The following is a 72,089-nucleotide window of genomic DNA, read 5'->3' as shown; positions in this document are numbered from 1 at the left end:
CCCGACATAATGTAAGGGGTTATTTATACAGATCGGTTATTGTACATCACATCGCTGCTAGAAAACCAGTTATTAAGTGTTTCTATAATATGTCTCATATATTTGTTTACACCCTGTGTGGTACCGCGACAATTGACCCCCGACAATTGACCCCCTATGTAGTTACACTGGGGACAATTGTCGCGAAACCTAGGACTTAGTACGACAATTGACCCCCGACAATTGACTCACCGACAATTGACCCCCCCCCCCCCCCCCCCCCCCCCATGTAATTAAACTGGGATCAATTGATCGGGTTAGGGTTAGGGTCAGGGTTAACTGTATTAAATTATATTGTCGGGGGGGGGGGGGGGTCAATTGTCGGGGGCTCCGGGCTTTACACTCTGGTTGGTGCTTAAATCTGACAGAATGTGAGGGTTTTTTAATGTGTCTCATGTATTAATCTCAGTGCCTACTAAATGTTTTGCTTAATAGCAATAAATCAATTCCGGCCGACATCACGTTATTTTGACTGTTTATTTTACTCAGATTATAGTGCTCATTATAGTGATTGGTAGAATAGTTTTTTTTTAAGTTTTTGGATTAGGTATTTTTAAACCCAATAAGTAATGTTGCTTTTAATTATATTTTTCCATAGCAAGGATTAATCAAGTGGAAGATGCAACAAGACAACATCAGTATTCTCTAAACAGTATATACAGGCAAGTTATTTGACTTCAAGTGTCGATTTAAATTGACTTATAGGGGATGTTCAAGGTCGTAGACGGTCGAATGTTTGCATTTCTAGGGTAATATTGTATGTTATCACAAGTTATCACTTGAATTACAATCAGTACAATGCGCTTATTTAATTCAATACTCCGGTAACGTCTTGACTCTTGGCTCAGTAATAGTGAGCCGAGAATAAGGGGAAAGAAGGGGGGGGGGGACCCTCCCGAGAGCTGCAGAGCAGCAGCCAACACTTAAAATATAGCCTTTCAACAATCTTCTTTTTTTTCAAACCCCTAGGGAAATCTACGGTTCAAGCATTCTAAAAAAGTAGAGTTGACTGTAACTGCATTGACAGACAAACGTTTGTACAGTTCGGTATCGGTAGTACTGCAATGAGTCAAGTGAGCCTCACTTAGTGAGGGGATACTTCGACAATATCTTCCTATCAGTCTCCATATCTGACCATAATGAAAACAAAGACTTCGCGCATCCAGTCCATATTCTAGTTCTAATTGGTCTGCACTCTGCAATCTACCATGTAAGTGAATTCAATAAGTTATTCGCAATCTCATCAGCTGACAACGCTCTTAGTAAAACTAAAAACTATGTTATCACAAGATATGATGTACACATGATCGCTTATTAGGTCACTACTTCAAATCTATACATTATCTTATTCGACACACATTCCTTTACACTCGATAGGCATAGGGTGCAGTTGAGGCTTACACGTGGGCGGATTCCCGCGTAAAATTCGAAGTGAATTTGTACAAAGTGTACCTTTCGTTAGCACTATAATCTCAATCTGTGCGCGTACGTTACATTTACATTTGTCGACAATAATTTGAATTATGGCGAGGCCGATGTTCTTTGTGGATAACTTTTTATCGATTTGTCTAAACTTCATTCTGTAAAAAGTTATTGGTAGTTCTAACTTCTAAGGTTTAAAGTTTTTACATTACCATTGACCACCATACTCCATAGCAACCACAATGATTCCCCTAGCAACCGAGGTAAATTTGTGTGATTTATCTTACAAATCCTTGGTACTGTTTCAAAATTTTGACTTTCTATCATCGTCAAAGCATTACCTTTTATTTACTAGCCTTGTCGAAGCCTTGTGATTTACAGTCCTGATCTGGTGACTAATTGTCACATCATCACATGCTATGTTGGTCGATCTGCACTTGGTAAAATTATTGCTGAGCCATTTGGTTTTAGGTTGATTTTAAAATAAATCTTAATGTTGGGTTTTTAATAAGCTATTAATTTTAAAGAAATCCTTTTGGGTATCCTTAAACAAAACATGGATTGCCCGTTACAGTGTCTTATCGTGTCTCTCCGTACTATCATCTAATGTGACATAATATATTTCAGAGACTGAAGAAATCCAAAGATTGTTTCCTGGACCTTACTCCTTAAAAGTATTCCCATTCGATCCTTCAGCAGAACCTCAACCCTCGTTTGAACCTCCAACTCCCGCAGAACAATTAGAATACGAGCCGGCTAGCCCATCCGAACATGCAACCTCTTCTGAATCAGAACCTACTGCTTGCCTGGAACTCGCTTCTCAGTCTCGGATAAGTAGATGGAAACGAAGAAGAAGGACAAGTTTGCTGTTAGATTGGGAAGAAGATACAGATTCTAATGACAGCGACTGTAAAAACTCCTTTTAGAACACCTCCTGCTAAGAAGAGAAGATACAATATAGACAATCTTGATAGCTGTGCACAGGGTAAATAACAAAGTATGCGCTAGACTAACCTGTAAATTTAACGAGTTTATGGGGTGTGACAAGCATTTTACAGTAAAGAAGGTGAGAGGAATTGTGCAGCGATCTAAAGAGAATGCGTTAGAATAGCTTTGGAATCTGAAAGTGGAGTCGCTCTACTTTGACGGGAGAAAGGAAAAAGGTATAATAATGCTTCTTTTTTATTGATTTCATAGATTTTTCTTTTTGGCAACTAAACGCCTTCAAAATAAATATGGGATTTCAAGTCGAATATCCAAACCTATCGATCAAATGGGATTTAAGGTATAAGATTTTGATAACTCATTACTTTTTTTTGTTGTTGCTTGATATAAAAAGGTAAATGAGGTAAAAATGTTTATCTAACCAGATACGTTAGCCTTGGATCAACACAAGATTAGACAGAAGGTTACTGAGTAACACACGACCCTTGTAACGCAGCCATCTGGTCGTTACCTTGGATTTGCAGCCACGGATAATGGAACCGGTAAGTTTTTCATCAACATTAAGGGGGGGGGTTCACCCTGATTTTTTTGTGAAACTTGTTTTCGAGATAGCAGTTGACCAACAAACTAAGACCGGTGACCGAACTTTTGAGGGGGTCCCGGACCCCAACCGCCAAACGGTGCCCGCGGGGCAGCCACGCCCATATTTTGTCCAAATTAGGCCCAATTTAGCCAAATACCCTGAACATGCCCAAAACCCAGATTTTAGATGCTCTACTTGTAGCTAGTGGTCCCCTGAACCCGTATATGAATTTTCATCAAGATTGGACAAAAATTGGCTAAGTTATGAGCCAAAAACCATATGACCATATTTGGGCATACGCACCAATTTTGATCGATTTTGGCCCATAAATTGATCAAATATCAATATTTTTGAATATAATCAACTTTATATGGAAGGTAAGCCTACATTACACCTTCTCTATGATTATTAGCTCAATATCTACCTAACTGTGGATTTTGTGTTCAAATAATCGCAAAAAATGAACAAAATTGCCCATATCTCAGTTCGCGATATTTGCAAAACTGACTTCGCTCAAAACAGTAGAACTCAATCGCACTTCGACCTTAAGTTTTGGGACAGAATTTTGAGTTAGGCCTTTTAAAAAATTTGGCGGCCAAATTTCAAAATTTGCCGGGCATTTTTCAGAATTTGGCCGCCAAATTTTTTTAAAGGCCTAACTCAAAATTCTGTCCCAAAACTTAAGGTCGAAATGCGATTCTACGTTGATTCTGAAAATTTCATGTAAAAATATTGAAACCCTATTGAGTTCTATTGTTTTGAGCGAAGTCAGTTTTGCAAATATCGCGAACTGAGATATGGGCAATTTTGTTCATTTTTTGCGATTATTATGAACACAAAATCCACAGTTAGGTAGATATTGAGCTAATAATCATAGAGAAGGTGTAATGTAGGCTTACCTTCCATATAAAGTTGGTTATATTCAAAAATATTGATATTTGATCAATTTATGGGCCAAAATCGATCAAAATTGGTGCGTATGCCCAAATATGGTCATATGGTTTTTGGCTCATAACTCAGCCAATTTTTGTCCAATCTTGATGAAAATTCATATACGGGTTCAGGGGACCACTAGCTACAAGTAGAGCATCTAAAATCTGGGTTTTGGGCATGTTCAGGGTATTTGGCTAAATTGGGCCTAATTTGGACCAAATATGGGCGTGGCTGCCCCGCGGGAACCGTTTGGCGGTTGGGGTCCGGGACCCCCTCAAAAGTTCGGTCACCGGTCCTAGTTTGTTGGTCAACTGCTATCTCGAAAACAAGTTTCACAAAAAAATCAGGGTGAACCCCCCCCCCCCCCCCCCCCCCCCCCCTTAAAGTCAATTAAATCAAAATAATTTGTAAAATTGCTCGTAAAAATTCTACTTAACTCTAAAAAACTATTTCAAATGTTTGCTCAGTTTTCCACTTTCAGCTGCTGCCACTTTGAACGCAATGCAGCATTGTGAGGAGCTGGGGATCGACACACCGTCAATTAGATCTTGTGGCTGTGACGTGACTAACGTCAACACCGGACGTCACAATGGGATTATAGCCCTCTTGGAGAAGAATCTTGGACCATTTACTTTTGGGCTGCCCTGTCAAAATTGAAAGGGCGTATAGGTTGTCTCGGCAAAAGCCTCCTTGACGTTAAATTATTGATAGACGATCTTAAAGATCGTAATTTGGTTATGAATACTTTAGAAGAATCGAAAGAAATAAAAGATATTGCCCGCTGTAGAGAATGTTTGGCGAACCTTTTGTAGTTTTTTGCACGGCAAATTCGGTACACATACTCAAGTTCGTGCAACTGTAGTTCGACGAACCCTAAGGTTGGACTTTGTCAAACGAAAGTGCTCTACCTGGACTTAAATTCGACAGAAGAACTTCGACTGTCGAACTTTAGTTTTGAAATCTCCGTTCTCTGAAATCTATTCGTATGTTTCTTTTCCGCTTGTTTTATGCTGTCCAATGATGTTAGAATTGTAGATAAACGACTAATATAAACGTGGTAACTCTTACTTCGTTTTAAAGATATATATTGTAGAGTATGCTGTATAAATATCTACCACATACCACCTTTTTATGTTATCACAAACGAAAATTAACAGAGTACCCGTCTAGAGATTTGGCTACTGGACCGGAAACAGTCTGATATCAGTCTATTTTCCTGTTATCGTGCCCTTTAATAGTTCATACCCAATGTTGGATATGGAACAAAATATTAGCTTTTGAACTTCTTCAAAAACATAGTTCTTTGAAGCACTGACGTATGTAATATTGTTAGTTTATTCATTATTATACAGATGACTTTAGTTTGTTACATTATTCTTAGGATACCAATAATACAAATTTGGATTATATGTGGTTAGTTTAGAAGCTCCATTCTGTAAATATTGTGACTAAAATGATGGCTTTTAACTGATTTAATAGTCTCAATACCGAAACTTAAGTATTTACTATTTGTACAGTAAAGCCCAGGGTCCCCATGTAAGCAAGTAAGAATAATTGATTGAGAAAGTGCTACAAGTTAAAAATTGTAAAAAGTAAGAGTTTACTAGTTTTTTTAAAATAGCGATCACATCATCAAAGAAGTTAACATACAACATCAAATAGTCTAGAACTTTCTGAATGTGACTTTACCGTGCACGCAGTAACTATTTAGTACTGCAATTATCGCCTCGCGCACGCGAGTTCTTCTCGTACAGTTGCACCTGAGATTTCTCGCGATGCTCGCAAATTACTTGACACCCACCTAGTGAAACGACCGTGGGTGTCACAACGTGATACAACAAACATTTTATTCAGCCTGTATGTGATGATTCACTCTGAAAAACTGGGAACAGCTGGGGAATGATCCCAAGCAATGTTGCATCTAGGTAGCTGTAACCCATCCACAAGTAGTAGAGGTGGTTCTACCTGAACATCTGCGGAAAAACATATATTTTTCGTAATAGTAGAGGCTCTTACGGGCATTGTCTGCTCGATACGTTAGGGACCCCAGATACACCTTACTAGACGTATTTTTGACCGTAGAATCGATTGAAAGTAGTTTCATGATGATTGGACTGATTGTTCTGGGGTAAAATCGCAAAAAACCGATTTTTGGGCCAAAAATAGGCCAAAAAACCATGTTTTTTGATATTTTGAGCAAGTTAATTTTGTTGGCATGTCGGCAAAACTTGCATAAAGATAGCTAAAAGACAGCCGCACAAGATTGTATAAAAATAAAACAAATCCCTCTATTTGTTCTGAGGTAAAAATCCAAAAAAGTGGTAAAAATTTTGACTTTTTTGCTTGAAGTTTGAATAATTTTTTGCAGTTGTATTAAATCAACCCAGAAATAGTCACATCGTGTTTGCCTAAATTTTTCCTTTCCGAGAAGTACCCACTTCATATACTTTATCGAAGTTTGAATATTGTCACTCCGCAAGCGTTTTTGCCAAATTTTCGACGCGCACTACGCGCAAAAGCATTTAGTTGTTATCAATTGGCACCCGCGCGTTCATCATAAATTTCAAACAGCTATAACTCAGCGAGATTATGTCCGTTCTAGCTCATATTTTCACACTAAATAGAAAATAATGTGATCTTATTGCTGACAAAATATGAATATAATTACTCTATTTGCCTTAGAGTAATAGACTGTCAAAGTTTAAAACGCGCATTGGTATAGCACGTGACTAATAAGGCCAAATTTATACTTCTTAACCACCCTACGCGCGTGGGGTGGACTCCTGGGGTGGACTTTTATTCAGCGCGTATTTTGTAGCCTGTTCAACTTGACGTTTTGAATCGTTACTATCTCAATGTCACAGATACATAGAATGTGAGGTGATCATCTTAAAAAGAAACGTCTCAGCTTTCACCTGGTGTAAAGTTTATCTTTGTTCTCAAAATATAGCTCGCTCAGTGTGCAACAGAAGTTGACATTACAATAACCACGTCCGCGACCGGTCGTCAGATACCGGAGTGTTGCACAAAATTGGGTCCCCAAATTAAAATTCTATGACACAGTTACCATGCAGAAATGTCTAGGGAAACATTTGGTGAAAGTTTCAACTCTCTACTATAAAAATAGCGATAGTTATTGAAGATAAACCGTGAGAAACTCCCTCTTGTCGAGATCGACGCTCTAGGAACCTCCCTTCTGTTCCACGTGACAACGATTAGAGCGTCACGTGGCCGTCACGTGACACAAGTGCGCGCGTTGGCTCGAGCATTCTCGTGGGAAATCCTGATTGCCTGATCGATCTCCTGGGAAATCCTGATTGCTACGGAAAGGGCTGACAACCACTGTTATTTTTGTTCCTCAATTTTCCAGTTCACTTGCTCAGTGCTGTCAGTTGTTTTTTGTTTGCCCTGCTAAATAAATTTCACTCCGTCATAATCCCCTACTCCCCTATCCAATGAACTGTTTCTGTTACAGCTGCCATTCTGTTGACTTGACCCTAACTTAGTCTTATCATTGTCACTTGATAACTTTATCCGAGTGCACTTTCTCGAAACTCACTTATCTTTGTCAAGACTCAGCTTATCTCAGATCTAAATGTTGCCTTAAAGGATGACGTAAATGAGTTTTTCACTTTTGGCAAAGATTTTGTGTTGCCACTTACGTTAACCTAGGCCTCGTATACTCTAATATGATCAAAGAACGGAATTTCTAGCTTCCACATAAATGGAGATATCACACGCACTAAATTTATCGCTGCACGCAGAACGTTCCTAGTTTGGAATGTTGTTCCCTCTCAGTACAGTGGTTATGTGTTGTTTGCCTTCGTCTTTCCGTTTGTTAGAAGGCTCAATATTTCATTTTTGTAACGTTTGGATCGTTAAATTATTATTGAACAATTGTATGAGAAAGTTTTACATCGGTATTTGACAAAAAACAGACTTTAAAACCATTAAACATCCATTAAAACGCACTAAATCTGCGAGTTAATTGTTCCCGGTAAGAAGTCTTTGTATTTTCCGGCTGGAGATGTGTAGAGATTTCTGATTCGTTTCACTACACATGATGGCAAAACATATTTCCTCCCCTTTCCACAAAACCTTAAAGAGCACATTTGTAAGAAGGTTTTGTAGGCACTTTGTGTAGGCAGTGTATCGTAAACCCTCGGGCCGAATGGTGCCGTCAACGTTTCTCTTGACATCTTGCTCCTTCATAAAATTAAAAATTAAAATTTTAAATTTGTACACGAGTCTCGAAACACCCTCTAGAGGAAGAGGAGGACTGAGGACTGAGAAGGAGAAGGAGGAGGAGGAGGACTGAGGAGGACTGAGGAGGACTGAGGAGGACTGAGGAGGAGGACCCAGGAGGAGGAGGAGAACTGAGGAGGAGGAGGAGGAGGAGGAGGAGGAGGAGGAGGAGGAGGAGGAGGAGGAGGAGGAGGAGGAGGAGGAGGAGGAGGAGGAGGAGGAGGAGGAGGAGGAGGAGGAGGAGGAGGAGGAGGAGGAGGAGGAGGAGGAGGAGGAGGAGGAGCACTCAGGAGGAGGAGGACTCAGGAGGAGGAGGACTCAGGAGGACTGAGGAGGAGGACCCATGAGGAGGAGGAGGAGAACTGAGGAGGAGAATTGAGGAGGAGGAGGAGGAGGACTCAGGCGGAGGAGGAGGAGTGTAGGCACTTTGTGTAGGCAGTGTATCGTAAACCCTCGGGCCGAATGGTGCCGTCAACGTTACTCTTGACATCTTGCTCCTTCATTAAATTAACAAGAATTGCGCCGGTTAGCGGACGCTAGATTTCCATCAACCGTAGTGATTGCCATGCCTTTTAAAATTTTAAATTACAATTAACGATAGTTTCATGTTGGTCAAAATACTAAATAATGGTCATTTTTTCACAATTCTTGGGGCGCTACGCAACACATAATGGAAGGGTTGCCATTGTCAATTATTCAAATTTAAAGAGTTAAATGACCGGACACCATAGCCTGCGCCTGTGTGGTGATACACAGTTAAAAGTTTGAAGAACAAAAGCCATGTGAATTAGGAATAGTTGTTTACAAGTTTACATAAGTTGTTAGATTAAATAAAATGGTAGTCGTGAAATCCGTAGTAGGTAATGCAACTCATAATAACATTAATGGTCCATCTCGTATAACAAATCAATATCTCGACAATCATGTTTGTTCAACAATATAACGGATTACTTATAGTTATATCATTGACATTATCGGGAGCCAAGTCGGTGGTTACACCAAGCACTCACAACAAAACGGGAAGTTAGTATGTATTGTACCGCATCATGGACATGATCAATGATCAAGTAAAGAAAAGCTTGAGTTACTTAACACATGTATAAGATCCGGGAAATTGCTTGTTATCTAAATCAATTAACATAAAATTCAAATTGTTTGCTTGGCGCCGCGCATTTGAAAGTGTAATTTGATCGATCGTCAAATCGTGCAAACGTATGCGGAGGGTAACCATGGCGACGAGACCATCACTGCTCTGCGCGCACGGAGAATATGCATTGAAATAACGTGTGCGGAGGGTTATGCATGTTTTGCTTTGTGACACCTGACACCTGACACCTGACACCGTACGAAAAACTTATTTACCTACTATACCCATTCTAAATTCCTTCCACTCCTATACATCTAATGCCTATTTTAAAGAAAAAACAGTTGATGTAAAAAATTAAAATTTTAAATTTGGACACGAGTCTCGAAACACCCTGTAGAGGAGGAGGACTGAGGACTGATAAGGAGAAGGAGGAGGAGGAAGAGGAGGAGGAAGACTGAGGAGGAAGAGGACTGAAGAGGAAGAGGAGGACTCAGGAGGAGGGGGAGGACTCAGGAGGAGGAGGAGGACTCCCGACTCAGGAGGAGGGGGATGAGTTTATTGACAGTTAGCTCGGGGAAATGGGTCAAACTTAATCCTTGTCATGTCCACCTGTAGGTTCCACCAGGATCTCGAATTTATAACGTTCATTGGTATAGTAGTATAGAAACATGACCACGAACTTCAGTTGTCGAACTTTAGTACGTAAATCGTCCGATAGTTATTGTGAAGAGAAGCAATTGGTTTACAATAGCTCAAAGCTAATGCTATCACAATTAGCCCGAATTGATTCGACTTCGAATGAAATCCATTCATCACGGCCGTGAATGAAGATAGGATTTCTATCGTGGGAATAGCTACAGAGGTATGGAACTATGATCATTATTAGAACCCGGCACCAGTCATATATCCGGCGGTTTTTACATTTACGAACCGACTAGCTCCTAGATAGGTATTGACAGCCTGACAGGGCGGCTCATTCAAATTTGAACTGTGACAGTCCAAATTCCACGTTAAGTTGGGGTTTAATGTAGTAACCAGATTCATTATAAATAACGTTAATGTCATGATAATCAATTTGACCATCAGCTGGTTAGGTTAGCGTGTAAAAAATATGCAATAAATTGTTGGTACGTGCGGTGAACAGCCTCACGGAGCTAGCTCTATAATGAGGCTGGTCTACAAACCAGCAAGACAATAAGAAAATTTGTCCCGTCAATAGGTCTCAGCGAACATTAACATTAGTTGAAATATTCTCCTTAACATCACGAGACTTTTGTTAACAAAGAAGCTTAAAATTGTGTGTAACAGAATAACTTTACGAACGTGTGTATAAACGCTACACACCACTTTATATTTGCCGTACGGATGCCATTTATGGATCGCTTCCCCTGGTTACCCCCTGGTCTGTATGAGAAAGTTTTACATCGGTATTTGACAAAAACAGACTTTAAAACCATTAAACATCCATTAAAACGCACTAAATCTGCGAGTTAATTGTTCCCGGTAAGAAGTCTTTGTATTTTCCGCTTGGAGATGTGTAAAGATTTCTGATTCGTTTCACTACACATGATGGCAAAACATATTTCCTCCCCTTTCCACAAAACCTTAAAGAGCACATTTGTAAGAAGGTTGTGTAGGCAATTTGTGTAGGCAGTGTATCGTAAACCCTCGGGCCGAATGGTGCCGTCAACGTTTCTCTTGACATCTTGCTCCTTCATAAGATTAAAAATTAAAATTTTAAATTTGTACACGAGTCTCGAAACACCCTGTAGAGGAGGAGGAGGACTGAGGACTGAGAAGGAGAAGGAGGAGGAGGATGGGAGGAAGAGGACTGAAGAGGACGAGGAGGACTCAGGAGGAGGAGGAGGACTGAGGAGGACTGAGGAGGAGGACCCAGGAGGAGGAGGAGAACTGAGGAGGAGGAGGACTGAGGAGGAGGAGGAGGAAGAGGAGGAGGAGGAGGAGGAGGAGGAGGAGGAGGAGGAGGAGGAGGACTGATGAGGAGGAGAATGAGGAGGACTGATGAGGAGGAGGAGGACTCAGGAGGACTGAGGAGGAGGACCCAGGAGGAGGAGGAGGAGAACTGAGGAGGAGAATTGAGGAGGAGGAGGAGGAGGACTCAGGCGGAGGAGGAGGAGTGTAGGCACTTTGTGTAGGCAGTGTATCGTAAACCCTTGGGCCGAATGGTGCCGTCAACGTTTCTTTTGACATCTTGCTCCTTCATAAGATTAAAAATTTAAATTTTAAATTTTTACACGAGTCTCGAAACACCCTGTAGAGGAGGAGGAGGACTGAGGACTGAGAAGGAGAAGGAGGAGGAGGAGGGGAGGAAGAGGACTGAAGAGGACGAGGAGGACTGAGGAGGAGGAGGAGGACGAGGAGGACTGAGGAGGACTGAGGAGGACTGAGGAGGACTGAGGAGGAGGACCCAGGAGGAGGAGGAGAACTGAGGAGGAGGAGGAGGAGGAGGAGGAGGAGGAGGAGGAGGAGGTGGAGGAGGAGGAGGAGGAGGACTGATGAGGAGGAGAATGAGGAGGAGGAGGAGGAGCACTCAGGAGGAGGAGGACTGATGAGGAGGAGGAGGACTCAGGAGGACTGAGGAGGAGGACCCAGGAGGAGGAGGAGGAGAACTGAGGAGGAGAATTGAGGAGGAGGAGGAGGAGGAGGACTTTGTGTAGGCAGTGTATCGTAAACCCTCGGGCCGAATGGTGCCGTCAACGTTTCTTTTGACATCTCGCTCCTTCATAAGATTAAAAATTAAAATTTTAAATTTGTACACGAGTCTCGAAACACCCTGTAGAGGAGGAGGAGGACTGAGGACTGAGAAGGAGAAGGAGGAGGAGGAGGGGAGGAAGAGGACTGAAGAGGAGGAGGAGGACTCAGGAGGAGGAGGAGCACTGAGGAGGACTGAGGAGGACTGAGGAGGACTGAGGAGGAGGACCCAGGAGGAGGAGGAGGAGAATTGAGGAGGAGGAGGAGGAGCACTCAGGCGGAGGAGGAGGAGTGTAGGCACTTTGTGTAGGCAGTGTATCGTAACCCTTGGGCCGAATGGTGTCGTCAACGTTACTCTTGACATCTTGCTCCTTCATTAAATTAAAAATTAAAATTTTAAATTTGGACACGAGTCTCGAAACACCCTGTAGAGGAGGAGGACTGAGGACTGATAAGGAGAAGGAGGAGGAGGAAGAGGAGGAGGAAGACTGAGGAGGAAGAGGACTGAAGAGGAAGAGGAGGACTCAGGAGGAGGGGGAGGACTCAGGAGGAGGAGGAGGACTCCCGACTCATGAGTTTATTGACAGTTAGCTCGGGGAAATGGGTCAAACTTAATCCTTGTCATGTCCACCTGTAGGTTCCACCAGGATCTCGAATTTATAACGTTCATTGGTATAGTAGTATAGAAACATGACCACGAACTTCAGTTGTCGAACTTTAGTACGTAAATCGTCCGATAGTTATTGTGAAGAGAAGCAATTGGTTTACAATAGCTCAAAGCTAATGCTATCACAATTAGCCCGAATTGATTCGACTTCGAATGAAATCCATTCATCACGGCCGTGAATGAAGATAGGATTTCTATCGTGGGAATAGCTACAGAGGTATGGAACTATGATCATTATTAGAACCCGGCACCAGTCATATATCCGGCGGTTTTTACATTTACGAACCGACTAGCTCCTAGATAGGTATTGACAGCCTGACAGGGCGGCTCATTCAAATTTGAACTGTGACAGTCCAAATTCCACGTTAAGTTGGGGTTTAATGTAGTAACCAGATTCATTATAAATAACGTTAATGTCATGATAATCAATTTGACCATCAGCTGGTTAGGTTAGCGTGTAAAAAATATGCAATAAATTGTTGGTACGTGCGGTGAACAGCCTCACGGAGCTAGCTCTATAATGAGGCTGGTCTACAAACCAGCAAGACAATCAGAAAATTTGTCCCGTCAATAGGTCTCAGCGAACATTAACATTAGTTGAAATATTCTCCTTAACATCACGAGACTTTTGTTAACAAAGAAGCTTAAAATTGTGTGTAACAGAATAACTTTACGAACGTGTGTATAAACGCTACACACCACTTTATATTTGCCGTACGGATGCCATTTATGGATCGCTTCCCCTGGTTACCCCCTGGTCTGTATGAGAAAGTTTTACATCGGTGTTTGACAAAAACAGACTTTAAAACCATTAAACATCCATTAAAACGCACTAAATCTGCGAGTTAATTGTTCCCGGTAAGAAGTCTTTGTATTTTCCGCTTGGAGATGTGTAAAGATTTCTGATTCGTTTCACTACACATGATGGCAAAACATATTTCCTCCCCTTTCCACAAAACCTTAAAGAGCACATTTGTAAGAAGGTTTTGTAGGCACTTTGTGTAGGCAGTGTATCGTAAACCCTCGGGCCGAATGGTGCCGTCAACGTTTCTTTTGACATCTTGCTCCTTCATAAGATTAAAAATTAAAATTTTAAATTTGTACACGAGTCTCGAAACACCCTGTAGAGGAGGAGGAGGACTGAGGACTGAGAAGGAGAAGGAGGAGGAGGAGGGGAGGAAGAGGACTGAAGAGGACGAGGAGGACTCAGGAGGAGGAGGAGCACTGAGGAGGACTGAGGAGGACTGAGGAGGACTGAGGAGGAGGACCCAGGAGGAGGAGGAGGAGAATTGAGGAGGAGGAGGAGGAGCACTCAGGCGGAGGAGGAGGAGTGTAGGCACTTTGTGTAGGCAGTGTATCGTAACCCTTGGGCCGAATGGTGCCGTCAACGTTACTCTTGACATCTTGCTCCTTCATTAAATTAAAAATTAAAATTTTAAATTTGGACACGAGTCTCGAAACACCCTGTAGAGGAGAGGACTGAGGACTGATAAGGAGAAGGAGGAGGAGGAAGAGGAGGAGGAAGACTGAGGAGGAAGAGGACTGAAGAGGAAGAGGAGGACTCAGGAGGAGGGGGAGGACTCAGGAGGAGGAGGAGGACTCCCGACTCAGGAGGAGGGGGATGAGTTTATTGACAGTTAGCTCGGGGAAATGGGTCAAACTTAATCCTTGTCATGTCCACCTGTAGGTTCCACCAGGATCTCGAATTTATAACGTTCATTGGTATAGTAGTATAGAAACATGACCACGAACTTCAGTTGTCGAACTTTAGTACGTAAATCGTCCGATAGTTATTGTGAAGAGAAGCAATTGGTTTACAATAGCTCAAAGCTAATGCTATCACAATTAGCCCGAATTGATTCGACTTCGAATGAAATCCATTCATCACGGCCGTGAATGAAGATAGGATTTCTATCGTGGGAATAGCTACAGAGGTATGGAACTATGATCATTATTAGAACCCGGCACCAGTCATATATCCGGCGGTTTTTACATTTACGAACCGACTAGCTCCTAGATAGGTATTGACAGCCTGACAGGGCGGCTCATTCAAATTTGAACTGTGACAGTCCAAATTCCACGTTAAGTTGGGGTTTAATGTAGTAACCAGATTCATTATAAATAACGTTAATGTCATGATAATCAATATGCCCATCAGCTGGTTAGGTTAGCGTGTAAAAAATATGCAATAAATTGTTGGTACGTGCGGTGAACAGCCTCACGGAGCTAGCTCTATAATGAGGCTGGTCTACAAACCAGCAAGACAATAAGAAAATTTGTCCCGTCAATAGGTCTCAGCGAACATTAACATTAGTTGAAATATTCTCCTTAACATCACGAGACTTTTGTTAACAAAGAAGCTTAAAATTGTGTGTAACAGAATAATTTTACGAACGTGTGTATAAACGCTACACACCACTTTATATTTGCCGTACGGATGCCATTTATGGATCGCTTCCCCTGGTTACCCCCTGGTCTGTATGAGAAAGTTTTACATCGGTATTTGACAAAAACAGACTTTAAAACCATAAAACATCCACTAAAACGCACTAAATCTGCGAGTTAATTGTTCCCGGTAAGAAGTCTTTGTATTTTCCGGCTGGAGATGTGTAGAGATTTCTGATTCGTTTCACTACACATGATGGCAAAACATATTTCCTCCCCTTGCCACAAAACCTTAAAGAGCACATTTGTAAGAAGGTTGTGTAGGCACTTTGTGTAGGCAGTGTATCGTAAACCCTCGGGCCGAATGGTGCCGTCAACGTTTCTCTTGACATCTTGCTCCTTCATAAAATTAAAAATTAAAATTTTAAATTTGTACACGAGTCTCGAAACACCCTGTAGAGGAGGAGGAGGACTGAGGACTGAGAAGGAGGAGGAAGAGGAGGGGAGGAAGAGGACTCAAGAGGACGAGGAGGACTCAAGAGGAGGAGGAGGACTGAGGAGGACTGAGGAGGAGGACCCAGGAGGAGGAGGAGAACTGAGGAGGAGGAGGAGGAGGAGGAGGAGGAGGAGGAGGAGGAGGAGGAGGAGGAGGAGGAGGAGGAGGAGGAGGAGGAGGAGGAGGAGGAGGAGGAGGAGGAGGAGGAGGAGGAGGAGGAGGAGGAGGAGGATTGATGAGGCGGAGAATGAGGAGGGGGAGGAGGAGCACTCAGGAGGAGGAGGACTGATGAGGAGGAGGAGGACTCAGGAGGACCCAGGAGGAGGACCCAGGAGGAGGAGGAGGAGGAGAACTGAGGAGGAGAATTGAGGAGGAGGAGGAGGAGGACTCAGGAGGAGGAGGAGGAGGACTCAGGAGGAGGAGGAGGACACAGGAGGAGGAGGAGGAGGAGGGCTGAGGAGGAGGAGGATCACTCAGGAGGAGGAGGACCTTAAAGAGCACTTTTGAAAGAAGGTTGTGTAGGCACTTTGTGTAGGCAGTGTATCGTAAACCCTCGTCAACGTTACTCTTGACATCTTGCTCCTTCATTAAATTAAAAATTAAAATTTTAAATTTGGACACGAGTCTCGAAACACCCTGTAGAGGAGGAGGACTGAGGACTGAGAAGGAGAAGGAGGAGGAGGAAGAGGAGGAGGAGGAAGACTGAGGAGGAACAGGACTGAAGAGGAAGAGGAGGACTCAGGAGGAGGGGGGACTCAGGAGGGGGAGGAGGACTCAGGAGGAGGGGGATGAGATGGAGGAGGAGGAGGAGGAGGACGACTCAGGAGAACTGAGGAGGAGGAGGAGGAGGAGGAGGAGGAGAACTGAGGAGGAGAACTGAGGAGGAGGAGGACTGAGGAAGAGGAGGAGGAGGAGGAGGAGGAGGAGGAGGAGGAGGAGGAGGAGGAGGAGGAGGAGGAGGAGGCGGAGGAGGAGGAGGAGGAGGAGGAGGAGGAGGAGGGGTAGGAGGAGGAGGAGGAGGAGGAGGATGAAGACGGGACAGGGTAAGGGCTGCTGCTCGGTAGTATTCGTGGCGGTCTTCGGCGTCGGACGTGCGTCGGCGGCGTCGATGCGGCTTCCGGCGGTGCGTCGTCGCGTGCGTTCGGCGCCCGGAGGATACCGGAGTGCGGTGCGGCTACCGTCGGCGGACAGCGGCTCAGCTGCCTCAGTCGCAGAGCCCGACTCAGGCGGCGGACGCCCACCGGAGGCCGCCCTGAGGCGGCGACCAGCAGAGCGAGGAGAACTAGGGCGGATGAGCCCCGCGTAGGGCCCGGAGGGAGGTCGTACTTGGGCGGCCGGAGGCGGCGGGGGGCGGCCAGCATGCGGAGCGGACCTGATCGGCGACCGGCGCCGGGGGCTGCGGCGCCGCGGCCGCGAGTACACGATGTGCGGACGGATGGAGGAAATCAGGCGTAGGACTGGAGTGCGAGGACGGCCACAGGCTGCGGCTGCAGCAGCCGCCCAGCGGCGTGACGTCGGAGACCTGGGGGAGAGGCGGAGCAGGGTCGGACTGCGGGCGGCGGCGGCAGCCTCACCATATGTCACTGATTCACACCCCCAATGTCTATGACACCGCCCTACTTTTTGTCCGTTTTGAAAATATAGGGTACCGAACGGACAAAAACGGACACAAAACATGAACATGAGTTCCTCCCCCCCCCCCCCCCCCCCCCAACAAAAATCAATTTGGAAGCCGAACCAAACGGTATAAAAATGGAACTACTTGGACGATTACATATGCTAAATAGTGTGTTTACACAGTACTGAGAGGACAGTCCCTTTGAGGATAGGAACGTTCTACGTAACGCATCACTTTCTTAATTTAGCTGTAGCGTGGCGTAGGAAGTAGATAGGGATTCCAAACTTTCACAGAGCGATTACATATGACATAGCGCAATACAAGCATGCCTTAGATACATAGTACAAGGTAGCATTACGTCATCCTTTAACAGACTTACTGGTCACTGCACTGGACCCTCCTTTAAATGATAACGACAGACTCCGAAAACAAATTGATGAATTAAAAATTGATGAATTAAAAACCTTTTTCTTCCAATCCAACTACCCTAAAACTATGGTAGATAACATCAGTGAAAAAGTCAAAGGCTTTGAAAGATGCCTCAAACCACTGGACAACTCAAACAGCAATGTCCTGGTCCCAAAGTCTCCAGAACCAGCAGTCCGCGTTATTTCAACATTTGGTAGCGATCAAGAGTTAGTAGAATCGGTAAAAAGATTGGAACCAGAGCTCAGTAGAACCAGGAGCTTCTCAGGATTATCTGGTTCCCATACAAGTGGAAACACCCCAGGCTCCCCAATATCATCTAGAGCCGGTACATCACGCCCTATCTTCAAATTCGTCAGACGTACTGGAACATCATTTAGAAGGAAGTTAGTCAAAGCAAAACAGTTTGCGGATGACTTAACCCAACCTCACACAAGACCATGTGGGGGCAGACACTGCGGTACCTGTAACATCATATCTCCACATCCATCAATAACAGTCAACGGACAGCGAGCCAAAGCAGTGTCTGGTACATGTGTCAGCTACAATGTTGTATACATCTTCAGTTGCCAACTTTGTAATATGTGTTATGTAGGAAGAACGGTGCAGCCCCTAAGGGCACGAGTAAACGAACATCGCGCCCATTACTACAAACTCATTTCGGACAATACGTTTGTCCCTGAAGAAAACGACGACGGATTCAGCTTGGGTAAACACCTTGTAGAAGTTCATAACATGAAACAACGTGACAATTTCAACCAGGCTTATAAAGTGTCAATTCTCAGTAATAGTAGCCCAAGAACTCTCGAAGTGGATGAACACCGTTATATTCAGAAACTGAGAACTATACGTCCATTGGGGCTCAATGCCGTGGACCCGTTTGGGATTCCATTATTGGATTTATCTTAAAGGTTTTCCATTGCATTGGGGCACAAGAGTTATGTTTTTAAAAATATTCATATCGTTTTTAGTTGTGTCATTTCAATTCCAATGTTACACTTTGTAGGAACTGATATTAACCGAGTTTCTGATTCAGGATGTTACTGAAGATAGTAATGAAAATGTTTTAACACCTCAGTACTGTGTTTTACTACAGCTCAACCTGCTCAGTCTGACTATTTGGGAATTTAAACTCTTGATAAATGCAAATATCATATGAGCAGCCGATCGATTTATTGCTTGAACTGTGCATCCTTTTTTTTAAATACATAAGGTCAATTTTTCTATCGTGAAACTTAGTCACTGAAAGTGAAGACAACGCAATCTGGCTGTGCCGGTTCCCCTCTGCCTAGATCACTTAGAATATCCATAGTTAGCAATACTTTAATCGTTTAATGCAGCGATATAGCCAGTTATTAATGCCACATTGTAGATTTTAGCCTGTTCCAATCATCCTTATATCGAGTTAATGAAATTTATGAAATTGCCTACCGTTCAAATCGCTCTCTGTTGTTAGCACCACACTGATTAACTACAATGTTCCAATTTTTTAGAATTATGTCCGACATAATTCTAATTTTTGCTGTTACAGCAGATAGTTATGGTGAAATGGCACGCAGGAATAAGTCATCCCTGTCCTCCAAAAAGCACATGAAAAGGTACTTGGTAAGCCATGTCTTTTCCAATATCAAATCCAATGTATCACAATCTGTGGACTTTTTACTCAAAAACTAGATTGATTAATTGATAATTCATTGCTGATTGTTCACGCGCCCTATATGGAAGTATAAAAATGGTAATCCGCATACTCCAGGAAGAATTGAAGCAATCTCAAGAGAAAAGAAGGGAATCTGGATCCTTCGTCGGATCGTCACAGAGCTTAGAGAGGAGCTCTACGCTTCACTGGCCATGCAAAGCAGGGAGAGTGACGGAGGCGGAGGCACTGCTGGCTGCTGGAGCGGACATTAACAAGCTGGACAGAGCGCTGTTGAACCCTTTCATGGACGCGATCAACTCAGGTAAATCATTTGACCGCCTTAACAATATGGGTTTATCTAACATTGGTAATAGTAGCAAGAGGTTTTAGTCATGCGTTTGATTACAGCACAGTGTGAAACCCTGAAGCATACGTCGAGCTCTAAACTCTGTTTTGTCTGATAATCAATTATTTGAATATTGAAGGATTAAATTTGGTAACTTGATGATCACATAATTAACAGGACAGGTCGACTGTGCTAGATGGCTGCTGAGGCAAGACGGTTGAAAGCTCCAGCCCGAGATATGGTCGTTTTGTAGGGAGAGGGGGCTAGAGTCAGTGCTAACAGCTTAACAGAAGGTAAAATCTTGAACTTTTGGTCATTGATTCTTTGAATCAATGAACAGATTCAAAGAATCAATGAACAATCGTTCAGATGTAAAAATTATTTATTCACTATTTTGCATTACATTTAGTTACACGACTGACATGCGACATCCGTCGTTGACCTTTGTCTTTATTTCAGCAAGGTACGGAGAGCGATCCATGGCTGTCCCGATAGACCCACTCAGACTCCTGCCGGAAGATACTCCTCCGGTTGATCCAGATGAGACAGTTCTAGCAGATGATCAGTTACAGACTGAAGAACATATCCCACAGATCAATGCGTCAACATCTGCAAATGAAGGTACTTCAATCTGCTCTTCTTGTATATGTCTTTGTGCCTTTTTCTGTGATTGTACTGAAGTGTACTCTGTGTGTTTGTGCCTGTGTCTGTCTTTGTATCGAGTGTGTGTCTCTGATTGTACTGCGTGTGTCTGTAATTGTAATGTAGTGTACTGAAGTGAACTATGTGTGTTTATGTGTGTGTGTCTGTGTGTGTATGTGTCTGTGTGTGTATGTGTCTGTGTGTGTATGTGTCTGTGTGTGTTTGTGGGTGTGTTTGTGGGTGTGTGTGTATGTCTGTGTGTATCTGTGTCTGTCTGTGTGTCCGTCTGTGTCTGTGTGTGTCTGTGTTTATGCTGTGTCTGTGTGTCTATGTCTGTATGTGTTTGTGGGTGTGTGTATCTGTCTGTCTGTCTGTCTGTCTGTCTGTCTGTCTGTCTGTCTGTCTGTGTGTCTGTCTGTCTGTGTGTGTGTGTGTGAGTGAGTGTGTGTCTCTGTGCGTCTGTGTGTGTGTGTGTGAGTGTGTCTCTGTGCGTCTGTGTGTGTGTGTGTGTGTGTGTGTGTGTGTGTGTATGTGTGTGTGTGTGTGTGTGTGTGTGTGTGTGTGTGTGTGTGTGTGTGTGTGTGTGTGTGTGTGTGTGTGTGTGTGTGTGTGTGTGTGTGTGTGTGTGTGTGTGTGTGTGTGTGTGTGTGTGTGTGTGTGTGTGTGTGTGTGTGTGTGTGTGTGTGTGTGTGTGTGTGTGTGTGTGTGTGTGTGTGTGTGTGTGTGTGTGTGTGTGTGTGTGTGTGTGTGTGTGTGTGTGTGTGTGTGTGTGTGTGTGTGTGTGTGTGTGTGTGTGTGTGTGTGTGTGTGTGTGTGTGTGTGTGTGTGTGTGTGTGTGTGTGTGTGTGTGTGTGTGTGTGTGTGTGTGTGTGTGTGTGTGTGTGTGTGTGTGTGTGTGTGTGTGTGTGTGTGTGTGTGTGTGTGTGTGTGTTCTTTCATAGAAGTTGTTATTTCCAAGATACGAAGTTCGAAAAGCTAGCATTTAGTAATAGACGAATTTTGCAGCTGATATCAGAATCGAAATGATGATGGTACTACACGAGATGCTCATGGAAAAGGTATCAGTTTGCTTTTCTCCTCCCACGAGCAGTACAAAGTGTGGATTCAACTTTAATCTGATAGAAGATATCGTATGCGGAACCCAAGCCCGGCTATGTCTGTACATAATAACGAAAGAAACCGGTAAGTTTTTAATCATGTAAATGTTCGGCCGAACGTTTGCTTTCATTTTAGACTAGTGACGAAAATCAACAATCGTTTGCCAGTTTGGTTAGTAAAATCGACAAAAAATAGTCCATTCCCCAAGGCCATGATATTCGAATTCTGCCCGTTGAAATCGGCCACTCTGATTTTTATCATTGAACTTTGCATTGATGACATGTTCATTCTCTACAGGTTATGCTGCGAGGGCGTTTAGCTCGATAGATGTTGAAAATGCCCACAGCATTATAAATCATTTGGACCGCCGAGGGGTCCAAAACTCCTCAATCGAAGAGCTTAGTAGACATGTCAGCAACCTACAGAGACTTCAAATTCTCAGGAAAACCTCTCTAGGACGGTAATACATTAACTTGTTTAGTTAATAAATTTAATAAGTAGATTTTGAGTGATGATTACTCAATACTGACTATCAATGAATATCAAATCGCCTTCTCTAGTTATCAAACCCAACATAAATTAAATCTCGGCCTACAAGGACTATTCCATATTTACAACAGACCGAGTGAATGTCTCAATCTTTTCAGGAAGCTTTATACTCCGACATCCACAATTTACCACGCCCCTGAGATCGACAAAGGTCTTTCTGATAGATTGACTTCCAGCCAATTCGATCTACCGAAGCCGAGTGGGAAGAACAAAGAACTGAAACCCATGGTCGCAACGATGCTTCTCGCGGACAAGGGAGAGTTAGGGCCATCGGTGGTCACAAGACTGCAGAATATTTATTTTTTTAAGCGTTGAGGTTGTCACGAAAGCGTACTGTAACGGGACTGTATCAGATTTGAGTGATTTGATTTTGTGATTCGCAGTTCACGTGATTTTATTGTGATCTTAGACTGTAAAAACTATAAAGGTTCAAGTTGAACTATCGTCGCCATGATTATGTATTTTGGAACTGTTCACGTTGAAATTGCTTCGTTAATCAGCAGTCTTCCTTGGTTACCTTCTACTGTGTAATGCAGCTCCAGTTACAATCTTTTATTCTCAGTTACAATCTTTTATTCTAGCTTTTGCAACATTTTAATTGCTCTCTTATCGGTAGTGTTATCTCAACTTGATGTTACACCGACACGTCGTGCTGTACGCCTTGGCTTTTGTAAAATGGATTTTTCCGTCGAACATCTGAACAGATTTGAAAAGGAGCTATCGTCAGCGATGAATGAGATTTTGAAGATGTCAAAAGCACAAAGCGTTACAGAACTGAATCATGCGAGATTAATGGCTGTAAATAAAGATCCCTTGGCTACTGCAGTTGAAAATCTTTCTAAGCTAATGACTAGTAATCTTGAACTTTGTAAATGTGCAGCCAGTACGATAGACAAACTGAAATCAGATCAGCTGAACTATCAGAAAGACCAGATTAAACAGCAACAGGAGCAACTCGACTCTTTTAAAACAACTGTTCATACCGAGATGAAGACAGCGTGGAGCGATATCGTGAAGAAGAACTGCGAGACAACTACAAGTACTCCGTCGATCAACAGTATAAAAACAGCTGTGAAAACCGTAGTTGAAGACGACATCCGTAGTAAGAATTTCATTATCTAGTTCTACGATGTACCGGAGAATTATTCCCCTGATCCACACTTAGTGGCAGAAGAAGTGATCGAATTGATTTGGGAATCCTCAGGGTGTGATCCTAAAGTTGTGGCAGCAAATTCTATCGGGACTAAAACAACTTCAGGCAGTGGTAAACCGAGACCAATAAAAGTGACATTGGCTTGCGCGGAATCAGTAAAAATGGTTCTTGCTCGAGCAAGAAATCTGAAGAAATCTAAATGTACAGCGTACCACACATGGTACATCACCATGACAGAAGCAGGGAGGAGAGAGCAGCTCATCAGAAACTTGTTGTCAAAGTAAAGGAAATGATCACTGATGAGCCAACAAAGTATCATTATATTAGAGACGGCAAGATTTTCAGTGTAGATAAGGTTAAGTTGTAACATTCGGTGTTTTGGATATCTACATAATTACTTTGATTTAAATGTGTGTATGGCTCTTATTTATGGCTGTTGCGTGTATTTGTTGATTACGGCTAATAACGAGGAACTTTTAATTGTGAGTTAAAAAACTGCAACCGTGATTGTAACTCAGGTATGTGATGACTTGTGGAGCACACATCGCTGAATAGCAATCGCGAAGCAGGTCTCACCAAGGCTAGGTATATTTAGGGTTTTTTATTTTTCTGAGGACACTTTGCCAGTAGTTTAACTTTTTGTGTTGTGTGCTACGGTACAGTGTTTCAATTTTTTGATTATAGTGGTATGTTCTATCTTTCTATTTATTTATCTAATTCTAATGTAATATTTCAATATTATAGTAAACATTAACCAGTGTACCAAAAGCTGGTCCCCAAACAAACAAACAGCTACGATCAACGATACTTAGCTAGTACATTCATAGTAACTGCACTGAGAAGAGTAAAAAATTTGAGCTTTGACGGAATAACATTTCCTTGTTTTTAGATACGGTTACTATTCTAGTGAGGGGTTCATAGCTGACCATTAAGGTCTTACTCACAATAATTTGTGCTCTGATATTGGCCGTACTGACTGCTGTTGAAAAAGCCACGCCATCAGATGCGCGTCACGAGAGTCCACCCCAGTAGACCCCACTACGTACAAATTTGAAATTTTCCCAAAAACTTCTGAATAAGCTAGTTTGTTTTCAATAACTTTTGCAATATTAACAGTAGACCCTTCAAATTTTCACCAAATGTTACTCCAGACATTTCTGCATGGTAACTGTGTCATAGAATTTTAATTTAGGGACCCAATTTTGTGCAACACTCCGGTATCTGACGACTGGTCGCGGACGTGGTTATTGTATTGTCAACTTCTATTGCACAGTCACACTGAGCGAGCTATATTTTGAGTACAAATATAAACTTTACACCAGGTGAAAGCTGAGACGTTTCTCTTTAAGATGATCACCTCACATTACGTGTATCTGTGACAGTGAGATAGTAACGATTCAAAACGTCAAGTTGAACAGGCTACAAAATACGCGCTGAATTAAGGTCCACCCCAGGAGTCCACCCCACGCGCGTAGGGTGTTAACATATTATCGATCCTTAGACATCATACTATTGTGTCCAATTAGCGGTTAGGTTTCTAAACTCGTAGCAGAAAACACGTCTTTTTGCCCGTAAGAGCCTCTACTATAAGGCCCCTTCTCGAACATCACGTGTACGAGAAGGTGCCTTACGAAAAATGTATGTTTTTCCGCAAATATATTGTATATACGTTCCAAAAAACATATGTTCTTTGAAAAAGTATATATGTTTTTTGAAAAAGTATATATGTTTTTTTTAAAAGTATATATGTTTTTTTTAAAGTATATATGTTTTTAAAAAAGCATATATTTTCTTCGTAAGGCCCCTTCTCGTACACTGTAGTAACCTTCCCTTAATCCAATTTTAACAAAAATTGGTCAGCTTACTCATAGACTTAGTGCAAAGAAACTGCCACAAACTGCTGCAAACGGCTTGCGATTGCAGCAGTTTAATTGACGATGTCAATTCATGGCAGCTCGGCGCGGCACAGTAGCGTATCTCGCCGATCTAGCCTGTGAGAAGCCTCATCGAGTGCGCGGCGCGGCACAGTAACGCATCGCGCTACAAGCAGCAGTTAGTAGCAGTTATGAGTTAGATTGTAGCGCGATGCGCTACTGTGCCGCGCCGAGCTGCCATGAATTGACATCGTCAATTAATGAGTTAGACTTAGTGGCAGTTAGTGGCAGTTATAACTATAGTAGCAGTTAGTGGCAGTTTCTTTGCACTTTGGTCTTTGGACTTTTCTCCTGCATGCTGTGACCAATACCTTGTCATACCTTTTTGGAATAATGAATGAATTTCGCCTGGATACCATATTTGATGATTCGCGGCTATAATTGGAACTTCAGTAAATGTAAAAATCGTGTAATTTGACAAAATTAGTTGATTTTTGTCGTATTATTTTATCATTTCTCAAATTCCTGATATTATGTATTAGGCCGTGCGCCATCGACCGTAAGACGCGCGCGCTGACCATTGCACATTGAATGTTTTTTTCGGCCAGCACATTATTTCGGAAACAATCAAAAAGTTATAATACTTCCTTGACATACGTTGCATGCCACTTTTCGCGCGCGAAGCGCGCGCCGCCGCGGATACGAAACATGTATCAGATACGAAACATGTATCGGATACGAAACATGTATCAAATACTTCCCATATAAAAATTTTGTTGAAATTTGGTCAGCTTATGTAAACACTTACGTTTTATTAAACTTAAATTAGTTTGAGCAATTTCGATGCTCAGAATTTGAGTTATCAACGAATTTATTGTATCACGTGGTGACCCCCACTGTCGCTTCACTATAGTATCAAGTATCGTCTTCGACGATACAAGGGGAGCCGTGCACTTCGTGCGCGGCGGGTCATACAACGTATGACAACGAATTTATACTTATTTTGTCATTTTTAGACCTCTTAATCAAGACCAATCTCTCCCATTTAATTTAGGTTCTGTAGTTAAGTATGATTAGAAGGTTCTGACAAATTTTCAGCATGATCTGATTTAAGGAACTGAAGATGTAACAAAATGATACGACAAAAATCAACGAATTTCGTCAAATTACGCGCCTTTAATAGTTTACACTTACTTGTTACTGGGCCGCGCTCAGCCTGTCATTCCGCCTAATCTCTTTTCGGTTGTTTATCAACATTAAAGCCTGGGGTCCTCAGATAAAGTTTACACCTACATTTCACTTTTGCTCCAAAAGCCGCGCACCATCAAATATGGCACATAGACGAAACCCACTGATCATTCCAAAAAGGTATGACAGATTTGGTACTGTAAAAATTTTACCTGGGGACCTGAGGCTATTATGTTCATTAACATAGAGATTCGGCGGAATGACAGGCTGAGCGCGGCCCAGTAATGAAAATTCTCACAGTCTCTAGAAAACATTCTACCATATCGTGACCCCCACGGTCGTTTCACTATACACGATACAGGGGGAGCCGCGCTGCGCGCAGTCGTGCGCGGCGGTTCATACCCCATACCACATACCCAGCTAGCAGACCTTACTGGCTGGCGATTTACCTAACCATGTGCTTTCGCGCCACTTCGGGCGCGCTTGTTTCAAAAGTCAAGATATAAATAAGTTAACAAATCAGGTTGGGTTTAGTGTAAGCTTACTAGGTCTCAAGAAAAAGAAATGGGTCAGAGTGAACTAAACACGATTCAAGAGTCACTCTCTCTGATTGCACATTATTCCTGTAGGGACATGATATTCTTATGAGTCACGTGCGCTTCACATGACCCGCCAGAGATCGTTCTGAATGGCAGGCTAAGTAACGTGACGAGTAACGTGACATTTCATTAGATGAAGCTGCAGTGTTATATTACTTAACTTAATGTTATCAGCGCCTGAAGGAACTGGTTATCATTTTTTATAGCCTGAAGTTGCCCTCTCTGCTCTCGCTTGCAGTAGCGCGTCACGCAGTACGCGTATACACATGGCTATGTGAAGCCTGAAGTATATATATAACAAATAGGTGGTGTTGTATGATCATATTGGCAGTTGCACAATTTAAACATCAAAAGTTATTCTAATTAGAACCATCTAGGCGAATTAAATTAAATTATTGGATGCCAGGAACTAAAATCAAATATACTGGAATTGATTGAAATCAAGAACTTCGAATACTGGGTTTCCTTGAAGAGGTCTTATTCTAATTAGAACCAAGTAATAGAATATCCTGGGCCAACTCACATTTCATGTCTAGTGCTTGAAGTGTGCTTACCTAGCTGGGGACCTCAGGCTATTATGTTCATAAACATATGACATAGAGATTCGGCGGAATGACAGGCTGAGCGCGGCCCAGTAAGAAGTGTGATAGAGCGAGCGATAATAGAAACACTGGAGGTGTAAAATATGCAGAGTTCACTCAAAGTCAATAGTTAATGTGGGGTGGTTCGTGCATCGTGGAAAAGGTCACTAAACACGTGCTCTGGAACTCCGTTATTATCCAACTTTTAACATAATATCCATTTTAGAGGCAGCTTCTAATTTTATGTTTTAGCATGTTTGGAACAATATTACATCATAATGAGTGAGCTGTGTGTTATACCGGGTATCACAATTGATACTCGGATTCAAACTCAATTATGAAGGATTAGGGTGGTGACTGGTGAGGTCAGGGTATTTGCAGATGTGGTCACTAAACTACAATAGAAATGTAGCAGAGGTACGTGTTAAGAAATCTAGCTCTTCAAGTTAGCCTCAAATTATGCGTCCTTCGCTCTACTTTTGGGGTAATAGAAATAATGAGATGATGAATATCTCAAACTTTCAATTTCCTAAACACAAGTTCAGAATATCAGTATAATATATATATAACTTGTTTTTAAGTCATGTTCAATGTTGAAGAACACAAGTTCTGAATATGAGGCGATATGTTAACTTGTTTTCATTCACTTAGAAGTGCGAAAAATAATCAACATTATCCTAAATTCCCACGAATTGAGCTGGAATCGATTGGTATTTGTTATATACCTGGATTACGCCAAAGCGTTTGACAAAGTATAGATCACAACATTCTTCTAGTTCTAGCTAAAGCCAAACGCTACAGCATCAAAACACTACAGTGGCTTGCTGAGTTCTTAAAGAATCGCCTGCAGAGTGGTCGTCGAAGGAGAAAAGTCGTCCTTCTAGATTGTGATAAGTGGTGTCCCACAGGGAACTGTGTTAGCATAAGTCTTAATCAAAGTATCCTTGGAACCCTTCAGTCTCTCTATAAAAAAAGATAATATAATAAACTGGGTAGCAAAAAGAGTTTCCCCTGGTTTTAGCAAATTGACATGAGAATGGTAATGGAAACGCTAGTACTTTAATTTGCCGAATAATTGGGCTATGTCCGGCATTTTAATTTCATAATAGCAACTAACGTTCCTTATGTTCCGAACGTTAAAATATTTTAGCGAACGCGTTCACAAACTATTTTTAGTGAACGTTCCGTACGTTCACTACAACTAAGGTGCAAAATAACATGCAGCTAAACGAAACCAAATTTGAAGTTATCAACTACAAAATGAATAAATCCCTGCTATTGAGAGAACTCCCCTTCTCCAACGAAGACTACAGCTACAGCTCAACAAACGGGGAAACTATCGAACTAACGCAAACAGCCAGAGACCTTGGAGTTTACTCAAATTACTGCTCATGGACGCACCATATCCACCAGATGCTGACAACTGCTAAAAAAATGGCATCGTGGGTCTTTAGTGACAGATCGCCTTTCGTGATGCTCACCCTTTTCAAACAATGGAGAGGAGCAGGCTAGAATACTGTGGCCCGGTCTGGAACACCAGCAAAATCACCGATATAGAAGCAATAGTTCAGAGGAACTACACTCGCCGTATCTTAGGTTGTCACTGTCAGCAATTGCATTGGATTATTGGGACCGTCTTAAGAAGCTGGACCTGCTCTCCCTACAGAGGCGGAGAGACTGAGAGCGATACATCCTGATCCATACATGGAAAATGGCAAACGACCTTGCTCCAAATGACATCAACATTGTATTCAAGGAAAACACTCGACACGGCATAAAAGCCATATTCCCACCACTAGCTGAACAACAAATCGCAACGATCAGTGGCCACTCATTACGAGAATTCCTTTGGAGTGAATGCAGCGAGACTATGGAACCTCCTCCCACGACAAGTGAACAGTTTAACTGCTCTAGGACCCTTCAAGATATCACTTGCTTGATTTTTGGAGACGTTCCCCGATACCCCGCCAACCTAAGGATACACCGCCATCACCAACAACTCACTCTTGGAATGGAATCTACAGAAAGATCTGAACCAGGAATGAATGAAGGACGTACTAGTTACTGTTGTCCAGAAGCAATCCCTGCCAAACCAACCTAAAGTACCTATAAAACTTAATAAGGTATTATAATATACATATCATATATTTATAAGTATTTTTATTTCATATCAAAAGTGTCCCTGGGAAGTTTGGTGGGTCTAGCATGTATATAATTTTAACGGTTCGGTTTTTAATTTTAATACATTTTGAACCTTAATCAATCAGCACGAGCACCATCGTTCGGGTGATGAAGCGGTATCTCTGAATTGTACTGTTGAGCACTGAAATAATTAAGATGATTGATAACTCTACACGCTAAAAGCCACCACACAGAGAAGACAAAAGCCCCCGACAGTTGAAACCAACTTCAATCGATGTATTTTCGGACGCTGATTCCAAATCACCCCTATAACATAGGGTTAAAAATGCTCCCCTGACGAGATATTGGCGAAAAACTGTTTCGAAAATTTGCAGGTTTTTCACGTTTAATTGCAACTTCTATTTTAATATTTGAAAAGATTTAGTTTAACAATTGTATGTTTCTGCTACGAAGAGTTGCAAAAAGTGTCCCCAGTAATCTATCATGATTGACCCACTCAAGAGAGCAAAAAACGAAAATGTTGAAAACATAGAAAATGCCAAGTAAGTATTGCCTTAAATCATGATGTATAAATAGTCCTGACATTCAGTACAACAACAGGGAAAACAAAATCTTAAACATAAAACTAAAAGCTAAGATACAATTTAAGCTCGACTGTTACTATGTGTAAATAAACAATAACTATCTGCAGATTACAAACTTTTCATAATCAATTTCATTTATTTGTTAGTAATTTCCCAAAACAAGAATTCCACAAAACATATCAAAATGTACAGGTAACTAAGTAGGTTACCTGGTAACTAAGGCAGGTGACTGCGAACGTCCGAACGAGTAACCAATATTGGACCAATAATGAGGTAAAGTGGACAGACGTTGTACAAGATGGGGTGGGGGGTCATAGTCATTCACCACAAGGGACCGTTCACATATTACGTAATCACTTTTTGGCCAATTTTAACCCCACCACCCTTCCCACCTCCGTGTTTAGTTTGACACATAGCTATTGTCCCACCCCCTCCCCCCCCCTCAGTAATTACGTAATATGTTAACGACTCCTAAGTTAATTCCGGAATAAATTGAGAAATTGCGAGAAAACGATATTTTTCTGACTTTTTGCCATCCGAAAAAGACTAAAATTTCAGTATTATGGCAACTCACTTTCGCCATTCAAAAATAACTAGAATTGTTCTCCATTTTTTGTGATCTTTCAAATACGAAACAACTAAGTTCCGGAATGAATGGCAAATAGTTTCCTCCACAAGATTGGACCAGTTATTTACAATATACCAGTCAGATACTGTACAAGATGCACAATAAAATAATTCCCTGTTATCCTGATCGGAATTAGCTAATAGTCCCCTGATTTTACAGTTACCATAGTAACACTGCTAGTTACCATAATTACACTACAGTTACCATAGTTACACTACAGTTACCACGTTTCCGGTCACGAGGACACGGTTTCATTTGTTTTCTCAGTTGGCTCCGTAGAAATCGTAGGCTTCTCCTCTTTCTCGCTTTTAGAGATGGAGGAAGTGCGCTGTTTGCTCTTTCGGCGTTTCTTAGATTTCCGCTTATCCCTTTCTTTCTTTTCAATAGCCGCAATCTGGGGTCGGATAGGTTGCAATAAAATCATTTTTACTGAGCTGTAGGGACAACATATTTTATCATGAAAAATACATTATCATTTTATGTACTCCAGTAGCAGGGAGGTGTTGAGTGTGCACTTCGATGTATAGAGTTTTTTGCTACTGAATCGGGTTAAATAGGTCATTGGTAACTCAAATCACCGAGGGGGGAATTTTGTGTCGCTAGCCCCAACCCTGTGGAGCCACGCCCATATTTCATATCAGGTGCGTATATGGGAAATATGTATCTCAGCTTCCGAAGGTCTTAGAGACTCAAACTTGAGTTTAAAATGACCGCAATGCACATGTTTATATTAGTACTATAAAGGTCATGAAAGCCCAAAATGCTTATTTTTGGAAAAAATTCAGAAAAACCGATTTTCACTTGAGCATGAGTAAAAAAATCTACTCTAGAAATTTAGTGAAAATCGAGTAAGCAGTTCAGTGTCTACAAGATTTCTAAACACAGGGTCCTCAGTTAGGTCATTTTGAATCAGAATTGATGAAGTAAGCAATTTCTATAAGTAGTTTCAACCCTGTGGAGCCACACCCATATTTCATATCAGGTGGCATATGGGAAATATGTATCTCAGCTTCTGAAGGTCTTAGAGACTCAAATTTGAGTTTAAAATGACCGCAATGCACATGTTTATATTAGTACTATGAAGATCATAAAAGCCCAAAATGCTTATTTTTGGAGAAAATTCAGAAAAACTGATTTTCACAAGCAAAAAAATCTACTCGAGAAGTTAAGTGAAATCGAGTGTAAAGTTCAGTGTCTACAACGTTTCTAAACACAGGATCCTTTGTAAGATCATTCTGAATCAGAATTGACAAGGTACGCAAATTCTACTAGTATGTAGTTTTGACCCTAGGGTGCAAAACTCCTAAATCACCCCCAGGCGCAAATATATGACTTTTCTATCTCGGCTTCTTAACGTTGTAGGGGCCTCTCTTTGAGCTCAAATTTACTACAATGGCCACATTTATATACCGACTATAAAGCAACATATGGTCTATATAGCTTAGTTTTTAGAAATTCTAAATTTTCACGGCCAGGTAGCGCAATTACGGCCTGGTAGCGCAGTTGGTTAGCCAGCTTTGCAATCGTGAGGTTGCGGGTTCAAATCCCACTGCCTGCCTGGTCGTGGGGTGAGTGTCGTTGATATTCAGCTAAGGATCGTGAGTGGTCTATGCAGCCCCCCGGTCTACTCAGCCGAATACTTGAGAAATCGGGTGTGAGGTCACTGGCTAAAAACAAATCCTTCGGCTTCCTGTAATTGGCTGGTTGCACTTGTGTAACAATATGGCTGTTGGAATACTCCGAAGTAAAATAAGTGTCTAGATTTTTAAAAAAAAACTGTTTTAACCTTCATGCATCATAAAATAGTAACATTATCAAACATGTACTTAATAATGATATCTCGGGCTAAAAAGATATTTGCAGCACAGTAAAACGTTCAACATAAACACATTAGGATAACATTTATGGAGCAGCACATACCACCTAACTTTAATTTTGGTATAACTGCGAAAATACTCAGTTTCAGAAGGCTGCCTTCAGCTCCCTCTCTGGGGCTCTCTCCAGTACTGCTCGGCTATTATGGATAATCAACTTGAATCCAACCTCATGTAGCAGAATCTACTTCTAGCTACTTTCTGCTAACTCCATGTCAACTCTACCCAGCTACCACCATACGTTATAATTTTAGATCTTGTAACCTCTGATATGAGTGCTACCTCCGCTGCATCCAACAATTTCCAGCTCATTAAGGAAATTTTTCTGATGGTTCCTAGATAGGGCAAGAAGTAGTCCACTAACCTAAGCTAAGATTGCTAGAAATAGCAGTAGTTGGAGGAACCTTGGTGGTAGCTAAAGAGAGGGAAGAGATAGTTGCCGAAGTAGGTGAAAACAGCTGGAATTGGTGGTATAGTAGCTGGATAGAGGAAGAGGTAGCATTCATATCAGAGGTTGCTAGAAAGATCTGAAATCATAACGTACTGGTGGTAGCTGGGTAGAGACTAGAGATGATGCATGAAGGTTAAAAAAGATTTAATGAATTTCTAAAAACTAAGCTGTATAGACCCTAAGTTGCTTTGTGCTTTATAGTCGGTATATAAATGTGGCCATTGTAGTAAATTTGAGCTCAAAGAGAGGCCCCTACAACGTTAAGAAGCCGAGATAGAAAAGTCATATATTTGCGCCTGGGGGTAATTTAGGAGTTTTGCACCCTAGGGTCAAAACTACATACTAGTAGAATTTGCGTACCTTGTCAATTCTGATTCAGAATGATCTTACAAAGGATCCTGTGTTTAGAAACGTTGTAGACACTGAACTTTACACTCGATTTCAGTTTTCACTTAACTTCTCGAGTAGATTTTTTTGCTTGTGAAAATCAGTTTTTCTGAATTTTCTCCAAAAATAAGCATTTTGGGCTTTTATGATCTTCATAGTACTAATATAAACATGTGCATTGCGGTCATTTTAAACTCAAATTTGAGTCTCTAAGACCTTCAGAAGCTGAGATACATATTTCCCATATGCCACCTGATATGAAATATGGGTGTGGCTCCACAGGGTTGAAACTACTTATAGAAATTGCTTACTTTATCAATTCTGATTCAAAATGACCTAACTGAGGACCCTGTGTTTAGAAATCTTGTAGACACTGAACTGCTTACTCGATTTTCACTAAATTTCTAGAGTAGATTTTTTTACTCATGCTCAAGTGAAAATCGGTTTTTCTGAATTTTTTCCAAAAATAAGCATTTTGGGCTTTCATGACCTTTATAGTACTAATATAAACATGTGCATTGCGGTCATTTTAAACTCAAGTTTGAGTCTCTAAGACCTTCGGAAGCTGAGATACATATTTCCCATATACGCACCTGATATGAAATATGGGCGTGGCTCCACAGGGTTGGGGCTAGCGACACAAAATTCCCCCCTCGGTGATTTGAGTTACCAATGACCTATTTAACCCGATTCAGTAGCAAAAAACTCTATACATCGAAGTGCACACTCAACACCTCCCTGCTACTGGAGTAATGTTAGTTATTATCAAATTCTATTCAAATCAAATTCATACTCAATTCGGACAGGCTCCATTTAAGTAGATTATTTAGTAGGCGAATACCTGACTTTTGTAGTTACCATAGTTACACTACTAGTTACCATAGTTACCTGAGTTTTGTAGAAAAGATAGCATTTCTGTAACTCGGCCATTGTGCCCTGCATACTACGGATCTTATCTGGCAGATCTAGGTGATCGAACAAATGGATACCAAAATCCTTGTCAAATATCTTCACCTGAAATAATCACAAACGTATAGAATTTGAGGAATGTGATACATATTACCTAATAAAATGATCATAATCACACATAATCGGGACACGTTTCTCACTAGTTTAAATACCTCTACAGTCTACAATTTACCTTTGAAGTGGTGCCCTCTTTGTCTGAACATTCCGACGTGGAGTTATTAAATATCATGGGGCTCATTCCTGAAAAATACACATATTTGATATTATACAGAAGCATTTATAGGCCCCCCCCACTATCTACTACGCAGTATTGTACATCAATAAAACAATAAAACACTAACAATTTATCTGGATATTATTACCTGGCACGGTGTTCTTTTCGTCGGAGCTGTCTGAGTCGAGGTTTGCAGGAGATGTGGTGGGACGAGGAGTTAGAAAACCAGGGGTACCAGGGTTACCAGGGTTACCAGGGTAACTGGGCGATTTGAGATTTTCTGAGCTACTGGTGGCGTGAGGCGGAGTGCTGAAAGTTATTGTAAATTAATTATATAATGAAGCTGTAATGAAGCTGTAATGAGACTGGGCAGAATTATTTTTTATTAGATGGAAGGATTAAAACAGAATTATATTTTCCAAGTTGAGTTAGTTGAGTACTACTAACCAATATGGGGGGGTCGTGTAGGGTTGTGGGGTTCCCTTATCTACAGCAGGTGTGTCTACTTGTGTATCTACTTGTGTAACCATGGTAACCAATGAATCTGGAGGTTGTTGTGTAATCGCACTCGTTACTGGCTTCTCGTCTGCCACTGTACTGTCCGGTTCTGCTAAAAGCGGCGATCTGAAAATAAGAATGTGTTACCATGGTAACACACATGGTATACCACCCCAGTTGAAAATCAGACATCCGGCAAACTAAAATACATATATTTAACTACATAACTAGATAAAGATAACTATTTGAACGATAAAGATAAGAAAGTTCCTGACAGATAATATATACCTACACAATAATACAGATAATATTTGAAAGATAAGAAAACAAACTCTGTTGCGGGGTTGTTGTCTTTGTCTGAAGCAGTCTTGGGAATAGGAATACTAGTTATAGGGAACTTGGGGGAGTAGCCGGGCGGATAGGGTCCCATACCTGGTGGTCTCATCGGCACGTAGTATCCACCCTGTAAAATAATCTACATTGAAAATAAAGACAGACAGACAGACAGACAGACAGACAGACAGACAGACAGACATACAGACAGACAGACAGACAGACAGACAGACAGATAGACAGACAGACACAGACAGACAGACAGACAGACAGACAGACAGACAGACAGACAGACAGACATACAGATAGACAGACACAGACAGACAGACAGACAGACAGACAGACAGACAGACAGACACAGACAGACAGACAGACAGACAGACAGACAGACAGACAGACAGACAGACAGACAGACAGACAGACAGACACAGACAGACAGACAGACAGACAGACAGACAGACACAGACAGACAGACAGACATACATACATACATACATACATACATACATAATATACATACATACATACATACATACATATATACATACATACATACAGACATACATACATACATACATACATACATACAGACAGACAGACAGACAGACAGACAGACAGACAGACAGACAGACAGACAGACAGACAGACAGACAGACATATTACCTGGATGATATCAGAGCCGCTGTAGTAGAGGGGGAGTGCAGTGCCGCCTCGCACGTAGCAGTAAGGGGCAGGAGGAGCACTTCTGTCACCTGACCCTGCTAACTTACTTCCTTCACTGTTCTTTACTGTTCCTCTACGTGCTTTATCACGCTCTGTACGGAAATAGATGTGTTTCAAACTGATTAAAGTATCCAGAAGCATCGTCAGATAATGGACAGTGCAAAGTTTGAAAATCAAATAATCCTTTTTATTTTTCAGTTCACTCCTGTCTCCTTCCTTAGCAAGACACATTTTCTAAACTATATTATCTAGGAACCCTTATTTTCTAATCAAACTAGATGTGTTAAACTACTAAATTTAATGTCGCCCCTACTGGATAAGTGAAAGTGAAAGTGAAAGTGAAAGTGAAGCTTCCTACCTGTCCGGCGTGGTCTCTCCTCTGGTCTCTTATCACAATCCTCACAAGGATCAGGTCTGAAGTCGAACTGTTGGAGACGTGATCCTATATCAGAGGTACTGTCAGCCTGAAATACACATTGTAAGTTGTAACCATGGCAACCTGCATACTTTTAGCACGTGACAACATGATGTTAGATTAACAAATTTTAAAATTTGTCTCAATATCTTAGTAGTTACCTGCTGAATTTTGCGTTTTCTGTTTTTCTTCTTGTCTTCTATTTTGATCATGGAGCTAATGTTACTTGGTATTGTTTCCGATACCACCAACAAATTACCTGACAATCAAAATAATAATAAAACAAATTTCTCAAATAATTAATTAATTAATTAATTTAATTAGTTAATTTCTTGAAGGATCACTCACCTCTATTGAATTGAGGCAACCAAATTCCGTGCACGTACTATTGTACACGTAAATTTGAACAACCAAAACAACAATCTACAAAATACCTGATTTAGTGAACAACTAAAACAACAATCTACAAAATACCTGATTTAGTGAACAACCAAAACAAAAATCTACAAAATACTTGATTTAGTGAACAACCAAAACAACAATCTACAAAATACCTGATTTAGTGAACAACTAAAACAACAATCTACAAAATACCTGATTTAGTGAACAACCAAAACAAAAATCTACAAAATACTTGATTTAGTGAACAACCAAAACAACAATCTACAAAATACCTGATTTAGTGAACAACTAAAACAACAATCTACAAAATACCTGATTTAGTGAACAACCAAAACAAAAATCTACAAAATACTTGATTTAGTGAACAACCAAAACAACAATCTACAAAATACCTGATTTAGTGATAAGCCGCCCAGTTTTACTGCCACTAAAAGACGGAGAAAGTAAAGAAGACTGGTGGGCGTAGTGGGGCGTGGCAGGTGAGCTACAGTGACCTGGCTGAGCGACGGGCATTTTACCCATGCCTGGGGAATATATGAGGTTGAATAAATATAGAAGATGAGGTTAAAACAGGTTAAATCAATATAATATAATATGAGGTTAAAACCCATTCTAATATTATTCAGTGAGGGAATCAATACATAATGGATCGTAAATATTTGAATAAATATACATAATATGATGAAATTTATATGACGTCTGAATCAATATACCAGCGTGGTTCTTTAAAGCTTCTGTTACTACGAACTATCATTTATAATACATTTCAAGAACCCATCCAGCAATATAATATAGATGTAAAATGTAAAAGTGAGTAAACCTGCAGCAGGTAGTGTGAAATGTAAAAGTGAGTAAACCTGCAGCAGGTAGTGTGAAATGTAAAATGTAAAAGTGAGTAAACCTGCAGCAGGTAGTGTGAAATGTAAAATGTAAAAGTGAGTAAACCTGCAGCAGGTAGTGTGAAATGTAAAATGTAAAAGTGAGTAAACCTGCAGCAGGTAGTGTGAAATGTAAAATGTAAAAGTGAGTAAACCTGCAGCAGGTAGTGTAAAATGTAAAAGTGAGCAAACCTGCAGCAGGTAGTGTGAAATGTAAAATGTAAAAGTGAGTAAACCTGCAGCAGGTAGTGTGAAATGTAAAATGTAAAAGTGAGTAAACCTGCAGCAGGTAGTGTGAAATGTAAAATGTAAAAGTGAGCAAACCTGCAGCAGGTAGTGTGGTAGTACGGGTGGTGGTGGTGGCCAGGTATTGGGTGGGAACTCCCGTACTGCTCGTTATCAGGACCTGTTCTTTGGTAGGGGACACTCCCTGCAGCTGGAACACATTATATAATTAGTTATTATTTTAACACATTTAAATACAATTAGCTATTATTTTAACACATTATATAATTAGTTATTATTTTAACACATTTAAACACAATTAGTTATTATTTTAACACATTATATACAATTAGTTATTATTTTAACACATTTAATAATTAGTTATTATTTTAGGGGGGGGGGGGGGTGTCACGTCCGTCTATGTCCGCCTATGTCCTGTCCTTTTTGGATTCTATAAGACAACGGACGTGTTTTTTGGGACATTGGCGGACACGGACGGACATTGGCGGACTCGGACGGACATTGGCGGACTCGGACGGACATTTGCGGACCCGGACGGACATTGGCGGACTCGGACGGACATTGGTGGACATTGGTGGACATAGCGGACAAACATTTTGAGAATTTTTCGCAACTTCTATGTATTATAATTTTGTACAAAACAAACGACTTATTAATCACACTAAAGCTATTAATAGCTTTAACTTATTATATCAAATTATATAGGGACCCAGGAAAAGGCCCCAGGAGGAGGAGGAGGACTGGGGAGGAGGAGGACTGTTGAGGACAGATGAGGAGGACTGAGGACGAGGAGGAGGAGTAGGAGGAGGACTGAGGAGGGGAGGAGGAAGAGGACTGGGGAGGATCAGGAAGACCCAGGAGGAGGACCCAGGAGGAGGACCCAAGAGGAGGAGGAGGAGGACTGAGGAGGATGACTCAGGAGGAGGAGGAATCAGGAGGAGGACTGAGGAGGACTGAGAAGGAGGAGGACTGAAGAGTACTGAAGAGTACTGAGGAGGATGGCTGAGGAGGATGACTGAGGAGGATGGCTGAGGAGGATGACTGAGGAGGATGACTGAGGAGGATGACTGAGAGGGAGGAGGAGGATCAGGAAGACCCAGGAGGAGGAGGAGGAGGAGGACCCAGGAGGAGGACCTAGGAGGAGGAGGAGGAGAACTGAGGAGGATGACTCAGGAGGAGGAGGACTGAGGAGGAGGACTGAGGAGGACTGAGAAGGAGGAGGACTGAGGAGGATGGGTGAGGAGGATGACTGAGAGGGAGGAGGAGGAGGAAGAGGAGGAAGAGGACTGAGGAGGAGGAGGAGAAGGACTGAGGAGGAGAAGGAGGACCCAGGAGGAGGAGGACCCAGGAAGCCAGGAGGAGGAGGACCCAGGAAAAGGCCCCAGGAGGAGGAGGAGGACTGGGGAGGAGGAGGACTGTTGAGGACGGAGGAGGAGTAGGAGGAGGACTGAGGAGGGGAGGAGGAAGAGGACTGGGGAGGATCAGGAAGACCCAGGAGGAGGACCCAGGAGGAGGAGGAGGAGGAGGACCCAGGAGGAGGAGGACTGAGGAGGAGGACTGACGATGACTGAGAAGGAGGATGGCTGAGGAGGATGGCTGAGGAGGATGGCTGAGGAGGATGGCTGAGGAGGATGGCTGAGGAGGATGGCTGAGGAGGATGACTGAGAGGGAGGAGGAGGAGGACTCAGGAGGAGGACTCAGGAGGAAGAGGAGGAGGAGGACTCAGGAGGAGGACTTAGGAGAAATGAGAAGGAGGACTGAGGAGAACTGAGGAGGAGGAGGAGGATCAGGAGGAGGACTGAATAGGAGGAGAAGGAGGGGGACTGGGAGAGGACTGAGGAGGAGGACTGATGAGAAGGATGAGGAGGAGGACTGAGGAGGAGGACTGAGGAGGATGACTGAGGAGGATGAGGAGGAGGAGGAGAACTGAATAGGAGGAGGAGGGGGACTGGGGGAGGACTGAGGAGGAGGATGGAGGACTGAGGAGAAGGATGAGGAGGAGGACTGAGGAGGACTGAGGACTGAGGAGGAAGAGGAGGAGGATGAAGAGGAGGAAGAGGACCCAGGAGGAGGACCCAGGAGGAGGACTCAGGAGGAGGAGGAGGACTGGGGAGGAGGAGGAGGACTGTTGAGGACTGATGAGGAGGACTGAGGACGAGGAGGAGGAGTAGGAGGACTGAGGAGGGGAGGAAGAAGAGGACTGAGGAAGATCAGGAAGACCCAGGAGGAGGAGGAAGAGTAGGAGGAAGCATCTAAATGTTATTTTCATTTTTGTCCATTTTTGTCCGTCTTTGTCCGCTCTATTTTGTGTCCGTTTTGAAAATATAGGGTACCGAACGGACAAAAACATGATCCCCCTATAACAGCAAAAATTGAACATTTTATTTAGCAATTTAGGTGTCCATTAATGTCCGCTAATGTCTGTATATGTCCGTCTATGTCCGCCAATGTCCGTCTATGTCCGTCTATGTCCGCCTATGTCCTGTCCTTTTTGGATTCTATGAGACAAGCGGACATAGACGGACGTGACACCCCCCCCCCCCCCCCCCCATTTTAACACATTATATAATTAGTTATTATTTTAACACATTTAATAATTAGTTATTATTTTAACACATTATATAATTAGTTATTATTTTAACACAGTATATACAAGCAATACGTTAATATTTTAACACATTATATATAATTTTTTATTATTTTAATTTTCCTAATTTACGATATCATTTATTTCTAATTTTTTGCTAATAATTTTTAGCAAATATTCAGAAAATTAAAGTCCAATAAAAGCTAAAATAAAAGCTGTACTGACTGTGGGGAACTGGTAAGTGAGCTGAAGATGAGGCGGGAGGATGTGTCCGGGGGTCACACAAGGTCCTGACATTGGACCGGGCTTCATCGCAAACGTACCTGAAGTGTTATCTCTTATCAACATTCTCAATACTTGTGTGCGCAAGAGCATCAATATTCAAAATGTCACTACAATTCACACCCAGCATTCGTTAAAAATCCAAGCAGGTGCTGTTTTTATTTTACTGAAAGGACGGCTTACTAGGAAAAGTCATTAGGATTGCAGCTGCTTCTTCTTTAGCCTTGTCCTCTTCCACTGGGCCACACCATTCTTGCGGACGTGATGAACCGCTTACTGGGCCGCACCATTCTTGCGGACGTGATGTACCGCTCACAGGGCCGCACCATTCTTGCGGACGTGATGTAGCTGGGCCGCACCATTCTTGCGGACGTGATGTACCGCTCACAGGGCCACACCATTCTTGCGGACGTGATGTACCGCTCACCTAGGATACGACGTTAAAGTGGGTAGGGAGGGAGATGATTCGACGTGAAACTGCCCAGGGAGGGGGGAGAGAAAGAGAGAGGAGGGAGGGAGGAAAGGAAGGGCAAGGAGGGGAGAGAAAGAGAGAGGAGGGATGGAGGAAAGGAAGGGCAGGGAGGGGGAGAGAAAGAGAGAGGAGGAAGGGAGGAAAGAAAAGGCAGGGACGGGAGGGGGAGAGAAAGAAAGAGGAGGAAGCGAGGAAAGGAAGGGCAGGGAGGGGAGAGAAAGAGAGAGAGAGAGGAGGGAGCGAGGAAAGGAAGGACAGGGAGGGGGAGAGAAAGAGAGAGGAGGGAGGGAGGAAAGGGAAGGCAGGGAGGGGGAGAGAAAGAGAGAGGAGGGAGCGAGGAAAGGAAGGGCAGGAAGGGGAGAGAAAGAGAGAGAGGAAAGGAAGGGCAAGGAGGGTCAGAGAAAGAGAGAGGAGGGAGGGAGGAAAGGAAGGGGAGAGAAAGAGAGAGGGAGCGAGGAAAGGAAGGGCAGGAAGGGGAGAGAAAGAGAGAGGAGGGAGCGAGGAATGGGCAGCGAGGGGAGGCAAAGCTCACCGGTTGACGAGAGAGGTCAGGTTGTTGAGTTGATGTTACTGCTGTGTCTATCACGTCTTCAAAGGTCTCCTCACACAACAACTTCTCGTCAGACGGCTGAAGATATCAGTATTCAGTATTCAGTATTCAGTATTCAGTATTCAGTATTCAGTATTCAATACTATGTTTGTACACCGGGGTAACAATTCGGGGTCAGAAAAACCACCGGATTTGTAAAAACCTGAGAAGAAGTCACATCTCCAGTGACAACAGAGCTCTCGACCTTAACAGTTGGCTGGTAGAGCGGGGAGGCTGCAGCAGCCCTCTCCTCTTTCTCCTCCTCTTCTTCTTCCTCCTCTTCTTCCTCTTCTTCCATTGGCTCTTGTTTGATTTCAGGCAGATCTTCCTGAACATTATTTCAAGCTTATTTATAGGCTGATCCACCTTATCTTATTATTGTTTTATTAGCGTTTAACTATGATTACTAGTAGCATAACTATGGTTATCAGGTTACTAGTAGCGTAACTATGGTTACTAGTAGCGTTACTATGGTTACTAGTAGTGTAACTATGGTTACCAGGTTACTAGTAGCGTAACTATGGTTACTAGTAGCGTTACTATGGTTACTAGTAGTGTAACTATGGTTACTAGGACTGTACCTGTTTGTCTAGTTCCGGCTCACTACACTCGCTAGCCGGCAGACTATTCTTGTCGTCTGAACTTGTCTCGCTGGCAGACTGCTGCTTCTTATACTTCTTGTACTTGGGAACTATCTTCCGACGATTAGGCACGTTCTGAGGGAGTTAAGTCTTCATTTAGAGCTCGGTGGGTTCCGAGGGGGGGGGTTCCGAGGGGGGCCGAGGGGTTCCAAGGGGGGGGGGGAGGGGGGGGGGGGGGGGGGGGGGGGGGTCGGGGGTACCGAGGGGGGGCCGGGGCCCAGTGACATAAAGTGAGGAATCTAAGAATCTAATTCCTAGCCATATTAATTTCCATAGCCACGCCGACTAATTTTTGTCAACAAAATTATTAAATCAAAATAGTCGCTCACGGTTGTTACACACTGTAACGCCGCGCACTGTACTTTAATTCTATATTTATCCGAGAAGATTTTCGAATCGAGCGCAAATGCCAGATTCCCAGCAGATTCCTAGTTCTTGCGCTTAACTTGCGCGTTACCAAATAATCCAAGATATTCCTGTCAGGATCCAAGATTTTCCTACTACCAGTATGGTAGTATGGACTGTTTGGTAGTATGGTAGTATGGTAGTTGCAGGAACGCGCGAAGACCTATATGTAAATATTACAAATGCGTACATAGAATCGTAGCCTAGTTGGTTAAACCGTCAGTACTACATTAGCAGATCGCGAGTTCGAGACCCGGAAAGGAATTCTTTCACAATCTTTTGGCAATTATGAATAACTATACTAATGAATTAATAACTATACTAATGAATAACTAAACCGCTGTAATATAACTAACAAAGTAAAATGAAATCGTTATCCGGCCGCGGAGCGGCCGAAAAATTTATGGTAGTCGTTTTAAAAATATATGGTAGCCGTTTTTTCTTTCCAGACTGGATTCCTAGTCCCTTTTTAAATTTATGTCACTGGGGGCCGGGGGTCTGCTATACAGTGAGTCAGAGTTTCATTTGTGGAAAGTTAGGGTAAAAATCCGTGCCAGAATTCCCCGAGAGTTTCCACGCCAACTGGCGGGAGCTCTGCCCACACTACGTGCCTCGTTGTGTGAATCCGGTTTTTTTGACCCACGCCATGTGGCCCGTCACCACATGGCGTAGTGTGGACAGACATTCGGGGAATAGAGGCGTAGTGTGGGCAGACCCTCAGTTAATTTCTGTGCTGAGGATGGTCGATGGTCGTGGGCACTGGGCACGAACCAAGGACTCTTCTCCTAACCACAGCCCTAACTTTACTGGGGCTCTAGTGCACGGTTGTAAAATATAAAATAATATTTCGGAAATTACTTTGACGTCTTTAGCGGGATCCAATAAAGTTCCCTTCTTCTTGTTAGACCTGGTCACTAATGAAGCGATACTGTCCTCAGTAATCCACTCGTCGTATCTGAAAACAGGGGGGTTCACTATATTACTACATGTGTAAATGTGGCAAACACTAAGTTAGAGTTTAATAAAGCATCAAGTGTTAATAGACAATATTTATTCATCATTTCAATACCTTGTACTACACGGGGGCGGGGGGCCGGGGGCGGAGGGGGTCACTATACTTTTCTAGAGAACCCCCCCCCCCCCCCCACTACACCATTAACTTTATAATAAACACCAGTATATTATATATTCTATATCTATTCCTAGTCTAACCTGGTATTCCAGCCTGTATAGTGTATGTGGTATATAGGCAGATCTGTGCGACTATCCACATTTTTGTCGTTTATCTTAGCCTCGTAGCTACCACACGCTTTAGGGGCCCCATACAACACCTTCACTCTCTGTCCGAGAGAGTACTTGTGTATGTGTGGCATTTGTTCATAATCTGAGAAGACTTGTTTATATAACTAATGTGTAGACTATATTGCAATTTGGACACGAAGGGAAACACACAATGTTAGGCTTGAATCCTTCGTAAATAAACTAAATATTTAGAGCCTCAAATTATTTGATAAGTGTTGAAAGTATTAAAACTATACTATAATACAGTTAACTTATCAGAGAAAATACTGCAAGTTGTTTTTAAACTGACCGGTATAATCACTGCTAGCAGCACTCTCCCCATCCTGATCCTTTACACTGTTCCTTCTGCCTTTACTGCACGGAGTGCCCTGTGAGAGAGGCGTAGAAGGGGTGCCCTGTGAGAGAGGCGTTGTAGGCTTGGATAGCGGCGTACTGACCCTACCTCTCTTCTTTCCACCTTCCTCTGTACTCTACATTAAATATATGTCACATCTACATTCTCCACATTTTTGTTGAGTCTAGATAAAATAAAATACCGTAGCCCACAGGACAATTTGCCCGAAATGTGAAAAATAATTGATATAATATGAAACATGTAAGTGGGTATTTCTAGTGAGCTAATTAACAGGTTACCTCGCAAATAGAGCTAATTAACTAATTACCTAATTAACTAATTACCTAATTAACTAGTTACTAATTAACAGTTTACCTCGCAAATAGAGGACCTCCTTTTGGATTTGCCGTCCCATAATTCCAAGAAGGGTAGTACGTATCTACAGTAAGCATTCTTCACTGTGTGGGAGCCACTTGGAGGGATGTTCAATATGTTCATCTGGTGGGAGAACTTCTATTAAACTAGAGCTACAAGACCTAGGAAATAATCAATAATATTAATTTAAAGTAGAGCTTATATTGTTTTATATATATACTAGAAAGCCCGTGGTAACAGGGATGAATCCAGTCAGTTTTTATCGCATCAAAAATATCCGTCAGTACAACCGAAGATACAGCCAATTAAAATGTAGCTCGCACTGAACAGTGAGTGAACACAACGTAATTACCACAAAACCGATCAAAATGACGTTAAAACAATCATTGCACGTGCACGTGCGTGTAATAACCCTCGTTACCATGGTAACTACGCAACTATCTATTTTTCATCCAATTTGCACGTGGGCGGTCGTACGTACATACAGAAAGATATATATTAGTTAGGGATTAACTCCTCAGAAAGGAGAATCTTAAGGAATTGAGTCAAAACAAGCGACGAACACAGTGATATTAAAGAAGATATCTCATATCTCCATAGTTACACTACTAGTAACTATAGTTACACTACTAGTAACTATAGTTACACTACTAGTAACCATAGCTACACTACAAGTAACCATAGTTACACTACTATCTCCACATACCTGAGCACATATAGATCTCCACTTCATATTCTGTGTGACAGTGTCCGGGCCCCCACACTCTGCCACGAAACAATGCAGCTCGAACAGGTCTAGATCGTGGTAACCAACACTCGGCCTCCGTGTTATGGGACTTCCTGGCAAATAGTATCGTGGTAAAGGGAGATAACATGTCGTGGTAAAGGGAGATAACATGTCGTGGTAAAGGGAGATGACATGTCGTGGTAAAGGGAGATAACATGTCGTGATAAAGGGAGATAACATGTCGTGATAAAGGGATATGACATGTCGTGGTAAAGGGAGATAGCATGTCGTGGTAAAGGGAGATAGCATGTCGCGGTAAAGGGATATAACATGTCGTGGTAAAGGGAGATAACATGTCGTGGTAAAGGGAGATGACATGTCGTGGTAAAGGGATATAACATGTCGTGGTAAAGGGGTATAACATGTCGTGGTAAAGGGAGACAACATGTCGTGGTAAAGGGATATAACATGTCGTGGTAAAGGGAGATAACATGTCGTGGTAAAGGGAGATAACATGTCGTGGTAAAGGGATATAACATGTCGTGGTAAAGGGAGATAACATGTCGTGGTAAAGGGATATAACATGTCGTGGTAAAGGGAGATAACATGTCGTGGTAAAGGGATATAACATGTCGTGGTAAAGGGATATAACATGTCGTGATAAAGGGATATTAACATGTCGTGATAAAGGGATATGACATGTCGTGGTAAAGGGAGATGACATGTCGTGGTAAAGGGATATAACATGTCGTGGTAAAGGGATATAACATGTCGTGATAAAGGGATATAACATGTCGTGATAAAGGGATATAACATGTCGTGGTAAAGGGATATAACATGTCGTGATAAAGGGATATTAACATGTCGTGATAAAGGGATATTAACATGTCGTGATAAAGGGATATGGCATGTCGTGGTAAAGGGAGATGACATGTCGTGGTAAAGGGATATAACATGTCGTGGTAAAGGGAGATAACATGTCGTGGTAAAGGGAGATGAGATATCGGCCACTTCTGGGGGGCCTTAATAGCTGTCATTTTCAGTTGTTTGGAGTTAAGGCCAGCAATATGACATGTCTCTTCTGAGAATTTACTTGCCTCTTCTCTAATTTCATAGTAAGAGCACGGAACATTGTTTCTAATATAATAACGAAATTTTTATCTAGGATATTACCTTTCTTCTCCCAGTACTCATACAGACCACTGTTGAATTGTTTCTTTAATTTAGCGTTGTTCAAGTTTTCAGGCTCGGTTAAACGAACAGTAGAATCGGTGTCAGCTTCCCAGGATAACGGTAATACTCCGGTGTCGTAGAACGCTAGCGCTTTCTCTGAAAATTGAAGATTTTAAATTAATGCACCTTATAACAATATAACAATATGATAAGTATATTACCCCCTACCTAAAAGGGGAGTAGCTGCCCCACTATGGAGTAAGGAGTGAAGAGTAAGGAGACAGGAGTAAGGAGACAGGAGTAATGAGTAAGGAGACAGGAGTAAGGAGACTAGAGTAATGAGTAAGGAGACAGGAGTAAGGAGACAGGAGTAATGAGTAAGGAGACAGGAGTAAGGAGACAGAGGTAAGGAGTAAGGAGACATGAGTAAGGAGTAATGAGACAGGAGTAAGGAGACAGGAGTGAAGAGTAAAGAGTAAGGAGACAGGAGTAAGGAGACAGGAGTAAGGAGACAGGAGTAAGGAGACAGGAGTAAGGAGACAGGAGTAAGGAGACAGGAGTGAAGAGTAAAGAGTAAGGAGACAGGAGTAAGGAGACAGGACTCCGGAGTAAGGAGACAGGAGTAAGGAGACAGGAGTAAGGAGACAGGACTCCGGAGTTAGGAGACAGGAGTAAAGAGACAGGAGGCAGGAGTACGGAGACAGGAGTAAGGAGACAGGAGTAAGGAGACAGGAGTAAGGAGACAGGAGTAAGGAGTACGGAGACAGGAGTAAGGAGACAGGAGTAAGGAGACAGGAGTAAGGAGACAGGAGTAAGGAGACAGGAGTAAGGAGACAGGAGTGAAGAGTAAAGAGTAAGGAGACAGGAGTAAGGAGACAGGACTCCGGAGTAAGGAGACAGGAGTAAGGAGACAGGAGTAAGGAGACAGGACTCCGGAGTTAGGAGACAGGAGTAAAGAGACAGGAGGCAGGAGTACGGAGACAGGAGTAAGGAGACAGGAGTAAGGAGTAAGGAGGCATGATGTAACACTGTTATATATCTTACCTAGAGCTGGTTTCAGGACAATAATGTGAGAAGAACTTGTCAGGATTGATTGCAGAGGTTCTGTCTCTCTGTCAAATCGTAACATATCCTCCTTCGGTATCGACATGCTGAAACATTATAACACTTAAAACATTTTACTTCTCTTACTTACTTTAACGTACAGATGATGCTACCAGTCTTTTTAGCAGAGTGCACGCGAGCTAAAGTTTGTTTCTACTCACAATTTGCCGGATTTGAAGCTCCTAACGATAACCTCGCCAGGATTAGTAGCTACGAACTCGTCACACTGGCTGTGAGAGGTAATCAGTACCGGTACCAGAGTCTGCTTCTTTGAGCGGGTATCGTAGAACGCAACTTTACCTACATCCTCTTCGCTGTAGTGAGCACTTCGTCCACTGCGAGTTAACAAGTGTTCTATAAGATCGATATGATAAAAGTTGGACAGATGTCGCCAAAAATGACTCCTGTTCGACAGCGATGTCGCTATCGAACAGATGTCGCACAATCAGAAGGCGGTTATTAACAGGTGTATCCCACTAACATGTTTAATAATAAGTTTAACTGATCATACAGAATCTACTTAACTACTAGCTAAGATAGGTTAGACGTGACTGGTAAATATCAATGTTTTACCTGTCCGGACCATCGACTTTTCTTCTTTTTCTCTGTTTTTTACTCTCCAAAATAACGGGAGTCCCAAAGTTTTCAGGATTAGTTAGTGGTAAGTGATCCAACGTCTGAAAAAATAATAGTTTATAAATTATTTACTTACCACAGTGCAGTAAAGCACCTAGCTAAACAATAAACCTGTATTATTGTAGACCGTTAGTTTGCACTAACTGTATGTGCATTGTGGGGGTCCGGACTCTACGGCGTAAGGGTCTGCCCACACTACGCCTCTATTGACTATTCCCCGAAGGTCTGCCCACACTACGCCATGTGGTGACGGGCCACATGGCGTGGGTCAAAAAAACCGGATTCACACAACGAGGCGCGTAGTGTGGGCAGAGCTCCCGCCAGTTGGCGTGGAAACTCTCGGGGAATTATAGAGGCACGGATTTTTAAAATCCGTCGGGGAATAGAGGCGTAGTGTGGGCTGACCCTAAGACTCTACGGCATAAGACTCTAGAGCGGGTTAGGGTTAGGGTAAGGGTTAGAGTCTTACACCGTAGAGTCCCGGACCTGCATTGTGTACTGTAAGTGTAGTGTAAGTAACTAAGAATACTACTAACCCATTCCTCGTTGAAGTGTTTGGCACCTTGTGGGCACACGCAGTTTCTACCTAGAGTCCTCTCGTCCCCATCATCAAACACTGAAATATAATCACATGTCAAGTTAGGACTCAATCAAACTCTTGTTATCTCTTCTGATGTATCATGGTTTCGCATGTTGGCCCCATTGCTTCAGAGGCCACAAACCTTGCTGCCTAACTATTTTAAGTTGGGTTCTACGATGAAGAATCATGATTAGGCAATTTCGCTGAAAATTGCCACGACCACAATTCACGCAACATTAGTGATTGGATGGTCTTAAATTTATCATCTGATACCAAATCTATCCTGGTTACAGCTTATTTGACTGGTTTGCCAGTTAATAGAAAGATTAGATTAGTGTGTATATTTACATACAAGTACATAAACAAGTACATTGTTTATTTTGAATGTACGTCCCAGATATATTGGTAGATTTGCCTAACGGACATTGAAACGTAGGATAACCTAATGTTATCTCTTGAAGGACCGGAAACAGTGGCCCTATATCCTAAAAGAAGATTGAAGTTAAAGATAAATAAGCCTCCTCATTAACAATATTAAACGATAAAGGGAATGACAAAGTCGCATCTTCGCCGGATACTGTACTGCTGTCTATAATCGAATTATTTGTTGTCACATGTGACCTATTTCGAGTCAGAGAAGCGCGCAATTGTGCGCGCAGTCTACTGCGCTTAATGCTAACATTGCTTTCTTGGATACTAAATTAGCCAAAATTGAGAGTACGTTCTGTTAGCATTTTGGTCTATTTTGGATCATAGAGTAATTTATAAAATTTGGTGGGAATAAATCTATTGTATCTGCAGCTTCCTAAAAGGTCTACAAAGGTACCCTCAGCCAACTGAAGGGTTGGACATGAATATAAATAGATTAAGTCTCTCCAAACACATCGCAGAAGTATATTGATTTGTATTGAAGTTTTACAAGGAAGTTTTTATTCGAAAAAGTTTTCCCGTTAACGGGGGACTAACGGTGTTTGAAGAATACTACAAGGTATATCAGTGGATCCTAATGTTGGATTAGTTATATCTCAAACGAGTTGTGGTAGCTGAGGAAGTATCATATTGGTTGATTGGTAACGGGCAGTCGCTAACTTATTAATGACAACCTCTGTACAGGTTACAATAATACAGGTAATATCTGTCTCAAAACTCTGACGATATACAATTATAAACAAGAATGAATGGAATGTAAAGGAGTAAGATAAAATATTGACATATCCCCCCCCCCCCCCGCCCCCCACTATAGGTGTTGTAACCGAGGAACAAGATTGCTGTTTGGTTTAAAGAGAAGATTGTAAAAATGTTGCTTTCTTCAATTGTTGTACTTCAGTGTTAAGTTTGAAGTTTCGTGTGGATAACTAGAAGCTAGATCTGGTTGTGAATTTGTATATGCAACACTGATATTTCTTCCTCAATTAAGGAAAAGACAGGAACTGGTAGCATCTAATTGGGCTGGTAATGAACTATTTCTAAGCTATGGTTACCAGAATCTGCCGTGGAAATTCTTTCCGTTGCTTATGCTCTTTCTCATCAATGTAAAAGACATGGAACATTTTGACTTCGAATAGGGGAAGTTTTGATGATGAAACCAGAATTGGCGAATATGTTCACGCTCAAAAACTACTGTATTCTCCGAAAGAATAGTTTAAACATTTTAATAGTTTACTTACATAGCACAACTATTGAAATAGTTTAATTACATAGCACAACTATTGAAATAGTTTACTAACATAGCACAACTATTGAAATAGTTTACTTACATAGCGCAACTATTGAAATAGTTTACTTACATAACACAACTATTGAAATAGTTTACTAACATAGCACAACTATTTAAATAGTTTACTAACATAGCACAACTATTTAAATAGTTTACTAACATAGCACAACTATTTAAATAGTTTACTAACATAGCACAACTATTTAAATAGTTTACTAACATAGCACAACTATTGAAATAGTTTACTAACATAGCACAACTATTTAAATAGTTTACTAACATAGCACAACTATTGAAATAGTTTACTAACATAGCACAACTATTTAAATAGTTTACTAACATAGCACAACTATTGAAATAGTTTACTAACATAGGTGGAATGACCAGTGATGACGTCAAGCACATCGGCAGAAGCAGGGAGACACAGTTTACTCCTGCTGCAGCATCTAACCCTCTACTCATCGTCCCTAAGTTGCTCCCTCTCTCACTCATTCTAGCCCTTGCAACATTCAATGTTCGTGGGCTGAGTAAAGAAGTATACCAACATATATTAGGACGTGACTGTACTCAATATAAATTAGACGTTATAGCCCTTCAAGAAACTAAGATCACTCAGCCATTTGAAGCAATGTTACCCTGTGGCAATAAGTTGATTATCATTGAACAAAAGGATGCCTGTTATGCAGGTCTGGGGTTTGTGGTATCAAAGCGGCTAGTACCGTACATTGTTCAATATCATCGTGTCAGTGACCGTGTTGCGTGGATAGATTTCAGATTGCCTGTAAAGCACGGTGAACCCGTCATGTTTAGAGCCGTCAATGTGTACTGCCCCACTAACACCAAATCAGAACTCAGACCAGAAATTGTCAGGAAAGTGTACAAGCAAGTCAGTTCAGCTATTGTCATTCCTTCAAGATACGAGTTGTTTGTGATGGGAGATTTCAACGGTAGGCTGGGTAAGCTTGATGACTCAGATTATGTAAATGGTGTGTCAAATTATGTCGGCAGGCACGGTATGGGTAAAAGGAACCATAACGGTCACTACCTTCTCAACTTCATGTGTAGAAACGACTTGTTTGCTGCTAATACTGCCTTCCTTCACCGTGCGAGTCATCGGACCACTTACGAGGGTTTGGTTAATGTCAAAGGTCAGTCTGGTAAAAAGCGTAAAGTGTTTACTCAGATAGATTATATTCTTTGTAAAAGAAGAAGTAAATGTCTGCTCAGAGATGCTAGGTCGCACAACGGTATGGTGTTTATTTCTGACCATAGGCTTGTAATATGTAAGATTGAATTGTCTAAACGCCCCTTGTTCTACGCTAAAGCTCCTAAACGTCCTAAAATGTTTGACACTCGCAGGCTCACATCAGACCCCGATTGTAAACGAGCGTATGAACATGACATTGCTAGTAGACTTTCTACTGTAATACCCTCAGGTGATCCCAACAAGGACTTTGCAGTAGTACTGGGTGAAGTTCATAAGTCAGCTGCTGAGACCCTAGGTTACAGGAAGGCTAATAATAAGTGCTTCTTCTCTAATGACCCTACTGTTGTTGCCCTAGTCGCAGAACGACACAATATACGCCTTGCCCTGGCAAGCACCAACAAGCCCTGTGATAGCTCTGTACTGCGAGGATGGAGAAATAAGCTCGGTAAAGACATCAAAAAGAGACTGAAGAAGCTAGAGTGTGCTAAGGCTGACCAGTTAGCTGAAGAAATTTCATCAACTGACGACACGCGTCAAATGTTCGAAGCTGTGAGATCCTTAGCTAAGACCAAAGAGACAAAGCTTATAGTTGTCCACAATAAGGATGGGTACCCTATTGGTACAGACCTTGCTAAAGCTGAAGTACTCCGTGATTGGTACGAAGAACAGCTGACTGGAGATGAACCTGCCCTCGATCCGTTTGAAGGTCCCCCTTCTCCCCTCGACTGCCCTATCACAGAATATGAGGTAAAAACCGCTGCTAAACGCCTCAAGAACGGCAAAGCCAACGGACCTGACAATACCCCCAATGAGCTCCTCAAGTATGGTGGGAGTGCGCTATGTGTCCATTACGCCAAAATCATTAACACCTGCTTTAAAGAGAACCTGTTCCTTGACGCTGTCGGAGAATGTTTCATCACCCCTCTTCAAAAGCCTGGCAAGACTCCTGGTGAACTGAAAAGCCTCAGACCCCTGACATTATGTAACTGTGCTCGTAAGCTGCTATCCCTCATTACACTCAGGAGAATTGAAGCAAAGGTAGACGCTTACACAGGTCCATGGCAAGCTGCCTACAAGCAGAAGAGAAGCTGTGGAGACCTGGTATGGTGTCACCGTATGTTGATCAGCATCGTAAAAGAAAGAGAGTGGTCTTTCCATAAGATGGGCCTAGACATGTCCAGTGCCTTCGATACGATCAGTTATTCTAGCATTTGCAACAATTTTAATTGCTCTCTTATCAGTTGTTTTATCTTTACATCGACACGCCAGCTACTCAGCTTGCCTTTGCTTTGTACAATGGACTTCACTGTGGAAAATTTGAACAGACTCGAAAAAGAGTTATCAGTGGCGTTGTATGACATTTTGAAACTCTCGAAAACTCAAACCGTTACAGAGCTGAATCATTCGAGATTAATGGCCATTACGAAAGACCCCTTGGCTAATGCTGTTGAAAAACTTTCTAAATTGATGACAGGCAATATTGAACTATGTAAATCTGCGGCCAGTACGATAGACAGACTGAAATCAGAGCAGCTTAATTATCAGAAGGATCTTATCAAACAGCAACAGAAAGAGCTCGACTCTGTCCAGCAAACTGTACAAACTGAGATGAAAAAAACATGGTGCGACATCGTGAAGGAGAACTGTGAAACAACTACCAGTGCTCCGTCGATTGACAGTATAAAGACAGCTGTGAAAACTGTAGTTGAAGATGACGTCCGCAGTAAGAATTTCATTGTTTACGGTGTGCCAGAGAATTACGGCAGTGATCCACATATAGTGGCAGAAGAAGTGATTACCGAAATTTGGGAATCATCGGGGTGTGATCCTCAAGTGGTGGCAGCAAGTTTGATCGGGATTAAAAAACCTGCAGATAGTGGTAAACCAAGACCGTTAAAAGTGACATTGGCTTGCACGGAATCAGTCAAAATGGTTCTTGCTCGAGCAAGAAATCTGAAGAAATCTAATTATGTAGCGTACCACACATGGTACATCACACCTGACAGAAATAGGGAGGAGAAAGCAGCTCACCAGAAACTTGTTGTAAAAATGAAGGAAATGATTACTGCTCAGCCAACAAAGTATCATTATATCAGAGACGGCAAGATTTTAAGTGTAGATAAGGTCAAGATGTAACATATAGTGTTTTTGATATCCATATTTCTTCGATTTAAGTGTACTATAAGGCTCTTATCTATGGCTGTTGCGTGTATTTGTTGATTTCGGCGTGTATTTGTTGATTTCGGCCGATAACGAGGAACTTTTAATTGTGAGTTATAAAACTGCAACCGTGATTGTAACTCAGGTATGTGATGACTTGTAGAGCACACATCGCTGAATAGCAATCGCAATGCAGGTCTCACCCAGGCCAGGTTTATCTATAGGGCTCTTTTCTGAGGATTCACTGCCAGTTGTTTATGTATTGTGTTGTGTGCTAAGGTGCATCGTTTCATTTTTGGATATTTTGGTACGTCCTAAGCAAAGGGAATTTATATTTATCTAATTTTATGTAATTGTAATACTTTAATATTATAGTAAACATTAACCAGTGTACCAAAAGCTGGTCCCCAATCAATCACGATCAGTAGGCAGACTGTGCTCAACCTCCTAGAGGACGCAGGGTGCACAAGAGATGAGATCAGACTAGTGAGATTCCTCCTGAGCAACACCAAGATCAAGGTGCGAGTCAACAACGCTACCTCCCTTGTATTCATCAGCACCAATGGAGGACCCCAAGGTGATAGTGTTTCAGGCCTCTGTTTCACAATCACTCTAGCTGGTGCCTGCTACCACCTGCGTGCCGTGACGCTGCGCCCAACCCCTCCTATAAGCCCTAGTGGCATGCCTGAAGAAGATGCCTACTCTGATGACATCGACTATCTTGGTGAAGACAAAGATGCTCTAGAAGCCCTCCTCCCTATCGCTACTAAGGTGTTCAAAGAGTGGAATCTGAATATTAATGAATCAAAGACAGAGTTTGTACACGTCTACATAGCTGAGAAAGATGAGGTCATGGATGATGGTAAACCCCTTAGAATGAATGAAGAATGGTGCGGTAGCAAGTTATTGGGTTCTCTGCTAGAAAGTAGGAAGGATGTCACCAGAAGAATCATGTTAGCCAATGTAGCATTCCAGAACTTCAAGAAGGTCTGGTGCCAGAGTAAGATCCCCCTACAGAAGAAGCTGAAGGTCTATGAGGCCCAAGTAGTATCTATCCTCATGTATAACTCTAGTTGCTGGGGAATGCCTAAATCGTACTGGGACAAACTAGATGCATGTCACCGTAACCACCTCAGAAAGATCATGAATGTCAGCTGGCCACGCAGTATGATGTCCAAATATACCCTCTACAAACAGAGTAACTCTACCCCTATGTCTGAGCGTGCTGAGTTATCTAGGTGGAAGATGCTAGGACACATACTGAGGAGCGATGAAAGATCACCAGCTCAAGCTGCGCTGTGTTTTGCTGTCGAGATGTGCAGTGAAGCTGGTAGACTCGGGGCTCACAGACGTAACCTCCTACACCACCTGAAGGTTGACCTCTGGAAGCGTTTCATCTTGCTTGAGTCGTATGATGATATTCTTCATTTGAGAGAACTTGCTAGTGACCGTGGTTATTGGAGTAAATTGTTGAGTACAAGTCAATTTGACTTTTGGGACATATAATCTTACAAAGGATCACATTTCGGTTCTAAATTATTTTAGGATTGTTGACATTTGTAAGATTGACATGTTTGATAATAAGCACAACTATTTAAATAGTTTACTAACATAGCACAATTATTGAAATAGTTTACTAACATAGCAAAAAAGGCTTCAGCTGCAGCAAAATCATCAAATGAAAACACCTTTGTGGTGGGACTGGGGTCTGTCAAAATTAGGAAAACAGAAATTTCTAGAATCCCTACATGATAGGCTCCTGGCATACACAGCGGAAATCTAAAATAATAAACTAAAATAATTTACAAGCAAGCCTATTATATCTGAAGATGGGAGAAAAGTCCTTCGTAGAAAACTACAAAAGGCCATTCTCGAAGAAGGACAAACCAATTACATTGATTGAACGGAACTATGGATAGTACAGATAATTTATATCCCCAACAATCGTACCCGCAATACCACAGTTATCACAAAATAAATAATAGATAAATAAACTTTAATTTAACATTTCTAAAACGGTATTCTCAATTTTTCTTTCGATAACGTTTCGATAACGTTTCGATAACGTTTCGATAACGTTAACGACACAGATAAACTAGAAGTTTTGTGAAATTTCATGAAAAATGTAATTAAGTAAAGATTATGGCAAGTTAGTTTATAGCTTAAATGCGTATTATTATACACAACTTAAATGTGCACTTAAGTCTAACATTTCTTGGATAAGTTTCAACATTCTTGTAAGTGATATCATATATTGGTCCTTATTAAACAGGTCGGCACAATTTCTCAATTAATGACGTCCCCTAATTAAACAGGTCGGCACAATTTCTCAATTAATGACGTCCCCTAAATGGTATAGCACCTAAATGGTGTAGCACCTAAATGGTGTAGCACTTAAATGGTGTAGCACCTAAATGGTGTAGCACCTAAATGGTGTAGCACCTAAATGGTGTAGCACCTAAATGGTGTAGCACCTAAATGGTGTGGCACCTAAATGGTGTGGCACCTAAATGGTGTGGCACCTAAATGGTGTGGCACCTAAATGGTGTAGCACCTAAATGGTGTAGCACCTAAATGGTGTAGCACCTAAATGGTATAGCACCTAAATGGTGTAGCACCTAAATGGTGTAGCACCTAAATGGTATAACACCTAAATGAACGGGAGATAGTGGGTTCAATTCCCGAACGCGAAAGCTATATGATTTGGACCAAATGAACTGTTATAAGCGTTTTCTAGTCGGTATTGATAGTGCAAGATGCACACAATGTATACTATACATTGTACACTGTACTGCCGTGCTATTAAAGTATATCCGGTTCTAAGAATACACACAGCACAAACAAACACGTCATTATTGCAACGAATAATTGTAATGTAAGTGTCACTTTAAATAATTAACGTTATTATTTTAATGTTACTTAAAATAATAAACTTAATTATGATAATAAGTAATGTTACTTTACATGATCAGCGTTATTATTTCAAAGCAACTTTGAATAATAAAGTAAACATCGTGTATTACTATAATTAATAAATGTAATTATTATAACGTTACTTTGAACTAGTAGTGTTGACTGTGTGTTTACTTGTATGTACACTAAGTAAACTAGTGACTTACCGACAGTATAAGTGCTTGCATCAGTTATCTTGAGAACTGTTGCTGGAGACCACACATTATCTTTCTTCGCTTCCACTGTGCTTTGCATCTGACACACATCATTAGCTATTAAAACAAATCCCCCAAATGTTGTGAATGTCACGTTTCTTATCGGTATTTTGATATTTTTGGAACATGTACATATTACATGAGCAAAACTTGTAAGAATTATAACGTATTGTTATAGATAACACGTGTATCCCTTACCTTGACTACACCTCTAATGTTGTCTTGAGTAACGGTTGCTGACCCCGTTAACGGCTTGTTCCATGAAATCTGGAAAGTAACATTTTACATATTTTACATATCAGATACGTATCATGTATGTTATACAGCTGAATATCTGCTAATAGCAATAACAGCAGGTCACATGACACATAACATCAGGACATCACTAGGCTATCCATTATCGGAGTGGATAGCCTAGTCATCACTATTTCCCACTTCTTGGGATTTCTCTCCCCTCAATTTAAGTATGAGACAAGAAAAAAAAGAAAAGTTGATTAGTTAGAAATAAAATAAAACTATTTACCCGTATTTTGATAAGTTTTTTGACATGTTTAATTGTGGCCTCGCAGAAAGCCCCACGGTATTTAGCACTGACTTCCGTCCCAACTTCTAACACATCCTGCAAACATGTGTATAGTAACCATAGTAACATAGTAAATATGTGTATAGTAACCATAGTAACATAGCAAATATGTGTATAGTAACCATATGCATAGTAACATAGCAAATATGTGTATAGTAACCATAGTAACATAGCAAATATGTGTATAGTAACCATAGTAACATAGCAAATATGTGTATAGTAACCATAGTAACATAGCAAATATGTGTATAGTAACCATAGTAACATAGCAAATATGTGTATAGTAACTATAGTAACATAAAATATGTGTATAGTAACTATAGTAACATAACAAATATGTGTATAGTAACCATAGTAACATAGCAAATATGTGTATAGTAACCATAGTAACATAGCAAACATGTGTATAGTAACCATAGTAACATAGCAAATATGTGTATAGTAACCATAGTAACATAGCAAATATGTGTATAGTAACCATAGTAACATAGCAAATATGTGTATAGTAACCATAGTAACATAGCAAATATGTGTATAGTAACCATAGTAACATAGCAAACATGTGTATAGTAACCATAGTAACATATCAAATATATGTATAGTAACTATAGTAACATAGCAAATATGTGTATAGTAACCATAGTAACATAGCAAATATGTGTATAGTAACCATAGTAACATAGCAAATATGTGTATAGTAACCATAGTAACATAGCAAATATGTGTATAGTAACCATAACCATTACTAAGTCTCTGGCAAGCAATAAACATGTCCTAGGGATATTCATTGACTTGAGCAAAGCCTTCGACACCCTTGATCATGATATTCTTTTATGCAAATTAAATTCCTACGGTATTAGGGGCACAGCACTTACCTTACTAAAAAGCTATTTGACTAACAGAAAGCAGTATGTTATGTATAACGATGTACCATCAGAAACAATGGACGTGAAATTTGGAGTACCACAAGGGTCAATTCTAGGGCCGTTACTCTTCCTATTGTATATGAACGATATAGTAAACTGCTTTTCAGACAGCGAGGTGAAATTTGTACTTTATGCTGATGACACTAATATCTTCATATCAGGACCATCTAGAGAAGCAACATACAAAAAAGCCAACTTAGTACTTAAACATGTCTCGATTTACATGAAATGTAATCTACTTCATATCAACATGTCCAAATGCTGCTACATACATTTTAAACCTGCCTCTGAATATGATGACACCTGTGCACGGACCAGACCATTTGCTATCCTGCTAGATGAATCTAGATCAATATTCATCAATGGTAAGGTTATTACTAAAGTCAAGGATACCAAATTCTTAGGTGTTGTTATAGATAGTAAGCTAAACTGGATTGCCCACATGCACTACATCCGTAAAAAACTGCGATCTATGACTGGTGCAATCTGCAGAATTCGGCACTCGATACCTTCTGAACTATATTTGAAAATATATAATGCTCTTTTTGAATCACATCTCAGTTATGGTATAAGTGTTTGGGGTGTTGTCCTCAAAGAACGGTCCAATGATAGTCTTTTCATCGCACAGAAGCACTGTATAAGGATCCTTTTTGGCGACCTTGACTCATATTTAGATAAACAATCAACATGTGCACGTACTAGACCATACGGTATGCAAAAACTAGACCATAAACACTTTGAAAAGGAGCATACAAAACCCATTTTTAATAGATTAAAAATTCTTACAGCTCAAAACTTGTACAAATATCACTGTATTTTAGAATTCTCTAAGATTATCAAGTACCACTGCCCATACTCCCTTTATGAGGCTATCAACATTTCAAACCGTGCAACGAGTCTAATGGTTATTCTCCTAAATAAATCAAATACCTTTTTGTTTAATGCAGCCAAGCTTTGGAACGCTGTTCATAAAAAAATTTTAACTTCAAGCAATTGCTTAGAAACGTCCATTAGTTTGATAAAACTGAGAACCAAAGCACTATTAATACAAGCACAGGCAGCTGACTTAAAAGATACTTGGACTCCAAACAATTTTAAATTGCAGTAATCAAATCTAATTGCAGCGGCACACACTTACTATTACTATCATGATTGTACTATAGACAGAAAATCTTTCAAATCGATTTTGGGCGCTTTTTAAACATTTGTTGTAATGTTTTTAGATAAGTTAAATATCTAAATTTATAAAATTTTTTATCGGAATGAATTAATTGATATTTAATAATTTATTCGGTAGGTTTATCTGGTATTGATATTGATTATATTGATATTGTTATTATTGAACGAAGCTAACTCTAGACATAGTTAATACTACTTCTTTTAAGAAAGGGACTTGGAGTATAAACGACCAAGTTTGCATAAATTTCTACCCAACCAAGAACTCAGGAGGCAAAGGTGGGTGCGTAAACTTTTGGTCTGCACTCTCCGATCCTGTATCACCCTGGATTCTTCTCGACGTATCTTTGTAAAAGTTATATACCTTTTAGTCAATCTCTTGCTACTCCAAGTCCCCTAAGATATCTGATCTAAAGTTCGTGCTAGTTATATATATATGAAATATATTTTTGTCTGCTTTAATTGATACTAAATAAAATTGTTGTTTTCTTGAAATTGTTGTTTTCTTGATAGTAACGGTGTTAAATATGTGGTGTTATTTATTTCAAACGCAAATATCTGGAGAAGGATTCAATGTTATACAATAAATAAGGGGTATATATATATATTATATAGTGAACAAACTGGCAGAACCATTTGGAATCAGATTTGCTGACCAACAAATCGGTAAAACTGTTAATTTCCTTGACATCACTCTAACCTTGGATACTTACAACCAGATCCAATATAGACTCTACAGAAAGGAGACAGATGCTAGGAATTACTTGCGAACGGATAGCTTTCATCCTCACCATGTATTCGAATCTGTGGCGTTTTCCCAGATGATACGAATCATAGAAAGGAACTCGCAAGACTCAACCTGTGTAGAAGACTTAATGGAGCTGAAAGCAGATTTATCTAAAAGCGGACATAACAGTGTTAAGTTAGAGGAGATCGAGCCGAGAGCAGTTGTCAGAGTACTGGAGAACACCCACGGAGCCAACAGGTCTAAGGAGAGTGAGAACGCTGATAACTTAGTCTTTTCAGTACAACACTCTTCGGACAACATTCAGCTGAAGAAGTTGATTCACGAACTTGGACCGGACATCAGGAGGATATGTGGAGATATACGTGTGATATTTGCCACACGAAAACATCCTTCAATCGGAAACAGGGTAGTGAAGAATCGACAACTTGGAAATAAGGCTGAATGTCCCCAAAAAACATCACAGAAGTGCTCAGCCCCTGGATGCAAGACTTGCCCGGTATTGTTCGATCTTGACTCTAAGATCATGGTCAACGGCATGGAGCTTAATCTAGACGAATCCCTCACGTGCAAAGATAAGCACATTATTTACGTTGCACAATGCCAGCAGTGTAGGGCTATTGAGGGATCTGAGGACACTTACTTTGGGCAGACGTTGACTCCATTCCACATTAGGCTCAATGGGCACCGGAACAAGTTCAACATTGACGACCGTGCCCTCTACGAGCACTCAGCCTTATCAATGCATTGTTACGATGTACACAAGGACACTTTCAGTTTTGACTGTTTCAAATTCGGGATTGTGAAAAAGACTAAACCTTCCCTATTAGATAGGGAAGAGGCTAGATTTTGTGCAAAGTTTAGAACTAATGTTTGGGGTTTAAATAGGATGGAAATTAAAAGGTAGTTTTTTTGTGGTTTTTACCAATATCTGTAATTAATTAATTTTAACAATTTTGTGCCAATTTTGCGTCATTTTTCTTTATAAATTTTATCTACCACGCTATCAGTGAAACAATTTTATCGTATTCCAATTTCTGATCGACTTTCATGATATTCTCTAATCATGACCTTTTTATAAATTTTTGAATCTCTTTGACTGAGTATTATGATTGATTTTATCTGACTAATTTATTTCTTTTTTGTAGGCTCTAGCGATGTAATAAACGAAGTTTCCAAGCCAAATTTGTGTGTTTCCCTTCGTGTCCAAAATCAATTATATTATATAGTACTATATAACCAGGGTTGCCGGCATTTTTGAGAGTCTTTTTTAAGGTTTTTTCACGTCTTTTAAGGCCCCTTTTGACCCATTTTTAAGGTCCAAAACAGTTAAATTTAAGGTTTTTTAAGGTTTTCCACTACAGAAATTGCAATCATATCTAAAGGGGGAAGGTATAATTTCAGAAAAACGAGCTAGGTATAATTTCAGAAAACCCCAATTAAATCTACAACAAGCTAGGTATAATTTCAGAAAACCCCAATAAGATCTACAACAAGCTAGGTATAATTTCAGAAAAACCCAATTAGATCTACACCGAGCTAATTATAATTTCAGAAAAACCCAATTAGATCTACACCGAGCTAGGTATAATTTCAGAAAATCTTATCAGGTCTACACCGAGCTAGGTATAATTTCAGAAAATCTTATCAAATCTACATCAAGCTAGGTATAATTTCAGAAAATTTTACTTATCCGGAAAATCCATTTAGATCTACATCAAGCTAGGTATAATTTAGGTATGGAACCTTAAAAAACCTTAAAAACCCGAAAATTTGCCCGTTTTTCACGTCTTTTTTAAGGTTTTTTGCCCAAAATTGCCGTTTTTAAGGTTTTTAAGGCCCCCGCCCCCCGGCAACCCTGTATATAACATAGCAATTAAGAAGATATGAAATTGCTAAGTAGATTTAGGACTCAAATAAGGGGTATATACTATATAATAACATAGCAATTAAGAAGATATGAAATTGCTAAGTAGATTTAGGACTCAAATAAGGGGTATATACTATATAATATAGCAATTAAGAAGATATGAAATTGCTAAGTAGATTTAGGACTCACCGACATATATTAACTAGCTAGCAGCCACCCGACCAACATATACCAAGATTAGGTGTGGATTGCTTGCGGAGTAGTCGGATAGATAAAGTACAGTCTGAATTGCGGGCTGGAGCGACCAGCCAGGGACAGGGTTTGTATTCACACCGCGAAGTTCATTCTTTAGCACAACATTGCACTGCTATATAATATAATATCGTTAGTACTGGGTGTTAGTTGTTACAACTTTAATATTAAATGATGGAGTAGTTTGCTGTTTATTAGTCTCGTGATTGAAATACTGAAACAACTTCCTGTTTCATTCGTCCATGTCTCTTCCAACCGGATATTATCCAACTATCAACTTTAATATTGGCACGGATTGTGCATAAATGATATAATTACAAATTTCCATTCATACAGTATGAAATATTCTCCAAACTGATGATCTTAAATAGTTCTAGGAGTAATGACTAATAGCATAATGTTTGATAACATTATAATATAAAATAAATAAAATAAATAAAGTCAATTTTTACAGCACAGCAATATATATCTAAATATCAGATCCTCTGTGATCATAATGTATAAAAAAAGGAGCTTTATACATTATACATTATAATATCAACTTTATTTTCGAAATCTGATTACTAATACCAATAGTATTAGTTGATAAAATTCACAAATCAATTAATTAATATAACAACCTTAATTGATTGGCTGACCCTGTATAAAAAATAATATAAAAAGACAAAAAAATTAATTATCAAAATTAAAGCAAAAGTTATATCTTTAAAAATCTAAAATCCAACTGCTTTGAACCAACAGCTTATTAGTCATAAACAATACAATAAACGTTAAAGAGTTTGCAGTAAAAGTACCCAACATTAGGGATCCCCAGTAGAGACACTGCCAAAATGTTGAAAGTATATCCATGCACTATTTCATCCAAATTGCCAACTCGAAAAACGAAAAGAAATAATGATTAAACCTTGTAGCTTTGTAGTACGTATGATTTTACATCTAATTAAGGAATCGTAATCTTTATGCGAGGCAAATCAGATTAATCAAACCTCATCTTTTTCTGCAGTGACTGTAATTGCTGACTGTATATTTGAGTTTTTTGCAAAATAAGTGTCTAACAGAAGAAGAAATACAAAGTAACAGGTTATGAGCAGATCCCGATCATGAGTGACGTCACCATTGTAGTCATACCAATACCCAAACACTAAGACGGCAATGTATTGCAGCACCAACCTGTACTGTAACTTGCCACTACGATAGCTCCAACCACGGACAACAAACGTTGCTGCACTCAATACACCACTGCACATTAGATAAATTTTGAAGTGTGTCTTTGAAAAATCATACTTTCCTGCTTGAACTACCTCACCTGTAAGTGTTCCGTATAGAAGCAGGGCAGATATTGCTACAGAAATTTTAACAACAGCTTGTTTGATAGTAGATTCAAAGTCAGAGGGTGTGTTGCTCAAGCTTATCATTGCAGAAGTGCTCATAATGTGACACAAGAAGCACATGAGAATGTAAATATCAACTGTACTGAGCAGCAGTACAAACAATGGAATCGACATGAACACAGAGTTAACTGTCTGCGCAACCACAGTAAACAGAGATTTTGCAGTTCTAAGACGAACAATACTTTCCACGATGTGAGTACCTAGAATCTGTCCTGAAATAAAGACTGGAATCGGTAGAACGCCAAGTGCTCTAGACCCAAAATACATCGAGACTGTTAGAAGTAAAGAGCTCATCAGACAAGTCTGCAGATCGGATAGTGTCAAGGTCAGGACATGGTGCCTGTACAACACAATTATAACAAGGAGAGCAATTGACAGTTGCCAGGACAGGAAAATACTGGGGAATCTAAAATTGTGCAGAGTCAAAACAGTTTTGTTGGATATGAGGTACGCTGAAGGTACCAGTATTGCAAGAGACCTAAGAAGAGCTTTCTTCATCTTAAGGGTAGTGGGCTTTTACATCTTTAAACACACTGTGAATACTATCATTCTATCTGAAATAATAATCAATTATTTTCATTCATTATTAACCTATTTGACTAGCGCGAACAACTAAAGTTACTGCGGGTGTTGAGACTGAGACATTGTTGAACTTCCTAAGAAGTAAACACTAAACACTAATCTTTTCACAATGCAGACAGAAAAACGATTGAGAGAAAAATTAAATGATGGTCTTTGTCTTTAAACCAATAACGCCAATGTTGAGGATGCAACCAAGCAGGAGATAACAAAGAAGGTAATGCAGTCAAGGATACAAGGATACAAACATGATAATATCTTATATAGAATTCATTTGTGGTTGTTATCCTTAAATAATTCACAGTAATTAAATGAAATTACAATTTAGTACAACAAAGAATTTAGTACAACAATTAGCCTAATGGTTAAAGCATCCGCCTTCAGCGCAGAAGGTTTAGGGTTCGAATCCCAGTGTCACCTAGTCTAGGGAGTAGCTAAGGATCCATTAGATCTATGCCATCTCCTCGATCGACTCATCCGAATGATAGGAAACTTAATTGAGGGTTAAATGAGGGTACCGACGAGAGTTCAAAAATTTTTCTATGATATCCCTTCAGTGCATACTGTAAACATAGTACTATCAACTATAAAAGGTTGGGTACAAGAATATAAGGATACAGGTGATTAATTAGAAACTTTTATTTTGAAACTAATTACAACACTACAAACCTATAACATTTTTTTAGGACGTAAAAGAAGGAATTATTTTAAGGAAGTAAGAGGAATCCTCACCCGCCTCACGTCCAACAATGGCCTTTCTCTTGTCGCTTATATGAATGCACAATCATACAACAATTACAAGGAATTGTCAATACAAGTATAGCGGATCCAGAGATGAGAATAAGAAAACCGTGGAGATCCCTGATAAAATTGCTGCACTTGTCCTGAAAATCAATGAGGAGTTCTGTGCAGAAGGAAACCCTGTAATGAATAGCGTGTTGATCAACCGCTATGAAGAAGGCGAGGGTTATCTGCCTGAACATTCAGACAATGAACCGGTGATACATCCAGAGTCTAGCATATTGACTCTTTCCATTGGAGGTGAATGCAAAGTCCTCTTCACTGAAATGAACAACCCAGTTCACACGCACAATTGTACTCCAAGATCAGTTTACAGGATGACCAGAAGGAGTCAGGCTCACTACAAGCACTCTATCCAGAAGGGGTCAGTCACTGGTGCAGTACGATATAGTTTTACTTTCAGATCAATAGATGGAAAGAATCGTGCCAGTACTTGTATCTTCTCTGATTCAAATGGAGCAGGTATGAAATTTGGAGAGGATCACAAAAGGAGCTTTGGTAAGTGGCTGCCTGGTCGGAATGTTTGGACTCCTACAATAGATGACATTAACCCATATCTTGCATGTGGATACAAGAACATTGTTATTATGTGTGGTATAAATGATGTCAGAAGACCATCCGTTAAATCTCAGCGTGAAATTTTTGCTATATTTAGTCATCTAGAATTCAAGATTGAGCAAATTCAAGAGGCCAATCCAACTGCCCAAGTATTTCTTTGTCCTCTTTTACCAACTCGAAATGCTGATTTAAATAGGAAAGTTCTTTACTTTATAGAGCTTATTCGTCGTGAGCTACTTCCCAAAAACTTTGGTGTCCAGTTCGTTGATGGCTTTGATGACTTCCTGGATAATAACACTGGCTTACTTTGCCTAACCTTGTCCAGGGAGTTTGACAAATATGGCCGGACGGATTACCTGCACCTTAATTGGAAGGGAGTGGCCAAACTTGCTACTTTAATCCGTAATACTGTCCTCGTTAGGATGCATGGAGGGACTGATAGGAGGAAGAGGGGGAGGAGGGACGGTAAGGTTGGTTCAACACTTTATTCTCATGCCGCCGGAGGACAGCCTCATGTTGAAGGCTATCAGCCTCCAACATGAATGTTCTTAAAAAAGAGGTCTGTGCCCACTGTTTAAAAAGTATCTATTTAGGTCAATCTATATTTGAATGCTACAACTGTAACTGTCCCATTCACTCTAGATGCTATAACACCAGTGACAAACAAAATCAAAAAGTTGACTTGTACTGCAATAATTGTCTCCACCTAGCAGTAATCCGTTATAACCCATTCAAGCTTCTGAATGATGACAATGATGATAACACTGATGCAGATGATGTTACACGTAAAATCTCTGAGGTACTTGAAAGCTGTGACTCATATTCTGTAAAAGGCATAAACCACACCTTTGCTCACGAATTACAAGTGCAAAACTCACTAATATTTCAAAATCTTGATGGCAACAAATCAAACTTTGACTCGCTGGCAATTGAAATAGCTAGATTTACTAACAAATTCTCTGTAATTGGTCTTGCTGAAACAAATGTAGGCCCTGAATTGAAAAACTTGTACGAACTCACAGGCTATGAGAGCTTCTATCAAGATACCTTTGACTCGAAAGTAAAAGGCTCAGGAGTAGCTCTATATGTCCTTAACTCCTTTAATGCTGTTAAAAATAACAACCTGTCACAAGTAACAGAAAATCTAGAAACCCTCTTTGTAACCATAGGAAGTATAGGAAATTCTACTTCTATAGGAGTAATATACCGCCCTCCAAGTGGCAATGCTGAGCAAGCTCTCCAAGAATTGTCGTCAATCCTTGATAAAGCACCAAAACATACACACATTGCAGGTGATTTTAACATTAATCTCCATGGTAAACACAGTAACATTATTGCACAGTATGAAGACGTCCTATTCAGTAGAGGCTTCTTCCCATTGATATCATTAGCAACTCATGAAAAGCCTGGATGTAATGCCTCGTGCATCGACAACATCATTACAAATGACCTAGACTCTGTTACTGCCTCTGGAGTCATAACTGATCACATATCTCATCACCTACCTATATTTACAATATTTGACTGGGAAATTAGCAAGACCAAAAATATTCACAAGCACACTCAATACTATGACTATTGTAAATCAAACACTGATAAATTTGCTGAAGTCTTGGGTAACAAACTAGACAATGAACCAATTATAGATTTTACTAACTTTCATGATATCTTTAAAAACAGCATTGACGAAACCTGCAAACTAGCTGTACCCAAAACCACTAAGCGCACTATGCAGAACAACCCATGGATTACTGGCGGGATTATAGCCTCAGTAAACCACTGCCATGGGCTGTATGATGACTGGGCGAAAGTCAGGAAAGTTAAGTGTAAACAAGGCGAAACTGACACAAAAGGGGGCACATGCGTGTGTTCTATCTGCTGTAATAAAAGAAACCGTTATGATGACTACAAAGAATATAGAAAGGCTCTAAAAAAGGTTCGTAAAAAAGCTGTATCTGAATATTATTCTGACAAGTTTCTTGAAACTCAGGGAAATTCCAAGAAAACCTGGGAACTGATAAATAAAATTCGTGGCAAACAGAAACGTGATATCAGACCTATATTTACCATAGACAATGAAAAGATAACTGATCGCAGAGTTATAGCTAATGAATTCAATAAGTATTTTGTATCCCTAGCATCTAACCTTAATGCAGCCTACACAGAACTAGGAGAGATACAAATAAATCAGCTTCCAAGTTTCTGTGACTTCTTACCTAAATCGAATACAGCTAATATATATCTACATGACTGCTCACCTGAGGAGGTGGCTAAGATCATATCGGAACTTAAGAATGGCAAGGCTAGCGACATACCAGTACATATAGTAAAGGCAGTATCAGGCAAAATTAGCCCACTACTATCGGTATTGTACAACGAATGTATGCAACAGGGATTTTTTCCAGACGACCTAAAAGTAGGTAAAATAAGTCCAATATATAAGAAAGAAAATGCTGAGCTTCTTGAAAATTACAGGCCTATCTCAACCTTAGCAATATTCGGTAAAATACTTGAAAAAATCATATTCTCCAGGCTTTACAGTTTCTTTCAGTCGCAAGGATTATTATATGAAAATCAATATGGCTTTAGAAAAAATCACTCGACAAGCCATGCACTCAACTTTTCTGTCGACTACATTGAAAAATCTTTAAGAGATAAAAATCACGTACTAGGCATCTTCATTGATTTAAGTAAAGCTTTTGACACAATCTGTCATGATAAACTGCTTAAAAAACTGAATGATTATGGAATTCGAGGGACTGCAAATAAATTGATAGCCAGTTACCTTTCTAATAGACAGCAATATGTTTCAGTACTTGGAGAAGAATCCGAAAAACTGTCTGTAATATTTGGTGTTCCTCAGGGGTCAGTATTAGGTCCCTTGCTTTTCATTATCTACATCAATGAAATATATAGAGTATCAGACCTAGGTAAGTTTATACTTTTTGCCGATGACACCAACATATTTGTTGTAGATAAATGTATAAAAACACTTTACTGCAAAGCTAATAAAATTCTTAAACTTGTTCATCAGTATATGAAGAGTAACTTGCTGCATATCAACATAAAGAAATGTTGCTATATCCACTTTAAGCCGAACTGTAGAAATGAACCAGATTCAAACACCAATGAATTAGAACTGACACTAAATAATATAGTAATTAAAAAGGTGGAGGAAACTAAGTTTCTTGGAGTCATTATTGACCAAAAACTGAACTGGGATGCTCACTTAAGAGCGTTAAACCGTAAATTGAAATGTGAGATAGGTAGACTATGTGGAATTAGACGCTGTGTACCTAAAAAACTATATAAGGACCTGTACCACACCCTTTTTGAATCACACCTATGTTATGGAATATCTGTTTGGGGAGGTGTATCAAATAATAAACTAGAAGCCATATTTAAAACACAAAAGAAATGCATAAGAATTCTCTTTGGTGATAATGATGCATACTTCAATAAGTTCAAAACATGTGCCAGAGTAAGGCCTATCACTAGGGATAAGACCGGTAAAGTTATCAAGCAGATGTTAGGCAAAGATTTCTTTGAACTAGAACACAGTAAACCAATCTGTAACGAGTATAACTTCCTGACTGTCCACAATCTTCATAAGTTGCACTGTTTACTGGAAATGTTCAAAATTAATAAGTTCCAATCACCAATCTCAATGTTCTCTTTATTCAACAGGTCACCAAGACGAGACAACTACTTCATCCCACCCACTCCATCCTCACTATTCATCTATCAATCAACTAGTATTTGGAATCACTGCCGTAAGTCAACAAGTGAAATAGACTTCTCCACTCCCATCAGTATATTCAAGAATAACCTTAACCTTAAGAAATCTTTGTTAGAACTACAATCTAAATATGACCGACAACTTTGGTGCAGTTACAACTTTGATGCAAATGAATTATCATTGAAATAGGTTGATTTAGTAAACATAATCACATGAGTAAACCACGGTGTTATTGCAAAAAACCATGACAAGGGTATCAGACCTATATTAATCTAAGAGACGACACAAAACGAATCATCATACAACAAATTTTAAAATCCTGCGGCACAGGATCTTGTTGTTTTCCTACTCTACCTCTCCCAAACCCCTCTCTCCTTCTCCTCTCTTCAGGTTTATTCTTCAATTTTTTTAAAAATTAGATAGCAGATGTATTTTCTTTTAAATGAAGTAATGGCATTATACATTGATTGGTATCGTATGTATGTTGTGTATAGTGTTTGCTGACTGGGTATATGCTATATATTTTGAGGCTCACGACGTCTCGTCCCATGGGTGGAGTTGTAGGCTGAGTATGTGTTCTCCTTACTTCGTATGGGGAAACATTGACAGGTTTGCCTTAGCCTTTGGGACGAGTGTTTGCCCACCGGGGATCCAAAAATATGATTATCATGGACATTACTTTGACACATAAACTAATCAAACGACTTGAATGATTCCAGAAAATTTTACTAACTGCATTTAGCTAGTTTATAGTAAATACACACGATCGCAGAATAGAGGAGCACAATTGGGTTCTTTGTTCTGCGACTGTGTTTCCTCGGTGGGCCGACAGGTTTTTGTTGTGTAGTAGTGCTGGGGAAAAAAAAAAAACGCTTTAACTATCAATGAGAGTACAAATTTTTAATTCTTGACCTTAGTGCCACAGTTTCTGTGGTAAAAACAAATTTATAGTTAAACGTTATATAATGTAGAAGGGCATGATTTACTCACATCACTAAGCATCTGGATGGATAATTAGCACACAAGGATAAACTGACCTTTAAACATGACCACCAACTATACCACGTAACCATAGCTCCGAAATAAATAAATTGCTCTACATAGAAACATCTGGCCTGATCCTATCACATTGTGGTCCCCAGGGGTTCGGTAAAGCCCTTACAGGCAACTGGGTCCTTTTACCAGCCACAATAAAATTGGTCATGCCAGTACTGTCATAAACTGTAACCAACTATTTAAAAATTAGACATCTTTAGCTGAATTTTAAATTTTAAGTCATAGAGCAATCTTCTTAATTTTAAAATTTTTAAGAATTATATTTTACCCTAACTATGATGTGGTGGCATTTCATACTTAACTAAATTTCAACTTTGAAAGTAAATAGATTATTAGTGACAACAAATTATAGTTTAAGACATCCATTCTGCATTGTGTTTCCAATATTAGAATTTATGATATGTATTGATTGAATAATTGGTAATAAATTTAACTTTTGTTTTATTAACTTTTGTTTTATTAATTAGCGAATAAGAATTTTAGAGAAACAAATTTAGGCTGAAAAAGTGCTCAAGCTGGATAAGGTAGGCAAATGTAAGCAGACTCGGCGGTAATAATGTAGGATTTTGTTTTACGTGCAGACAAAAGCAAACTTTGTCAGATCGACAAAATTGCAACATTCAAATATAAAAAGTATTCATACAATATATACATAATTTCACAATGACCCAATATGAAATAATGCAAAAGATAATCACATCAATATGAATTGAAAATCACCCTTGGCCTTGGCCCTTGGGGGTCCAAGTTCAAATCTGGACTATCTATATTCACAAAGTTCTTTCTATCACATTCACTTTAGGTGGAAATTTAAACAACTTTAGATACAGTTAAATGGATAAATAAACGTGATGCAACAACTGACAATGCTAAAGAACTTATAATGACACTTTAGTAAGTATGAATAATTTAAATAATAATAATATGAAGAAATAATTTAAATATGCATATGTTAGCATATAAACTTGTATCACGTGGTGACCCCCA

General features: G+C 40.6%; 1 protein-coding gene and 2 long non-coding RNA genes across 3 annotated transcripts; 2 read left to right on the top strand and 1 right to left on the bottom strand.

The window, feature by feature from the left end:
- The first annotated feature begins 19,492 nt into the window (after positions 1-19,492).
- Positions 19,493-20,184, top strand: LOC134824585 (uncharacterized). Its single transcript, XR_010161436.1, has 3 exons — positions 19,493-19,516; positions 19,718-19,833; positions 20,000-20,184. It is a non-coding gene; the product is annotated as an uncharacterized LOC134824585 (long non-coding RNA).
- Positions 20,185-21,288: 1,104 nt separating this feature from the next.
- Positions 21,289-22,014, top strand: LOC134824587 (uncharacterized). The gene is made up of 3 exons (XR_010161437.1): positions 21,289-21,364; positions 21,578-21,740; positions 21,928-22,014. It is a non-coding gene; the product is annotated as an uncharacterized LOC134824587 (long non-coding RNA).
- A 7,965-nt stretch (positions 22,015-29,979) lies between these two features.
- Positions 29,980-63,108, bottom strand: LOC134823823 (AT-rich interactive domain-containing protein 4B-like). Its single transcript, XM_063835401.1, has 30 exons — positions 62,916-63,108; positions 57,950-58,045; positions 57,625-57,693; positions 57,379-57,466; positions 49,132-49,211; positions 48,533-48,636; positions 48,121-48,294; positions 47,900-48,006; positions 46,856-47,011; positions 45,662-45,795; positions 44,956-45,078; positions 44,536-44,716; positions 44,157-44,328; positions 43,803-43,899; positions 42,480-42,614; positions 42,062-42,226; positions 41,842-41,937; positions 41,021-41,264; positions 40,781-40,878; positions 38,047-38,158; positions 37,237-37,368; positions 36,604-36,701; positions 36,386-36,491; positions 35,968-36,119; positions 35,304-35,434; positions 34,921-35,097; positions 34,622-34,782; positions 34,432-34,499; positions 34,179-34,304; positions 29,980-30,972 (listed from the first exon to the last, which is right to left on the bottom strand). Exons 1-30 carry the CDS (start codon positions 62,919-62,921, stop codon positions 30,814-30,816), a joined length of 3,747 nt encoding a protein of 1,248 aa, XP_063691471.1. The 5' UTR covers positions 62,922-63,108; the 3' UTR covers positions 29,980-30,813.
- Between the last annotated feature and the right edge of the window lie 8,981 nt (positions 63,109-72,089).

The sequence above is a fragment of the Bolinopsis microptera genome, chromosome 12 (assembly GCF_026151205.1).
Source record: "Bolinopsis microptera isolate Bmic1 chromosome 12, MBARI_Bmic_1.0, whole genome shotgun sequence".
Lineage (NCBI taxonomy): Eukaryota > Metazoa > Ctenophora > Tentaculata > Lobata > Bolinopsidae > Bolinopsis > Bolinopsis microptera.
The sequence above is the reverse complement of the archived record's forward strand: the minus strand, read 5'-3'. Positions and strand labels throughout refer to the sequence as shown.

Bases quoted from the DNA above. Each gene is read 5' to 3' on its own strand.
- LOC134823823 (XM_063835401.1), bottom strand. The intron at 41,938-42,061 runs GTTTTTACAAAT...TGATATCTTCAG, and splicing joins GAGATGTGACTTCTTCTCAG to CCGTCTGACGAGAAGTTGTT. The intron at 34,500-34,621 runs GTAATAATATCC...TGTATTTTTCAG, and splicing joins CGAAAAGAACACCGTGCCAG to GAATGAGCCCCATGATATTT.